The sequence below is a fragment of the Vigna unguiculata genome, chromosome 6 (genome assembly GCF_004118075.2).
Source record: "Vigna unguiculata cultivar IT97K-499-35 chromosome 6, ASM411807v1, whole genome shotgun sequence".
In the NCBI taxonomy this organism is placed as follows: domain Eukaryota; kingdom Viridiplantae; phylum Streptophyta; class Magnoliopsida; order Fabales; family Fabaceae; genus Vigna; species Vigna unguiculata.
Genome location: NC_040284.1, coordinates 3054346 through 3126434, shown reverse-complemented (window position 1 = coordinate 3126434; position 72089 = coordinate 3054346). Strand labels below are relative to the sequence as shown.

Sequence of the window (72089 nt, the reverse complement as noted above, 5' to 3'; positions counted from 1 at the left end):
GGTATTTGAAGGTTATCATCTAAAGACGTATAACGTGGATAACATGGTGGTGGTCGTGTGGTATGGAATCAAAAGATAATGTTCCTTTGATGAGTGTATGCACACACACACATACATACATACACACACACACACACACACATATATATATATATATATATATGAATTGTATGTATATTTATTCTTTTAGCTTACCCTTTCTGCTTGTGTTTGGCGATGATCGTGTAATTCGTTACATGAGAACAAATGATGTTGTAGGTGGTGCTAGTGAGGCATAGATCCGGAGAGGGGCTAGTTTGGGAAAAGCCTTTATGAAGTTTTATTGTTTTATGGATTTTTTAAACATTTGTAAACCTTTATCTTATTGGACTTAAAAGTTGTAATTGATCCTTATAATTTATGGATTTTGGCTTACTAACGATGTAATAAATGATTTCAATTTCCCACGTTTTTTGGAAAGACTTTATAATAAATGCAGTCTTAATTTTCTTTAAGTTTTGTTTTATTTAAAATTAGTAATATTCGGTCGGGATGTTACACAACCAAATACATGGCCATAGAAGAAAATAGATTGAAGAGGGGAGGGAAGCTCGCAATTCACATTAGAGCGAAAAGTATAAAGAACAACGAGGCTGAGCAGGGGACAAGGCCAGTATAGTCAATACACACCCCTTAATGCCAACAGGGAAACCATCCTCAATGAAGCTTGCAACCTAGAGCTCACACGACTCTCTAAGCCTCGACCCTCCCTGTTAGGAGCCAACCCAATGAAGCAATGCGTTTTCCATCAAGCTTTGGGGCATACCACTGAAGAATGCAACTATTTGCGCGACCTCATCGAGAGTCTCGTGCGGTCCAACACCTTAGCCCATTTTGCGCTACAGGTAAGTGGTGGTCGTGGTGGAGGGCGTGGCGATTTTGTAGCACGAGGTCATGGACTTGGCCAATGTGGCTGTGGGGGTCGGGGTAGAGGACAACCAGAACAACCCAACGTTGTTACGTAAAACCTTGTTGTTGTAGCAAACAAGGCACAACAACCTCACCCGTAACGTCAACTAAAACCAGTCGTTCGTAGCCAAGTCATCCAACCTTAGTCCAACCTAACTCAGACCAGGGGAAGAGACTACACTATAGTAGGAGGTTTCGTTGGTAAAGGAAGCTCACAGGCGGCCTAGAAGTGCTACCTAAGTAGCATCAACTCGATCAACCAGTTTTTGCCATTAAACTCGCTCCTTATCACTTTCTCTAATGAGGTTTTCTGCGTAAATGACTCGGATCAAGACGATCCTGTTGTTGTCACCGCAACCATTGCCAATTGGAGGGCCTACAAAGTCCTTATAGACCAAGGAAGCTCAGTTACGTTCTATTCTAGCATGCTAACCTCATTCAGCCATACTTAGAGCCACCGCTTGGCTTCGCGAGAGAAAGGGTCCACACCAAGGGTTACATTGACCAACTGACAACCTTTGGCAACCCAGAGGCCCTTGGTACCGTGATTGTTTGATATCTCATTGTCGAGGTTGGGATGTCTTACAATATACTGATTGGGTGGAAGGCACTTAACGCACTTGGGGTCGTGGTATCCATGCCTTACATGGCCATAAAGTTCCCGGCTGAGGATTGGTCAACCGTAATCACTATAAAGGCAGACCCCAAGGAAGCCAAAGTGTGTTATGCCCTAAGTTTAAAGACGGTGCCTTATGTGCCTCCCACCAGCCAAGAGGGCACTAATACCACCCGGGTGACTGTCATTGAACAACCTCCCTCATTGGAGCCACCCAAAGGGAAGTAATATCTCTATGTAGAAAAATGCCTCCAGATTTCACAGGAGACCTTAGAGGACCAAACCATTGACCTCAACCCCAGGACCAAGTTTTCAAAGGATAGTTGACCCAGTTTCTTATGCCACCACATGTCCACCTCACCATAGGCCAAACTAGTGGCACAAAGTAGTGGAAGCTAGGAGAGGAATGCTGAGTTGTGGCCTACAAAGAGGTCACAACCCTCCTCGATGCTAAATTCATCAGAGAGCTTACCTACACCACTTGGCTTGCCAACATGGTAATGGTCAAGAAGGCCAACAATGAATGGCGCATGTGAGTTAACTATATTGACCTAAAAAAGTCTATCCCTAGGAAATCTATCTACTCCGAAGTATAGACCGGTTGGTAGGCAACACATCTAAATACAAATTGCTGAGTTTCCTAAATGTCTATTCAGGCTACAACCAGATCCGGATGTACCCACCTGATGAGGAAAAGATGACCTTAATGACAAAGAGATCCAACTTCTACGACAAGGTTATTGCCTCGGCTTAAAAAATGCAAGGGCATCCTACCAACACCTGATGCATAAGTTCTTCATGAACCTTATAGTAGTATCATGGAAGTCTATGTCGACGACATGGTCCTCAAATCCCCCAGGTTTGGGGACCACCCAACACACCTCTTAGCCTTCTTCGATAGGGTACATCTCCATAACATGGGCCTTAACCCCGATAAATATTTCTTTGGTGTTGGAGGAGGCAAGTTCTTAGTTTCATGATAACCCGAAGCGGCAATGTAGCAAGCATCATTCTCGAATGGCTCGACGACCTAATCCCAAAGTAGGCCACCTGCTTCAATTTCAATGCCTTAAACAACTAAGCCGAGTATGAGGCCCTGTTGTTGGGTTATAACTGGCTTGGGAATTGGGAGTAAAGAAACTTCACTACCATAGTGACTCCTAATTAGTCACGAACCAAGTAAAAAGGAGATACCAAGCAAAGGATCCCTCACTGCTTAAATACTACCACATGATACGAAACCTTGTCGATCACTACGACGAGTTTGAGATCAATCACGTGCCAAAGGAAGCAAATGACAAAGCGGACATACTGTCCAAACTAGTCAGAACCAAGAATCCTGATCAACACCAAACACTCATCCACAAACCCTTTCTAGCCCAAGCTGGGATGGGGAAGACGTCCTAGAGATCTCCACCGGATCACCAAGCTAGATGACGCCGATTTTCACTTATCTGAGCATGGACAAGATCCCCATTAACCCCATAGAGGCTAAGAGGATAAGGCGACAAACCTCCTTCTACACTGTACAGAATGGAGAACTTTTTAGGAGCGGCTTTGTCGTGCTTCTTCTCAAGTGCCTAAACCCGGAGCAAGCCCAATATGTGCTTGTCGAAATGCACCGTGGCATATGCGAAATATGCTCCGGGGCCCGAAGCATGGCTGCTAGAGTGGTACTATTAGCCCACGAAGTGAAAGGATGCCCATGACTACATAATGAAGTGTCAAGAATGCCAACAGTTTGGGCCTTGTAAGACCCGAAAAATTTAAATAATTAAATAAATAAGTACTTAATAAATGCGGGTCGTGGGAGCCTTTATGGCATTTAATGTGGTTTTTATGATGTGGAAAAGTACTAGCTCAAATGGTTGAGAGTACTTAGTTATGTTGAAAGAACTTGGGTTCGAGTCTTATGTATGCTATTTGAATGCTATTTTAATAAGTGTATTATTTTAATGCTATGTGTGAATGTGCTTAGTGATAATGTAATCCTAAAATTATAGGAATTATCATGAAACATGAATTGGTTGAATTGGTTGTGCATTGACTTGGTAATTGAGGGGTTGTGGGTTCAAACCTTGTTAAGAACGAATTTAACTTTCTTTTTGCCAAAGTTTCTTTTGGCATGAAAATGAAAGGGCAAAGAAAACCCTAGCTGCAAGAAGGGAAACCTAGTGGGCTGGGAAGGCAGCCAATAATAGTTTTTCAATGATCATTAACACCTAACTGAAAGCATTTTCGTTTTCCCTAACATTAACAAGCATTAAGGCTTAGTTAATGGTCTAATTAGTGTAGTTTTGGAGAAAAAAGAGAGGAAACGTGAAAGGGTAATGGACAAACGAATTTGATAATGGAAAAGAGAGTCTAAAGGTGAGTTTTCCTGTGGAATTGATAAGAGCATCAAGTGCATTGGGAGAAGGCCAAGGTGGGACTATTGGTGACACAAGAGAAGCCTTGATTCTTCAAATTGAGCAAGGATTAACAGGTTAGGGGAGTTCCTTTATGTGTATGAATTATCTGTGATTATTATCGTATTGTAATGTTTGAATATGAAGGTTTGCATGATCAAAAGCCTGTTGTTTTTGCGTTTCTGGAAAATTTCTAGAAATTGCCTGTTGGCTTCGAATATACCATCAGGCGACGCATGAGAGTTAACCCAATTATGGATTTTTTGTGATGAACCGCCTGACGACAAGAGTGACACCGCCAGGCGACGCGAATACTTTGATTTATGGGCGCTAGGCACCACAAATTTTTTTGGTTTGCGCAGTTTTCGTAAAACTGCGTTTCCCGATTCGTTAACCGTATGATTTAGGTGAAATTTTTACAGACGATTCATAACATGTTGTTATTCACTTTGAATGGCGGAGATTGGCATTGGATGTCTGCAGCTAGATTTATACATCACTCACGATTGGTTGTTTTAATTCCCTAATAGTATGATTATTAATGGAGGATTAAGTGTGCTTAAGTGCTGGCATAGCCTTGATTGGTGAATATATACATATAATATATAGATGTGTGATTGATGAGTATGTTTTGGTAGTGCTTGCTGAGCCATATTGAATTGATGGATAAGTTAGAATTAGAGAAATAGGGGTTAATTGCGAATTGGTTGGTTTAATATGATGTGGTGGGTTGAGTATGCAGCTAGAAATAAAATGATTGTGAACCATGGGTTATTGCGTGAATTCCTAGACTTTGAAGGTTAAAGTAGGATGGTGACCAAAGGCGTAGAAGAACCTGGAATTCCAGGAACTGATGTGTCGCCTGGCGACATCTCATTGGCCGCCAGGCGATAACAGTGGGTCAGTACTATTTTGGGGTTTAATTGGACGTTTGTGGATGCGGTTTTTAGAACTGAATTGGAGTCAGGACATAATTTTAGTATTGGAATGAAAAGGGCGCGAGAGTAAATTGTGACAAAGTTAATGAATGGAATTGATTGGTGTGCGAATGATGAGGGAAACGAGGTTGCTCGTAAAATAGGAACTGTCTTGGTGGTGTAAGGCATTGGAGACAAGATGATAAGGGTATATTGAAAGTGAGTGAGAGAGAGAGCTGAAGAATTAGGTGCTTTAATGTGCAGATTGTGTCAATTTGTATCTATCACGTGGGAGTTAATTGAAGGAAAAGTTCAGGTGCTACTACAGTGCAGTAATAGTAGGTTGCCTATTTTAAGGTACTAGATTGATGGTGATTGGCTTATACTTGATTGAGCATTATACAATGAAGGAACACTGGGTGAATTAGAGTCCTTAAATAGAGGAATTGGCCATTGGAGTTTCAGGTACTTGATTTATGTGAGCGTGAGAGGTTACCAAGGGTTCAACGGTAGGGAATGAGAGTGTGATAATACCTTAGGAGGTATTTTGGAGAATACAGGACAATCTGTTTTGGGTGCTAAAGTCTAGTAAAGCTTTCGCTATTGGTATAGCGCTTGGCGGCACGGGTGTGTGCGCCAGGCGATGGGACCAACGTGAAAGGTCCCTGCACCGCGTGGCGCCTGGCGGCAAGGTGTGATCCGCTAGGCGATAGACCCTGCAATAGTGGGTCTGTGAGAGACTAGCGCCTAGCGGCATGGGTGAACCGCTAGGCGGTCTGCACAGGTTTCGCCTAGCGGCGCTTAGGTTGCGCTAGGCGATAATGCTACAGGTATCTGACTTGCGTGAGTTGTTATATGCAATAATGCAGACTTGGTTCAGGAGATGTTGTGCCATAAACGGGTAGGTTCATAGATGGTGGTGAACACGTGATGATATGAGCGGGGAGGTTTATATCCTGTTACTCTCGTGTGGGGATACGAGCGAGGTAGGTTCTTATGTTTCATGCTCACACTTGAGAGATGCTGCGGGTAGGTACGTAGCTGGTGGATCACGTGTGTTGGACTAGAGGCAGGCAGGTCCGTAGAGCAGGACTACGAGCAGGGAGGTTCGTAGAGTAGGACTACGAGCGGGAAGGTTCATAGAGGCAGAACCACGAGCAGGCAGGTTCGTGTGAGCATCATAAATCCTGATACCAAGATTAACTATTTGTGTGATCGAAGGATGAAAAGCCTTGGGGGTTAAGGTCATGGCCAAGAACTAACTAGACTAAATTAGTTGGGTAATTGATATTTTTAAGGTATGTGTTATTTCATTATGAGCTCACCCTTTTTGTTTGTGTTTAGCGATGATCGTGTGATTCGTTACACGGGAGCAGATGATATTATAGGTGATGCTGGCGATGCATATGGACACAGAGAGAGCTAGCTTAGGGACTTGAGCTAGGAAATAAATTATGTTTTCTTTTGTTTTATCGGATTTTGGAAATTGTAATAAGATTATTACTTTAACTTTAATCGAATTTTGGCGCATTGAATAATGATTTAAATTTTCCCGCGTTTGGAAATAATAAATTTTGTCGTTTGATCTTCATTTATTATTTATTTATTTTAATTAAGTAATTTCCAGTAGGGACGTTACAGGACCTAACATCAGGTCCACCCAAAAAAACGGTGCACCATCATGACTCCTTGACCGTTCACCAAATGGGAATGGACATATATACTCGACCTTTTCCCCTTAGCAAAAGGACAAGTAAAGTTCCTCATTGTGGCCATTGACTACTTGACTAAGTGGATAGAGGCATAACCATTGGCCACCATCTCGGCCCAACAAGTCCAGAAATTCTACTAGAAAAACATCATCTATAGGCATGGGTTGTCACACTCCTTGATCACTAATCACATAATTATTCAACAACTTAATTCCTGTCCAATTTCCAATTTTGCTCCTCTTGTAATCTCCTCCAATTATCTTCTAAATAGTCCAATATCTTCAAGATATATTTGTTTGTTGTGGAGATCTAAAAAGATTCAAGAAGATTTTTCCATATTTAAAAAGATTTGGTAGTTATTATCTCTTGATATTTTATGATATAATTAAAAAAGATAATTATTTAAAAATATCAAATAAAATATCTAAAGATATATTTTCCCAAATTATCTTTTATCATAGATATTTATGAATTATCAAAGCCCTTCTTCTGGAAAAAGATAAAGAAAACCGCAAGGTCCAATTTTTGTTGCTCGTTACCTCTTCTTGGCTTAGCCAAACTTCTTCACTTTTTCAAGCTTTTCTTGTCATCTTCATGTAATGCTTGACTTGGATTTTTGTGATTTTGATAATTTCCTATTCTTTGATTTATCTTTAAGGTGTCATGAAGCTTTAAGCAATTCATTTTCATGAGTTCAACTAAGTTGTAGATGCATTAACACACCTCAAAATATCCAAAGAACATTATGGAACTAAAAAGTTATTTTTAACGTCTTTTGTATCTCATGCTCAATAAACCTAATTATAAGAAATCCCAATTAAATCAATCTTTTAAGAACAAAATTCAATTAAAAATCCAGAATTAAACATTAAATGAGGGCAAAAATATGAACTCATCAACGTCAAACATAAGCTCTCATCAGTTGAGCACCCCTAGGCGAATGAACAAGCTGAGGTAGCAAACAAGGTTATTCTAAACGAGCTAAAGAAAAAGCTAGGAAAAGCGAAGGGCCTCTAGGTCGAGGAAATCCCAGCAATACTTTGGGGCTACCATTACACCCTTAATCGTTGACTCAAGAGACATCATTCCGGTTGGCGTATGGTGTCAAGCTCGACGAAACTTCCTAGGATCGACAACACTTTGACGAGGAGAACAACGATGATAACCTCTAGGTTGATTTGGATCTTATCTACAAGGTTAGAGAAGAAGCTCGCGTAAGAGAAGCAACAACAAAATAGAGAGCAACTCGACGCTTCATTACTCACGTTCGAGAAGATCTTTCAAGTAAGGCAACCTGGTCTGGAGAATTCTCAACTGTGCCTGCAAAGACAAAACTGAGCTAAGCTCACCCCCAATTGGGAAGGGCCTTTCTGTGTGACCAACTCCCTCCAGAACGGAGCCTACAAGCTAGAAGAGCTTAGTGGGAAGCTCATCCCCAGAACATGGACTGCTACCCGCTTAAATATGTATTATAGTTGAGACATTCAAGGATGTGTGCACTATTTTTCCTTAGCTTAGATTTTTTCCCAAAGTTGGGTTTTGCCAGGCATGGTTTTAATGAGGCACACTTTGAACTTATAAATAAAAGTCCTCTTTCTTTTTATTAACTTGTCAATTTTTCCTTTATTTAAAATTAACTGACCAAGCCCTCCCAGCGAGGCACCACGAAGAGCTCCCTGCGAGGCACCTTAAGACCTTCCCGCGAGGCACCCTAAGTGTAAGACTCGAGAAAATTAAATAGTTATTTAAATAATTATTTAATTATGGCGGGTAATAGAAACATTTAAAGCAATTAATGTGAGGAACTATGACGTGGAAAAGTACTAGCTCAAGTGGTTGAGAGTACTTTGATTGTATGAGAGGACTTAGGTTCGAGTCTTATGTGTGCCACTTGGATGTTATTTAAATTATGCGTTTTTGTGTATTTATATATTGAATGCGTGGTGTGATGATAAATTCCTAGAATTGTAGGAGTTATCATGAAATCTGGATTGGTTGAATGGTTTGGCATTGGTTTGGTATGTGCATGAGTGTGGGTTCAAACCTTGTTGAGAACTAAATAATTTCTTTTTGCCAATTTTTCATTTGTGCATGAATGTGAAAGAGTTAGAAACCTAGCAGCCAATGGAGAGGTAACCTAAGGGTTGGAAAACAGAGGGATAATTAAACATTGGGCTAGCCTTAGTGTAATTTTTTATTAAAATTTGTGTAAGGCACTAAAAGAGTAATTAAGTGAGAGTGATTGTGAGAGAGAAGGTCCTAAGAGGAGAAAAAAGAGCATTGTGGGTTCGTGTTCATCATAAGCAAGGGTTTTCTAGAGTATTGGGGCTGATAGAGAGAAGTGGTGAGGCTAAAATCACAAAGGTATGAGTGGAAGGCAAAAGCTAGGAAGGTTTTTGTTGAAGGGATAAGCATACCAATCCGAATTTAGCACGGAATCCAGGTAAGGGGAGTTGTTTTTGCGTGCTATTGATCGTATTCACCATATTGTGCCTTGTATGATCATAACTGCATGAATTCTCTGACTGGTATGTGCTGTTTTTCGCGTTTTATGGGTTCTGCCCAGAAACCTCCTGACGGGCATGCATGTGCCGCCAGGGGGTTCATCTGTCTGTGCATAGTTTTGGGTTTCTGGTTGCTTAAACCGCCTGGCAAGGATGAATATCCACCAGGTGGCGCGACAGTGTTGCGTTTTTCTGTTGGCTTGCGTTTTGTGCAGGGGCATTGGGACTTCTGATTGTGATTTTATGTATTGATAGTATGAACTGGTTAGAATTGGGGTCTGGTGGTGCTTGAGAATACCCTTTTTAATCTAACTTGGATAGAGTTGGATTATTGGAATGGGTAGAAATCCGAATTGAGTTACTAGGGTTCATGGTGTGTATGAATTTGAGGATATTATGTCAAAGGAAATTGGGTCAGTAGATTAGGTGTGATTTATTGTGTGATATTGTCTGTGGAGTATAGATTAAATTCTGGACATCTTGGCTCATTGCGGGTACAACAACCTGGAGATTTTCTGGGTTCTGATATACCGCCAGGCGATGACGGGGGCAGTGGTGTAATGCACGTTGTTTTCAAGTGGTCGTGAGGGGAGAGGCTAAGAGGGATATTGGAAATTAAAGGAGGACACAGTAATAAATAATATACTTAGGTAAGTGAGCATGGGAATGGAAAGAGGTTGATGGTATGTTTATGCGATGGGTTATTGATTGTTGTGTTAACTAAAGGAAGAGATTGAATAACATTAGTTAATGGATCAAGATTTGAAAGCTTAGAATTCTACATAATTGTTGTTAAATATCCTTGATTATTAATTATGGGCTTTAGGTGTTTTGGAGACTTGTAAGCTTAAATGTAAGTCATGTGATTATGCAATATTGTGTGGAACAAGAAGCATGGCAGTACAACGCGAGATAAGTATGATGAGAGGAGGTTTGATAATGTTTCAGAATTGTGGGATTTTGATAGAGAATGGAGTGTCTTGTTCCTGTAGTGGTGATTAACAGTGATAGAGGAATGAGATAGAGTGCCTAAATGTCTTTAGTTTAGGTACAGGAGCTATAGGTGGGAAGGTATAGGGCTGGAAATTAATAACTCTGATAAACCAAGTGTGCAGTACATTCTAAGCATTCTGGAATTGCAGAATTAACCATTTTGGGTGCCAAATCCAGTAGCAGGGAGTTACTGGTATGGCGCCTGGCGGTCCACTGAATCATGCCAGGCAATAACCTTAGTATGAGAGAGTTGTGCCTTGAGTGGCGCCTGGCGGCACGATGTGCTCCGCCAGGCGTTGACGAGAGAGTAGTGGCGCTGGCAGGACGTTGGCGCTTGGCGGTGAGTGGATACCGCCAGGCGATTTGGGACAATTTCGCCTAGCGGCGTGTGGGCCGGGCCAGGCGGAAATTGCTGCTGTCTTTGGTTGGTCTTGTGTGTTGTTTGAGCACTGATACTACACTTGGATCGGGAGATGTTGTGCCATGAGCGGGTAGGTTCATGGATGGTGTTTAACATGTGATGATATGAGCGGGGAGGTTCATATCCAGTTGCTCTCACGTGGGGATACGAGCGAAGTAGGTTCGTATGTTCCGTGCTCACATTGAGAGATGCCATGTGCGGGGAGGTACGGGGCTGGTGGATCACATGTGTTGGACTACGGGCAGGCAGGTCCGTAGAGCAGGACCACGAGCGGGGAGGTTCGTAGAGGCAGGACCACGAGCGGGCATGTTCGTGTGAGCATCGTATTCCCGAGTCCAAGGCTAACCTGTTGTGTGATTTGAAGGCTACAAAGCCTTGAGGTTAAGGTCTTGGCCAAGAACTATGTAGATGAATAAGATGGGTATATGATTTATCTTGTGTTTTATATACCTGTTATTTTATTTTTCTCAGCTCACCCTTTCTGTTTGTGTATGGCGATGATCGTGTGATTCGTTACACGGGAGCAGATGTTGATACAGGTGGTGCTGAGGATGTCCAGGCGACGGAGTGAGGGCTAGCTTTGGGATTAGAGCTAGGATTTTTTTCTCACATGTATTATTTATGCTTTTATTTATGAACATGTATTTTGAGAACTTGTAACACTTTATTGTTTTAGTTATGGGTTCTGGCGCGCTTTTTAATAAATTTAAATTTTCCCACGTTGGGATTATTATTAATGCGACTTTTGATATAATTTAATACTTTTATTATTTATTTTTAAGTAATATTCCTTAGGGATGTTACACTAAGCCCTCCTGGCAAGAAACTACAAAGACCTCCTAGTGAGGCACTTTAAGACCTTCTCGCAAGGCACTCTAAGGCTGTGCTTTAAGGGATGTACTGTTTGTAAGGATGGATTTGAGAGTGACCTTATTCTTTACTTCATATGATCTGCGCTAATTTGGGAAGATGGATTTGAAGGAGGCCTCAAGATTCCCATCCTCTCATTTTGAAGAGATTAGGAAGGAAAGACATGTCATCACATGAGCTTTGACGTTTTTGCCCATAACATTTACATATGACTGTGATGAGTTCAAATTTTTGCCCTCATTTAATGTTTAATTCTGGATATTTAATTGAATTTTTGTACTTAAAAGAATGTCTTAATTGACAATTCTAATAATTGGTTTTATTGAACTTGTGCGATAAAAATGTCTTAAAAATTGATTTTAGTTGCTAAAATATTCTTTGATATTCTAAGGTTTAATTACTCAGATGATACCCACTTTGGTACAAGTGTGTCAATCTGGTACCTGTTTTTAAAAAAGTATCAATTGCAAACCAACTTTTGAAAAAGTGCTTCAATTAGGTCCCTTTCCGACGAGTTGAATAATGTCGTTAGTCAACGTGCCACGTGTCAGTCTGTGGTTTTTTAATTTTTTTAAATTTTTTGAAAAAAAAAATAAATGCCGTGTGTCAGGTCCTTGTGTGTGACACGTGGCATTGTCAGGGCCACGTGGCATTGCAATGCCACGTGCTAATGTCACTATCAGATGCCATTGTGTTGATTTCGATTTGTTCCCTATATATGTCTTTTTGTTTCAATTTAGTATCTACTTATGTGTATCTGATTCAATTTTGTCCCAATTTTTTTAATAAGTAAAATATTTTTGTAATCCATTTTTTATAAGATTAAAACTAATTAAGTATAAATATTTTTACAAAATTAAGTACTAATATTTATATTATTTCTCTCAATTTCAGACCAAATTTGTTATTTGTATAAATGTTTTACTAATATTTTTTATTAAAAATGACTTTTTAACATATTACTTTATTAATTACCTTTTTATTAAGTACTCATGTTTTGTTAATTATTATTATTTTTTTCAAAATACAATAATATTGTCTCTTACTAATTTTAAACCAAAATTTCTATTTCTCTAAATGTTATACTACTTTTTTTTATTAAAAATGACCTAATAAAATTACTTTTACCACTAAATTTTAATATAAATATCAAATACTTAATTTTTATAAAAATTTTATACTTAATTACTTTTAATTTTATAAAAAATGGATTTTAATTATTAAAAAAAATTAGGTCAAGATTGAATCAGATACACATAAGTAGGTACTAAATTGAAACCAAAAGACATATACGGTGACTAAATCGAAATCAACACAATGACATCTGATAGTGACACTGACAGGTGGCATTACAATGCCATTTGACACTGACAATGCCACGTGTCACACAGGGACCTGACATGTGGCATTTTTTTTTCAAAAAATTAAAAAAAATTAAAAAAAAATTAAAAAAACCGCAGGCTGAAAGGGACCTAATTCAAGCACTTTTTTAAAAGTTGGGTTGCAATTGACACTTTTTTAAAAGCGGGTACCAGATTGACACATTTCTACCAAAGTGGGTACCATCCCAATCATTAAACCATATTCTAACGTTTGTTGATGTAGCTGAAGTTAAATTTGGTTCATTAAAGGTGCGAAATTGAGTTGTTCAAAGTTACAAAATCAAGTCAAAATCACACCATGTCATCAATCCACCACATTCAAATCTGGCCAAACATATGCTACCACGTGTCAACTTTTCAATGGACAGTCAAAGATGGTCAAAGTTTGGTCAAAGCTAGTCAATGTTGGTCAAATAAACTGGAGTTAAGATGCAATTATTGATATATTAGAATTTCCCTACAAATTTGGATTGCAAGAGCGTAACGACTAAATTGGAATTTTGGGCAAGATTTAGTTGTTGCTAATTATTTAGAAATTTTTAGATAATTAATCAGATAATATCAACCAAGAATATCTTCTAAATATTTTTAAAATTGATAAATCTGTTAATTATTTGGAAGATATTGCACCAACAGATAAAATGACTATAAAGATAAATAATATTTATCTTGATCTTTATTTTAAAAAGATATTTGAGAGATTTTAGCAACAGAAAAGCCCAATCTAAGTGCTATATAAAGAGACCAAGGAGGAAACAGAACGGATAAGCTTGACCCTTTGAAGTTTAGGAACCCTTAGGGGGGCCTAATTTCGTTTTTTTTCTCTCTCTCTCTCTCTCCTTTCGCATTCCATGGAGGACTAAGCTTCAAGGGTTAGTTCCATTGTAATTTCTTAATTGGATTCTGAGGTTAGATCAATAAACTTGTTTGTTCTTTTGATTCTTGTTGTGATTTATTTTCATTTATGTCTTTTGGTTCTTAATTTAGTAAAAGCAATGATTTTTACATTGTAGCAAGTGAGCACGATGTTTAATCTACATAACATAACAATCATGAGTCTAAGGGTTTTTAAATTTTAATTGAAAAGTTACTTTGGTTAAATCTAGAAACTTTCATATGATTGAATGAGGTTTTGCTAATATTTGAGAAGTTACTTTGATTAGAGGTGAAAACTTTGATTAGAATTAATCAAGAAGTTACTTTGGTTAATTACCTTTTTAGTAGATATAAGAGGTAAAAGAATAGACATGATTTGATATAGTGATATTTAATTGAGAAGTTACTTTGGTTAAATTTACTACGGATAATCTATAAAGTTCTTGTTTTTGATCGAGATGTTACTTTGGTTAAAAGTGAGGATGACAACATATTAATTGAGAAGTTACATTGATTAATTTGAAATTTTACACAAGAAATCAGTAACAATAATCTTTAGAAAACTAATGATGAATCTTATTTTGAAAAAGTAGCGGAATCAACTTGTTTTCTCTATATTGTTTTTATGTTTTTATCTTTTCAATTTTATTTCTTTCATTTATCTTAATCCTCTTATAATTTGACTAACTCTTGTATATATTTTTTATAAGAACTAATTCGTTAATAACCAATTCTATGTTCGTTAGGAGACGACTTTGGGTTACTTTACTCTTTCTATTTTGTTGACTACTTTCTTAATAATATTGAAGTTATTATAGGTAAGTAGTATTAATTTAATCGTTTCACAACACCATTATCAGACTTCAAAAAGATTTTTTATTAACAGTAGTTTTTGTTAATTAAAAAAAATTAAAATACCTGTTACACTATATATATATATATATATTCTCTTTTTGTTATGTATAACTGTTTTGGCCCGAAACTTTCACAGATTTTGATCCAAAACGAAATCACTCTCTTCTCTCTAGTAAAAAACAATTCTTTAAGAAAGTTTTCACTTTTGATTCTAAAATTCCCAAACTTTAATTGTTCAAAAAATCCCAGAGAAAAAGCGATGCCTTTCTATCAGTTTTACCTCTACATATATAGGTATTTTCACTTGTTAACTGATCCCTTTTTTTCAGGGACTTGGAACTGACCGCTAACAAAATTCAGGTTCCCTTAAAGATAGGGATTTTAAATATTTTAAGTTATTATAAGATATTTTTAACGTCTACCTATGCCGCATCTTGAACTGGGTCGGACTTTCGTTTTTACTCAAAGGTGGGCTTCCTATATAAACGAGCCCATTAATTCATATTTGGTCTTTACTCCGACCGAGGAGCTGAGCTGAGGTGGCCAGATACATAGGGTGAGGAATGAGTTCGGAATCCGACCAGGACCCCAGTACAGTACAAAGCCCTCCAACTCTTCGTCATGGGTTAACAATGACTAAGAGTTGCTATTCCTTGTTTCTTCCCGAAATTGACTACTTTGTTTATTGTAACTTCCCATTTAATTAATAAGTGTAATTAAAGACACGTCACGCACAAATAGTATAACAGCGCAATCCTGAGGTCTTAAAGACAACCCCTACAATCCTATGCACACCACGATGCCGATAGTAACCAATTACAACATTCAACTGAAAACCCCAAAGGAAAATAGAATTTGTAAACTAATACATGGGCCATAGCCTAGAAAGAAAACCCATGAAGATACGGATCCAGTCCAAGCGGACTATGCAGTGGAACCTCCATCACCCTGATTATGCCGGGGAGTTCTCACCTCTGCTCCTATCAACAAGTTAATGATCATTGAAAAAGAAAAGACCACACCACGGAACCTACAACAACAAATAGTAGGGTAAACTAGAGCCAACATGATTTTTATCATGCATTAAAGATACCTTCACAACCCCAAAATACATATATCATCCAAACATGTTATAACCTTTCAATCAATATACTAGGACTCGACTCGACTCATCTGGATACATATGACCTGGTCGGATTCAACGGATGCTTGCACTTGTGGTGGATACCTTTGCTCACCCCCGAGCGGCTCACCCCCAAGATATGTGTTACAAGTGTTATAATGAATCATTTCCCTCACACACAAGGTTAGCCCTTAATGAGTTTCAGGCCTCCTACTACTCTCACCACAAGAGTCAGTCCGCTCTAAGTGAGACTAACTGACTCCTTAGAGTGTCAGGATGCAATCCTTACCTTGAATCCTTACCAAGTCATATAGATGGGGCACCACCATGGGCACCCACTAACAGGGGCCATGGAATTACGTCCCGACCACTAAAGCGTGACTTTGAGACTCTCACCTAGAGATCCCAAAGAATTACGCACAGACACGGACCAATCATACTCAATAAATCAAAAAGAACTTATCATACATATACATATATTACGTCAACCTTTACTACCAATCCCTTTCATGTTTCAGATCCAATCCATACCAATTCCACATATTCCAGCCATGAATATCCCATTCCAACTCATCTCGTTACCATGCCACTTTAATACTAACCTCCTCATTTAGATCACATGTTAAGTTCATGCCAAACCCATTATTCACAATTAATAAATCACATCATTCAGGCATACTTATTTGTTTCATGCTTTTAACACAACACTCAAATCCAAGCAAGCATTAACCATTCAAGATTCAAGGAAAACAATCACACATCCCACTGCTTCGCCCAACTCCTCGCTCAGGCTGAAGGGTCTAGCTCAGGCGAGAAGCTCTCGCTCAGGCGAGCCCCCTTCGCTTAGGCGAGGGCTCGGAAAGGGGAACAGTAGCCTCACGCACGATCTCGCTTAGGCGAGACCCCTCTCGCTTGGGCGAGATTCTCTCTCGCTCAGGAGCAACGTGGGTCGCCTGAGCGACCGCTCGCGTGAAGCAGCTTGGGCGAGCCTCTGTTTATCTCGCCTAGGCGAGACATGCTCGCTTGGGCGAGAAAACCAGTGCTTGCCACTGGTCTCTCGTGCAAGAGTCCCACAACAGGATCCAAACAGTTCAAACATGCAATCATAACAACACATATTCACACACAATCCATTCAATCACGAAATAGACGTAAAATAGGCAGATTTCATGGAACATTGAGAAGGATCTAGCTTCCCTTACCTGGAAAGGGTTAGCGAAACAACTCTGACACTAAAGCGAAAGAGTACGAGTACCCCTAGAGAAGATTTAAGATCTGAGGAACCCTAACATATATGAGGCACAAGATTAATTACATAGAGCCCTAATAGGAAATGCGAAGAACTAAACCAGGGATGAAGGTTAAGGGTTCGTGAACAACTTACGTGGTAAAACGAGGCCAAACCGACTCAAATCTGATTGAACTTCAGAACCCTAGCAGAGGTCTTGCGGTTGCTCTATGAAGGAATGGAGGGATAGTTTCTGCAAAGTGAAAGGGAATGGAGCATTAGGGCAAACTTAGGGTATGTTGCCCCCTTTGGGCCAGCCCTTAGGCCCAACAGTTTGGGGCAACCTTAAAAAAAAGGGGGAGAATGAAAAGTGGGCCTTATATTCTCCCCAACAAGAAAATTTTCGACCTCAAAAATAAAGACTCACCAGACAAATAGATGCGGATGTGATTTTCTCATGTCCTCCTCCAACTCCCAAGTAGAGTCACCACTACTCCGATCCCAAATGAATTTGACAAGATTGACCGATTTTCCTCTATGTTCCTCAACTCGACTCTCCTCCAAAGCGATGGGTGCTACTTCCACGGTGAGGTCCTCTCTAATCTATATATCCTCAGCCTCCAGTACATGAGACGGGTCAAAAACATATTTCCTCAGCTGTGATACATGAAATACCGGATGAAGATTCGCCAACTGAGGGGTAAAGCTATCTCGTTAGCTACTGGTCCAATCCTCCTCGTGATCTGATAGGGGCCAAGGAACTTAGGAGAGAGCTTCCTTGAGCGGAGAGCCCTTCCTACACCATTGGTTCAGGTCACCCTCAAGAACACATGATCACCCACCGCAAACTCCAAGGGTCTCCTCCTACGGTTTGCATAAGCCTTCTGCCTACTTTAAGAGGCTTGCATCCTATCTCTCACCATTCTGACTAGCACTGTTTCCCCATCCTGATACCAACATAGAGGAGTCCTACACTTCCTACCGTAAAGAGCCTCGTATGGCGCCATGCCAATGCTCGCATTAAAGCTGTTATTGTAGGTAAACTCAATCAAGGGTAACACGTCATCCCAAGCTCCCAGGTGATCCAATATACATGTCTGTAAGAAGTCCTCAAGTGACTGGATGGTCCTTTCGGACTGGCCATCGATCTGGGGATGGTAGGTTGAGCTCATAGTCAACTTGGTCCCCAAAGCCTCTTGTAAAGTTTGCCAAAACCGGGATGTAAACCGTGGGTCTCTGTCAGAAACTGTGCTCGAAGGTACTCCATGCAACCTCACGATCTCCTTAATGTACAGCTGGGAAATCTTGGCCATGGACATCCTCAAATTCATCGCCAAGAAATGGGCACTCTTGGTCAATCGATCCACTATCACCTAGATGGTGTCATGCCCTCTAAAGGTTCGTGGCAAATGGGTCACAAAGTCCATCGAGATGTTGTCCCATTTCCATACTGGTATCTCCAAAGGCTGTAGAATCCCACCAGGTCTTTGATGCTCCACCTTTGGCTTCTGACAGGTTAGACAAGCGGATACAAATTGTTCAACATCCTTCTTCATTCCTTGCCACCAGAAGGATTCCTTAAGATCCTGATACATCTTAGTCATGCCAGGATGCGGACTAAGACGACTCTTGTGTCCTTCCTCAAGGATTAACCGTTTTACCTCAGCATTATCAGGTATACATACTCTACTCTAGAAGCACAGTATGCCATCCTTACCCAAAACAAAATCCTTTGCCTCATCTGACCCAAGTTGTTCTCTAACTCTGATTGAGTCCAAGAAATCACTTGATATAGTAAGAGTACTACACCTAATGGACTCGAACCCCAACTCCACCTGTAGCCTCAGGTCTCTGAACTTCTCCAGTAGTTCCACCTCCTTAATCATAAGGTGTGCAGCATGTACAGTCTTCCTACTCAATGCATCCGCCACTACATTTGCCTTCCCTGGGTGATATAGGAGCTCGAAGTCATAATCCTTCAAGAATTCCATCCATCTTCACTGTCACATGTTCAACTCCTTCTGATCAAATAGATACTTGAGACTCTTATGATCGCTGAACACACGGAACTGAGCACCACAAAGATAATGCCTTCAGATCTTCAAAGCGAACACTATGGCTGCTAACTCTAGGTCATGAGTGGGATAGTTACGCTCATGCACCTTAAGTTGTCTAGAAGCACACGTCACTACCTTTTTCTCTTGCATTAGAACACAGCCGAGTCCAAGATGAGATGCGTCATAGTAGACCTCAAATGGTTTCCCAACATCCAGAATTACCAATATGGGAGCACTAGTCAACCTCCATTTAAGCTCCTGAAAACTCTCCTCACACTTGTCCGTCCATGTGAAGGGCTAATCCTTTCGTGTGAGTTGTGTCAGAGGCGCCACTATTTTGGAGAATCCCTCTATAAACCTCCTATAGTAGCCAGCTAGACCCACAAAACTTCTTATCTCTGTTGCGGACTTGGGACTTTCCCATTTTACCACGGCCTCAACTTTGGCCAGATCCACCGCTATACCTCGTGCAGATATCACGTGCCCAAAAAACTGAACCTCTCCCATCCAGAATTCACACTTGGACAACTTGGCATACAACTGCTTCTCCCTCAAAACACCAAGCACCAACCTCAGGTGTTCTGCATGTTCCTCTTGAGTCTTGGAATAGATAAGGATGTCATCATTGAAGACCACGACAAACTTATCTAGGAAAGGTCTGAAGATCCTGTTCATATAGTCAATGAACACTGCTGGAGCGTTAGTCACACCAAACGGCATAACCACGTACTCATAATGTCCATACCATGACCGGAAGGCAGTCTTCTGTACGTCATCCGCCTTCACCAAAATCTGATGGTATCCAGACCGTAGATCTTTCTTCGAGAACACTAATGACCCATGCAGGTTATCCATCAAGTCGTCAATTCTTGGGAGTATATATTTGTTCTTGATTGTCATCTTGTTTAACTGCCTGTAGTCCACACACAAGTGTGAACTCCCATCCTTCTTCTTCACTAGCAGCACTGGTGCTCCCCAAGGCGAAGTGTTGGGTCGAATAAACTGCTTCTCCATCAGCTCCTCTATTTGTTTCTTGAGTTCCACTAACTCTGCCGGAGCCATGCGATAAGGGGCCATCGATACCGGACCTGTCCCTGATACTACATAAATACAGAACTCCACCTCTCTATTGGGAGGCAACCCTGGCACTTCCTCCGGAAATACATCCCCAAAATGTATAAGAATGCGATTGGTAGAGAGTCAATCCATCCCCAAGATCACCTCTAACTCCTGCAGAAGTAGGCAGATCAAATTTACTTTGTACCTGCGTTCGTCTACCTCCATTGGACACCTAGCGCACAAGGAAGACGTCTTGACTAAACCCGACGCCGAAGTAGACACCACAAGCTCACACTGCAGCTCGCACACCGGCAAACCCAGACGTTCCACACAAGCATTTGACACAAAGGAGGGTGTCGCTCCAGAATCATACAACACACAACACCTCATCCCAAAAATTACACAATAACCCATAACAAGGTTACATGAGCCTACAGCCTCTGCTCTTGTTGTAACACCCCAGATGGATATTACTAGATACAACATAAATCATGAATTTTCTTTTGGAAATCCAAACATTATATAAAGTTCCCAAGCGCAGGAAAGTTAAAAACTTTTATCGCGATAATCCAATCATAGTACTTCATCTTTATTACAAGTTCATAATAGAGAAAAACGTCATAAAATCTATTACAAAATGCATGAAATGAAAATATAGGAAAAATCTCCCATCATAGGCCCCCGCTCCGTCGCTATGCTTCAGCATTCTCACCTGAAGTCACATCTGCTCCCACGTAACAAGTGATCATCGCCAAACACAAACACACAAATAAGAAAGGGTGAGCTGAAAAAGAAAAATAATATAAACAATGAGATAATAAGAATTGACCCTCACCCAATCTAACTTAGTTAATTTTAGTTTAGTGATCTTTTATAACATTATACCCCCAATCTCATAACCTATATGAGAAAGATTCATTCACAGCCTTGGTCCTTAGGGATTATCATGCTCCCACAAACCTACCCGCTCGTGGTCCAACTCTACGGACCTCCCCGCCCGTAGTCCAACTCTACGAACTTGCCCGCTCGTAGTCCAACATGCGTGAACACCTACTATGAACCTCCCCGCTCATAGTAGCCTCAACTGTGAGCACGGAACATACGAACCTCCCCGCTCGTATCTCCACACAAGAGTACAACAGATACAGACCTCCCCGCCTGCATCAATCACGCATCTCAAATCTCCGTTACGAACCTCCCCGCTCGTAACTAATCCACCATATCCCACCTTTAACAAAAATCCCCGTTAAGGAAAAAAAAGGGTTCGCATCACAATACATAACTAACCTCAACTTTAACGAGATTTTCCAAATAAATGGACACTCCCACCTGAATCTTTATTTTTAATACTCCTAGTTTAGCATTTTCCATTCGCCTAATAAAGTTGCATACAACTCATGCCAACACATTTTCACTCACTATTTTTAGTAATCAATTCATCCCTATTAAGAACAAATTATATAATTAAAAAAATCCCTTTTAATTTTAATTTTATTTATTTATTTATTTTTAAATAAACTTGCACCACTTCCTACACACTTCACCGTATATCTCATTCATGTTTTACAATTTAATCACACTTATGCAAACCAACCGTCAACAAAAGAATTCATGATTCAACCCAAAAAAAAGAATTGCACCATTTAAATTTGATACATCTCTACAAAATTTATGCAACCCTAAACTCCAAACACATGTGCTTACCCACTAAAATTTTCCCGTGCTCTTAACTCTATAAAACTGCATCAAATATAATTATTATCATATTATCTATCCCAACGAAATACTTCCACTAGCTTTTAATATATTTGATTATTGTTGATCGCTAAAAGCAAGGTAATGAGTCTTTATCAAAATATGCTCTAATTCACTCCACAAATTTCTCCTTAAATTGCACCTAAAAAAAAATTTAAACAATCTTTATCATCCAAGATTTTGATTCCACATTTCATGCTTTTTCTATAATCCATACGAAAGAAATTGTCTCAGACGGAAGATTATATATTTACACTTTCCTAATACATCATGAGTAACTAATCATATCATGACTACACACCTCTCACTATAAATTAATTAAAAGAAATTATAATCATATAATCTTCTATGAATAATACAGTCGTTATACCACAGAAGAAAAAAAAAGAAAAAAAAATTTCAAGTAAACAATTTTGAACCATAACCTTCTGCTTTATTCCCAAAACCAAGACATGATACAAAAATCACTAACCCGCAAATGCTATTATTCTTCATACTATCATAAGAACTAAAACACAATTACAATAATAATGTCAAGGCCATAGTTTGAATGCCACCACCAAAATAATTCACGGACATTACCAAAGTTCTGAATGACCCAACCTCCATTTATATATTTTATAGTTTTGCCATTGTTCATGTATATTTTTTTCTTTTGATCTAGATAAAGTAATAGTACTTAATATCATATAGCATCAATGCACACAAAAATTATAGAGTATATAAATAAATATATACTACCACAAAGACACCAGTAATAACCTTTTATAAAACAATCAAAACAACAACTTTCTATTATTGAAGCATGATCTGTATAAAGAAAGAATATGTAAATTTTTTTTATTTCGCAAGCCTGAAAGTCCTACCAAAAAAGATTAAAACCATCGGCATATGGTCGACGTAAGAACTTGCTGAAATTGTGCTCGCAAAGGGAATAAAACACATACCAATCTCATACATGCACAGAAATAATTATCTCAAAATTAAGACAAATAGTGCAGGTCCCCTTACCTGATTTCCTTGCTCCAATTGCAATTAAATGATTTGTGCTTGCTATCCAAAGCCTCCTTAAAGGGTATCTTCTTCAACTCCCTTCACCCTCACTCTCTCCCTCTGAACCACGTAAATTTCCAGTCCCCTCTTTGTTTCTCCTGGCTGTCACACTCTCTAACCCTTTGTTTTCTCACACACTCCTTTCCCTCTCACCCATTCAGCTCGAATTAAATAAAAATAAAAAGGAAAACAAAATTAATTTATATTTTTAAGTTTAATGGCCATTACTCTTGGTTACTGCACCTAACTGACGCCCCTCTGATTTCCCAGGAAATTTCTACAATTTCTAGGTTTTTCATCACATAACAAAACATAAAAATATAGAGGGTCCATTTCCTTCAACCCAAGGTTCGAACCCACATGCTTCCAACTCCTCAACCACATGCAAACCAACAAACCAATCACATTATTCATGTCAATTTACCCATTCGTATGAACTTAAATCATGCTTTCACATTCACAATATAGTAGCAAAATAAAACAAAATTAAATAAATCTACTAATGACATGCTCGGGACTTGAACCCAAGTCCTTCCAACATAATTAAGTGCTCTAAACCACTTAGGTTCACATTGTTTCTTGTCTAAGATTTATCAAAGAACTCTCCTAAGGTAGTCTCAACCCCTCATCTCTTATATTCTATTAATTATTAATTTTTATGAATTTCCTGGATCTCACACCTGTCATAGCATAGACTATGCCCGTCGCCTAAAGCTTGTTGCCTCTGTCCCTCTGCTGATGGTGGTGGGAAGTCTGAACTGGAGGGCGTGTCGCTGTCCTGGCAATGGTGGGACAGTCCTTCCCAAAGTGGCCTTGCTTGCCACAGTTGTTGCACCGGCGGTAACCCTCCATACGCGGGCAGGCGCTCCTCAGGTGAGGGCCTCCACATATATAGCACTGCACCCGACCCTGCTGAGGTGGGAAGCTCCTAGACCCCTGAGGTTGAAAGTGAGGTCTATCATATGGTCTCCTCCGCTCCTCATGTATGGGCTTTTACCTAGATGGTCCACGTACTCTTTGTGATTGTTGTGGTTGCTGTGGGCGTTGACCTTCCACTTCACGCTTCATCTTCTCCATAACTCTGGCCTTCTCCACCAGAGTAGCGAAATCCTTGATGGACAAGGGAACCACCATCAAGCGGATATCACCGCGGAGACCATTCTCGAACTTTCTGCATCGCCGCTCTTCATCAAGTGGCAGAGTGTAGAAACGGCTGAGGTGCTTGAATCTCTCAGCATACTCCGTCACGGTCTTCTCCCTTGAGTCAACTGGAGGAATTCCACCTCCTTGGCGTACCGGATACTATATGGAAAATACTCAGAGAGGAATTTCTCCAGGAATGCCTCCCACGTCACCGGCTCATCTCTCTCCTCTATGATGGATTTGGTGCTGATCCACCAATGCTCCGCCTCCCCCGTGAGCATATACACTGAGAATGCTAGCCTGTTCTCTGCAAGGCACATCTTCGTATCAAAGATACACTCTAGGTCCTTCAGTCATTGATCTGCGGCATCAGGACTAGTCTTCCCATCAAACTTCGCTAGGTGGTGCTTCAGGAAATCTTTTAAACTCCACTCCCTGGCTGCAGGTCGTGGCTCAGGACCAAAAGTAGGTGCAGCTGTCCTGGTCTCCTCCAGCTGGCGGAGTGCCTCCATATGCTGCCCATGTGCATCCTCGGCAGCCACTCGTGCAGCCTCCAATTGCTGCATCACTAACTGCTGTTGCTCAAGCGACACCGCTTGTCACTGCATTGATGCCTCATGCTATTGCATCATAGCCGTACTTTGCTGTGTCATAGCAGCTACCATTGCCTCGATTGTTCTAACGATATCTGGCACATCGCCCTGGGAGGATTGTGGAGTCCTACGAGATGGTGCCATTGTTCATTGGCACACAGAAAATCACTTGGTTAGGCTTCATAAGATAGGGTTTTAACTAAACACTCAGAGAAACATAGAGAAAGCTAAGCGAACAATCCAAGTCCACAGACCTAAGGAATGACCGCTCTGATACCATAAATGTAACGTCCCATTTAATTAATAAGCGTAATTAAAGACACGTCACGCACAAATAGTGTAACAGTGCAGTCCTGGGGTCTTAAACACAACCCTTACAATCCTAGGCACACTACGATGCCAACAGTAACCAATTACAACATTCAACTGAAAACCCCAAAGGAAAATAGAATTTGTAAACTAATACATGGGTCATAGCCTAGAAAGAAAACCCATGAAGATACGAATCCAATCCAAGCAGACTATGGAGTGGAACCTCCATCACCCTAATTATGTCGGGGAGTTCTCACCTCTGCTCCCATCAACAAGTTGATGATCATTGCAAAAGAAAAGACCACACCATGGAACATAAAACAATAAATAGTAGGGTAAGCTAGAGCCAACAAGATTTTTATCATGCAATCAAAGATACCTTCACAGCCCCAAAATACATATATCATTCAAGCATGTTATGACCTTTCAATCAATACACTAGGACTCGATTCGACTCATCCAGATACATATGATTTGGTCGGATTCGGCGGATGCTTGCACTTGTGGTGGATACCTCTGCTCACCCTCGAGCGGCTCACTCCCGATATATGTGTTACAAGTGTTATAATGAATCAATTCCCTCACACACAAGGTTAGCCCTTAATGAGTTTCAAGCCTTCTGCTACTCTCACCACAAGAGTCAGTTCGCTCTAAGTGAGACTAACTGACTCTTTAGAGTGTCAGAATGCAATCCTTACCTTGAATCCTTACCAAGTCATATAGATGAGGCACCACCATGGGCACCCACTAACAGGGGCCATGGAATTACGTCTCGACCACTGAAGAGCGACCCTGAGAGTCTTACCTAGAGATCCCAAGGAATTACGCACAAACACGGACCAATCATACTCCATAAATCAAAAAGAACTTATCATACATATACATATATTACATAAACCTTTACTACCAATCCCTTTCATTTTTCAGATCCAATCCATACCAATTCCACATATTCCAACCATGAATATCCCATTCCAACTGATCTTGTTACCATGTCACTTTAATACCAACCTTTTCATTTAGATCACATGTTAAGTTCATGCCAAACCCATTATTCACAATTCATAAATCACATCATTCAAGCATACTTATTTGTTTTATGCTTTTAACACAACACTCATATCCAAGCAAGCATTAACCATTCAAGATTCAAGGAAAACAATCAGACATCCCACTGCCTCGCCTAGCTCCTCGCTAAGGCTGAAGGGTCTTGCTTAGGCGAGCCTCCTTCGCCTAGGCGAGGGCTCGAAAAGGGGAACAGTAGCCTCACGCGCGATCTCGCTTAGGCGAGACCCCTCTCGCTTGGGTGAGATGCTCTCTTGCTCAGGAGCAACATGGGTCGCCTGAGCGACCGCTCGCGTGAAGCAGCTTGGGCGAGCCTCTGTTGATCTCGCCTAGGCGAGACATGCTCGCTTGGGCGAGAAAACTAGTGCTTGCCACTGGTCTCTCGTGCAAGAGTCCCACAACAGGATCCAAACAGTTCAAACATGCAATCCCAACAACACATATTCACATGCAATCCATTCAATCACGAAATAGACGTAAAATAGGCAGATTTCATGGAACATTCAAAAGGATCTAGCTTTCCTTACCTGGAAAGGGTTAGCCAAACAATTCCGACATTGAAGCGAAAGAGTACGAGCACACCCAGAGCAAATTTAAGATCTGTGGAACCCTAACATATATGAGGCACAAGATTAATTACAGAGAGCCCTAATAGGAAACGCGAAGAACTAAACCAGGGATGAAGGTTAAGGGTTCGTGAACGACTTACGTGGTAAAACGAGGCCAATCTAACTCAGATCTGACTGAACTTCAAAACCCTAGCAAAGGTCTTGTGGTTGCTCTATGAAGGAATGGAGGGATAGTTTCTGCAAAGTGAAAGGGGATGGAGCATTAGGGCAAACTTAGGGTTTGTTGCCCCCTTTGGGCTAGCCCTTAGGCCCAACAGTTTGGGGCAGCCTTAAAAAAAGGGGCAGAATGAAAAGTGGGCCTTACAGTTATGGACTAAGGTTTGCACATTTCCCAAGTGATTTGACGTGTGTAACCAGACGCACCTGGATTTCCTATTTATTACCCTACCTACTTAGCTCCACGTGTACCCTATCGGACCCTTCATCCTATATTATCCTATAGCCATGATTCAAAGTGTTGTAACCGTTATGTTCCCTTTGAGCATTGCCTAAATATAAAAAACTACTGTTTGAACTTCTTAGTAACTGTTGGCTCTCAAAATCGCTGAGAAGGCTTCGCAAAGACGTCCCACAATCCCTTTCCAGGTATGTTTATTTATTTGTTTGAGATTTGTGTGTGATTATTTGTTGTTAGGATATCTCACATAACAGTCTTATCGTATGATTCTAATGGAGATACTACACCATGATTGATCATCCCTGGGTTCAGATTTTGACGCTTCTAGTAAAAAAGAAGAAAGAATGTTTACTAGGGTTTCACTAAGTTCTTTATCAAAAGATATTAGAATTTCCCTCTTTAGGGTTGGATTTGGATTTTTTAGTGATCGTGACGTTGATGTCTTGATATGCTTGTGAATGAGTGTAAACTCTGGAGTTGATTTTGGTTTGACAGAATGTTTTCTCTCTCTAGTTTTTTCCCTTTTTTTTTTGTTTCAGATAGGCTATCAGTATTTGAGTGTTGGGGCTCTTGTAGAAAAACAGAAACTAGGATCGACATGACTTCTCATGACTCACAATATCCTTGGGCTTCTTTAAATCTAAAAAGGGAGTGTACTGGTTTTTGTTCCGAGAAGAGGATAAGAACTTTTAGAAGTAAGCAGGCATTGTGTAAGGACGATGAGAAAGACGTGCTTGTCGGAATCTGTGAGCTAGACGAGCATGTATGTAGAGATGGTACTCTCCCACCATTGCAGACTTTCACCTTTATTTATTCCATGCTTTTCAAGAGGCTCCATTTCTGACTTCCTTTCAATGATTTCGAGAAAAGCTTACTGACCATCCTAAATGTGGCTCCCGCTCAACTGCATCCCAATAGTTGGGCTTTCATACGGGCATTCTATATCTTATGTGGAGGCCTAGGAATCCAAGCAACTCCTGCCATGTTCCTTTATTTTTTTGAACTAAAAAGCGGCTCGTCTAAACAGGTGTGGGATTCTCTGAGCGGAGTTAATGGTCTGGGTCTTTTTACCTTGTTTCAGTCATCTTATAAAGGGTTCAAAGGGGCTTTCTTGAAAATCTTAGCACCTGTCCACAACCCGACCTTACTTGAGGGATTTCCTTTATAATGAACTAAACACCATACTCCACAAGGAGCTCGGCAAATGGAAGAGTTAACTCCGATAGAAAAAAAGGGTTGTGAAAGACTGAAGGGTCTAGAGGTCATCTTTAACATACGTAAAGTTTTAGAACTTGAGTATCGTGAAGTAGATTTAAAACTCTTCATCGATATCTACCTGAACTTGGCTCATTTTAATATTATTCTTTTATTATACTATGTTGACCTGTATTTTCTTTGGCAGAGCACCACATGGCTTTGTCTCAAAAAGATCTACTTCATCGTATCAAACAACAAGGTAACTCGAAGGCTGGGGAGAGCGCGAGAGTTAGAGGTTCTCCCTCGAAAGTCGGTCTTGGTAGTGAGAACGAAACTACACAAAGTAACTCAAAATTGAAGAAGAGAAAGATGAGTAGTAAAGAGGACAACCTGATTACTCTAGAAGCTTCAGCTTCGAACGAACGACCTTTCAATAAGATGGATGAGGGGGCTACCCTCGGATTAAAAGGGAGTTTTTGGGATAACGATTTTAAACACGAAGTCCATGCCTAAGTGAACAATTACTCTACTATTGATGAAGAGATACTTTCCAAGAGAGATCCGACTCTGGCACAAGAGGATTTGCTTCGCTTTTTGCACCCGGCGGAAGCTTCTTCGCTCTTTGTAATTGGTCGTCTGCGAACCTCAGAAGTAAAAGAATCTAAACTTACAACTAACCTTCATCCTGCTAAGAAGGAAAATGAGGATCTTCGAGCCGAACTCTTAAAATTCAAACATGCTTTGAAAGATAAAGACTCCAAGTTGATTGATCTTCATACCAAGTTCGACGAGCTGAGGCCACAGGTGAAGACTCTCGAGGTTCAGGTGAGTGATTTGACTGCAAAATGTAAGACCCTGGAAGATGACAAGGAAGAACTAGCAGACCAGGTGTGCTCTATGCTAAAGCAAGGCTTCCAACTAGCTTTGGACCAAGTGAAAGTTCTTTAAGCTGAAGCGAATATTACTGAGGTGGGTGTTACTAAGGAGGTGGTAAACGAGAGATTGGTGGAAGTGGCTAATGAAGAATAGGACTTTTGTTTTTCGTTTTGTACTTCGATTTAACCAAAGATTTGAATATTTCTCTTATTCTCGCATGTATGTGGTACACTAAAGTTTGATTTATTAAATTCTGGAGAACCTATTGAATTAGCTTAAGCGTTAAATCGTGTAATAGCAAAAAGGTTTGATCACATATTACGATCGATAAAATAGTATTTAGGTTTTTGTCGGATTGACGAAAACTTCGATATACTAAGATCTTTTGTTAAAAATGTAAAAAGATCGTAGCACCGAAGCTCTTAGCATACTGAGGATTATACTTAGCTCGTAGCCAGTTCGGTTCGAGTGAGTTCTCAACATGCTGAGATTTTTCCTAGCTCGTAGCCAGGTCGGACCGGTTTAAGTCCTCAGTGTACTGAGGTTTTTGCCTAGCTCGTAGCTAGGTCGGTCCGATCGAGCCCTCAGCGTACTGAGGTTTTTTGCCTAGCTTGTAGCTAGGTCAGACCGGTTTGAGCCCTCAGCGTACTAAGGTTTTTTGCCTAGCTCGTAGCCAGGTCGGTCTGATCGAGCCCTCAGCATACTGAGGTTTTTTCCTAGCTCATAGCGAGGTCAGACCGGTTTGAGCCCTCAGCGTTCTGAGGTTTTTGCCTAGCTCGTAGCCAGGTCGGTCCGATCGAGCCCTCAGCGTACTGAGGTTTTTTCCTAGCTCGTAGCCAGGTCAGACCGGTTTTGGCCCTCAACGTACTGAGGTTTTTGCCTAGCTCGTAGCCAAGTCGGTCTGATCGAGCCCTCAGCGTACTGAGGTTTTCTCCTAGCTCGTAGCCAGGTCGGACTAGTTTTAGCCCTCAGCGTACTAAGGTTTTTGCCTAGCTCACAGGTAGGTCGGACTGGTTTCAGCCCTCAACGTACTGAGGTTTTTGCCTAGCTTCTAACTAGGTCAGACTGGTTTTAGCCCTCTACGTACTGAGGTTTTTGCTTAGCTCGTAGGCAGGTCAGACCGTTTTGGGTTTTCAGAGGCGAGACCATACACGATACAAACGTAAATGCGATATAATAGACAACTAATGCGATAATTTAGACAACCCACCTCATTAAAAAAAACCCTCTGATACGTTCGAAGGTAAAAAAAGTGTGGGGGTTTATAAAACCTTTGTATTTGTACTTATTTACAAAAGAAAGGAAATACTGAAATTTGTAAAGAAGTGTAAAAAAAATACTAACTAAAATAAAAGCAGAGATTGGCGGCATTCCATGTTCTCGGAATGGTTGTTCCATGTAGAGTTTCCAGCTTATACGATCCTCTTGCTAACACCTTTGTAATTCTAAAGGGGCCAACCCATTTTGGTGAAAGTTTATTCTCCATTTCCGCTGCGTGATCTCTCCTCAAAATCATGTCATGCTCTTTGAAATTCCGAGGTCAGACTTTGGTCTTATATTGTTGCTCCACCCTCTTTGCTTCTTTACTTGTTATTCTCGCCAGTTAGCTCTGATACTCTGCTCATTATCTTCTGGTGAGTAGTTTTCTGATCGATCCGTGGAATGATTTATTTCAATTGGGAGGAGTGTGTCGATTCCATACACCAAACTAAAAGGGGTTTCATGTGTCGTTGATTGTGGAGTAGTATGATACGCCCCAATGATTCGGGGAAGTTCTTCTGTCCAAGATGTATAGACATTTAATATCCTTTGCTTGAGAGCTTTAAGAATAACCTTATTTGCGGCCTCCGCTTATCCATTTGTTTGGGGGTGTTCTACCGACGAGAATTTTTGCTTGATTCCGAGCTCATTGCATAACCCTTTCAATTGTGAGCTCGCAAACTGGGTTCCATTGTTTGAGATCAGTCGTTTAGGTACACCAAAACGGTAAACTATATTTTGCCCTACGAATCTAGTGACTCTTGTTGTCGTAATGGATGCAACAGGCTCTACTTCTATCCATTTTGTCATATATTCTACAACCACTATGAGAAACTTCACCTGGCGAGCTGCCAAAGGAAATGGTCCTGGGATATCTATTCCCCAGGTGTGGAATGGACAGGGAGTATTGATCGAATGTAGGACCTCAGGAAGGGCAAGGTGCAGGTTCGCATGCCTCTAACATTGGTCACACTTCTAGACATGTTCAAAACATTTTTTTTATGGAGGGCCAAAAGTAGCCAACTCGAAGTGTCCTAAGCATCAGAGCTCGTCCTTCGATATGACTTCCACATATACCTTCATCAAGCTCGAACATTACTCGTTTGGATTCATCCAGGTCTATGCAGGTTAATATAGGTCGTGAAAAACTGAATCGGAATAGATGATCGTCTAAAAGGGTATAGTCATAGGAGCTTCTCTTGATTTGGGAGGCTTGGATTGGATCTTCGGGTAGTGTTCCATCAGCTAAGTAGGTCTTTAATGGAGTCATCCATGTTGTCGCTCTTTGAGCTTTGCCTATAACCATTACCTTAGACCGACCTAGTATATCTACTATGGGAGTAGTTAACGTTTCTTTTATGACAGACCTTTGTTGGCCAGGCTTTGTACAACTGGAAAGTTTTGATAATAAATCTGCTAGGTTATTGTCCTGCCGTGGTACATGGATTAGATCGAAAGTAATAAAAGCTTTGGATAATACTTTTACATAATCCAGGTAACGCGCTAGTTGGGGATCTTTTGTGGCGAACTCGCCATTTACTTGGCCTATAATCAATAACGAGTCACTTCCTGTTGATAGATGCGCAACTCCCATTTCCTTAGCTAATAACATGCCCGCTATTAAAGCCTCGTATTCAGCCTGGTTATTGCTGGCTTTAAAAGAGAATTTCAATGATTGTTCGATGAGGACACCACCAGGTCCTTCTAAAACAACCCCTACTCCACTTCCTTTAAGATTCGAAGCCCCATCTACTGACAAAAGCCATGTTGAGTCAAGTTTTTTCTCGATTCTCTCGGATTCATCCGTCACTTGGGGAACGGTTAACTCAGCTACAAAATCAGCCAAAGCTTGAGCTTTGATGGGACCCCTAGGTTCACAGACGATCTCATTTTCTGCTAATTCCATGGACTATTTGACAAGATGACATGTCATGTCCATCTTCTTTAAAACTTGTTTTATTGGGAGGTCCGTCTTCACAATGACGCTGAAACGGTGGAAATAAGGCCTAAGCTTTCTGGCTGAGACCACTATGGCTTCTGCTCCGTGTAGCAATCTACTGACAAAGTAAATTTGTCGTTGAATCTCTTCTCTTTCTTGTACTAGGACCGAGCTTATTGCATATTGTGTAACAACTATATATAATTGTAAAGGAAAACCTGCTTTTGGTCGGCTCAACACCGGCGGACGGCCCAGGTACTCCTTTAATTCAAGTAAGGCTTGTTCGCATTCTGGAGTCCATTGGAATTTCTCATTTTTCATTAAACACTGAAAGTAGAGGTGACCTCTGTCTCTGCTTTTTGCTAAGAACCTCGCTAGAGACGCCATTCTCCTTGTTAGTTGTTGTACCTCTCGTATGCAACTAGGACTTTTCATGTTTATTATGGCTGCACATTTGTCTGGGTTAGCCTCGATTCCTCTCTCGGTCAACATGAAGCCTAAGAATTTTCCAGCTTTAACACCAAAGGCACATTTTTCCGGGTTTAGTCTTAACTTATACTTGTTGATGGTGTCAAACAACTCTTTGAGATCTTCAGCATGACCGACTTCATTGGCCGATGTAACTATCATACCGTCCACATAAGCCTCCACGTTCCTACCTAACATCAGTTGTAGGATTCTTTCCATCATTCTCTGGTATGTTGCTCTTGCATTTTTAAGTCCAAATGTCATTACCTGATAGCAGTAATTACCTGATAGCAGTAATTGGCCTTGACTCCCATGAAGGCAGTTTTATCTTTATCTTCAGGGTGCATCCGAATCTGATTATATCCAGAATAGGCGTCCATGAAGCTCAACAAACCACATCTAGAAACTTGGTCTACAAGTGAATCTATGTTTGGGAGAGGGTATGAGTCTTTCGAGCAGGCTATATTTAAATTTGTGAAGTCTACACACATTCTCCATTTTCCGTGAGCCTTCTTTACCATTACTACATTAGCAAGCCACTCGGGGTATTGAATTTTCCTGATATGACCTGCTTCTTGTAGTTTTCGTACTTTCATTGTAGCTACTTCTGCTTTTTCGCCTTTGAACCTTTGCTTTAATTCTTGGATTAAGATTCAGGCGGTGACAAATGAGATTGGGATCTATTCCTGGCATGTCGCTTGCAGTCCATGCAAAAGATATCAGATTAGATCGAAGTACTTGATAGAGATCGGCCTCCATCCGAGCATCGAGGTCGGCTCTGATTTTTACCTTCTTTCCTGGGTAGATTTCTACTTCCTTTACCTCTCCTACAGGTTTCGGTCCGCGATTATCTTCGAGAATCCTAGGGTCTAACTTAGTTTCTGGTGATTCATTTGTGGGGGCTTGTACTTTAGCAATATTATAGGTTCTTCGCTGCGTACAGAGGCTATTCTCATAGCATTTGCGGGCGACCTCCTTATCTACTTTCATGGTGACAACTCCGCCTTCTACTGGGAACTTTATTTTCATATGGACTGTGGAAACGACTGCTCCCAATTTGTTGAGTGAGGGCCTACCTAGCAAAAGGTTGTAGGAGGATGGAGCATTTACTACGATGTATCGAATCACGATCGTTTTTGCAGCTTTATCGTCAACGAAGGTTGTCTAAAGGTCTACGTATCCACGAACCTCTACTTGCTCCCCTGAAAATCCTACAAGTACGCCATCAAATGGTTGGAGTTGATCTTTGGGAATTAGCATGCCTGTGAACGCATCCCAAAACATTACGTCTGCTGAGCTTCCCTGGTCTATCAGAACCTGATGCACGTTTCTTCCCATCATGATGACGGATAGAACCACTGGATCATCTTCATGTGGGTATACATCTTTCAAGTCTTCACCCGAGAAGGTTAGGTTTGGTATTGTCCCTACAACCTTTCTAGTGGTTGTTGTCATAATGTTCCTCGCATAATGTTTCTGAGCTGACCTAGTTGTGCCCCCTCCTGCAAAGCCTCCTACTATGGTATTGAAATCACCCAGGATCGGAATTTCGTGGGGTCTTTCAATTGAGGATGATCGAACAACATCTTGTCGAATGTTTGATTTGACATACGTACTAAGTAGGCCTCTGCGTGCTAGGCTTGACAGTTGTCCATTTAAGGGAAAACAATTCTCCGTGTCATGACCGTGAGTTCTTTGGAATTCGCACCAAGCCGAGGTGTCCTTCCCTAGCGGTCTATTAATTTCCAATGGAAAACGGAGATACCTTGCTATTTCATCATTTTTTTTATTATACGGGCCTTGGATTCGGAAAGAGGTGGACAAACGGGTTTGATTGTCTTCTTGTCAGATTCTTTTAGTGTGATGTAGGGAGCAAACTTATGGCCTGCTCGTTTGTGAGGTGATGAAATTTCTAGTATCTGACGTCGGATTTCTCAGCCTTTGTACTCAGAAGTCAGTCATTTTTCTTCAGACCTTTTCCGTTGCATGGCCTCCTCGGTTTCAATATGGATAGCAACTCGGCTCCTCACTTTAGCTAATGTGGTGGCAGGGGTTCTGATTAGAGATTCGCTGAACAAATGTGGTCGCAAGCCTTTGACGAATGCCCCCACCAACATCTCTTCACTGAGATTAGTTAGTCCCATACTTACGTCACTGAATCGATTAAGAAAGTGTTTCAACGTTTCATTTTGTTGTTGTTTGACGTCGTCGAACATATCCACGATCTGTAGCTGTTTTGGGCGATTGACCGCAAAACGTTCTAAGAAGATTTGGGAAAAAATGGTGAATGACGTGATGGATGAACAAGAAATCTTGCTGAACCACTTCAGAGCGGTCCTGGCAAGTATCCCCACGAACATCTTGCAACGAATTGTGTCACTTCCTCTTGAGATCAACATTTGTGCGTGGAAAGCCTTGAGATAAGCCTCCGGGTCACCTTCTCTAGTGAAGGGTGAAACTTTAGCTATTATGAAGTGCGGGGGTATGACCACCTCCATGATTTCCCTTGCGAGGGGATGTCCTTCCTCTTCGTCCGAATTTCATCTTCTGATCTCCCTCTGACCATGAGGATTACCCTGGTCTCTCATCCAAGTGTGAAACTCTTCATTATTCTTTCGTAGCAGCTCTTGTTGGCTCAATGATTCTTCCAATCGCTAGCGCGACTCCTCCGACTCTTTTCGCAATCTTTCACCCTCAGCTTCCATCTCAGCTCAGCGCCGTTGTTCCTCTTCCTACCATCGAGTCCGATCACACTATGCTTGTTCTCGTATTGCCTCATTTTCTTTCCTCAAACTTTCTATATGTTGCATGACCTACTCCATGGTCAGTGAATCTCCAAACATATTTCACAGACGTGCTCTTAATATTTGGTGGGGTAGGCTTCTGATTTTACCATGGCCCTACGGTGGGCGCCAATGTTTTGGCCCGGAACTTTCACAGATTTCGATCCAAAACGAAATCACTCTCTTCTCTCTAGTAAACAACAATTCTTTAAGAAAGTTTTCACTTTTGATTCTAAAATTCCCAAACTTTAATTGTTCAGAAATTCCCGGAGAAAAATTGATGCCTTTCTATCAATTTTACCTCTACATATATAGGTATTTTCACTTGTTAACTGATCCCTTTTTTTTTAGGGACTCAGAACTGACCACTAACAAAATTCAGGTTCCCTTAAAGATAGGGATTTCAGATATTTTAAGTTATTATTAGATATTTTTAACGTCTACTTATGCCACATTTTGAACTGGGCCGGACTTTCTTTTTCACTCAAAGGTGGACTTCCTATATAAACGGGCTCATTAATTCATATTTCGTTTTTACTCCAACCGAGGAGCCGAGCTGAGGTGGCCAGATACATAGGGTGAGGAACGAGTTTAGAATCCAACCAGGACTTAGTACAGACAATAACATATAATAAAATATTTAATTTTTTTATTAATTTGAAACCGTGATTATATAATATAAATTATTGAAGAGTAATATGTAATTTTTTTTCTAATAATAAAAGATATATTAATTATTATGATAAAAATTCAAGTTGAAAAATTAATAAAAAATGTAATAATATGTCATACACCAACTCACAAAACAATATTAAAATAAAGATAGAAAATAAACAAATACTTGTTTTGAAACTTCAATTAAAATTTTGTATTTTATTAAATACACAAATTGAAAACCTTTAAATAAGTGTTTCCTTACCTTGTGGATAATTAATAACAATAATAGTAATACTAATTTTAATAATAATAATAATAATAACATTACTAATATAATAGTAATATTAAAACTAATAATATTAATAATAATAATAATTAAACTAATAATAATAATACTATTGAAATTAATAATAATTATTATATTTTATATTAATTTTAACTAAAGGGTAAATCTATAATATCACACTTTTATATATTAAACGTTATTTTATATCTATCACATTCATTATATCATTCACAAACTTTCAGAAATTTTACTTTCAATTTCTTCACTTTATACTCTCATATCAATTTACTCACTCTCCCTCAAATCTATCCTTAAAATCAAACACACCCTAAATCCTCCCAGCGAAACACCACGAAAACCTCCCCGCAAGGCACCTAAGCCCTCCCTATAAGACACCCTAAACCCTCCCTACAAGGCATCACGAAGACCTCCGCGCGAGGCACTTTAGGCCCTCCCAACGAGGCAAACTAAGCCTTCTAGTGAGGCACCAAGCCTCTTCAACAAGGCACCACGAAGACCTCTCCGCAAGGCAACTTAAGCCCTTTCCGCGAGGCACCCTAAGCCTTCCCAGCGAGGCAGCATGAAGACCTCCCTGTGAGGCACTTTAAGCCCTCCCAACGAGGCACACTAAGCCCTCCCAGCGAGGCACCCTATAGTCGGAACACTAAAAACGTTTAACGACAACACTCGCAACACAGCAATACCCGCTGAACAACCAAAATCAAAGACACAGCGCCAAGTCTCAGGTGTACAAAAATAACGCGGTAAAACCATTAGCAGAAAAAACAAATATTATATTCACAAAAGCAAAGCCGCAAGTCCCAAGTACATTACAAGCATTCAAACATTTACATCAATTACCCTACACTACAAATCTCGCTATCGACCTCAACAAGGCGCACCTGGACTGGGGAGAGATCCTGAACGGCCTCTTCTCCGACATGGGCTCCATCCACAATCTCTTTGTCCATATCAATTTTCCTCAAGTCAAGACCAAGGAAAAGGAGGGCGGTATGCCTCTTAGCCTTCTAAAAACTTGTTGCATAGGCCTCCAGTCCTCCCGCCGTAAGTGTCGTAGTCTCCTCCTTCAACCGATAGACGTCGGCTTCAAGGTCGGCGATTCCCCTGGTTAGCAGCTTGGAGGCAGCCTTAGCCTTGTCCAGACCCTATTCCAGGCTACACTTCTCCATTGCCAGCCCAACAAGGCGATTGGCGTGCTTAGTCAACTTTTCGTCCTTGTCCAACACCTGCTTAGCAAGGACCTCGTTGGTAGCTTTCAGCACACCCGCCTCAGCTCGTAGCGCTTTGCAGACTCTCTGCAGATCAGGTTGCCTATGCCTTCAGCTTGCCAAGCTCCGCATCCATCTCTTTCAGCTTTTGGTTGGCAACATTCAAAGCTACCTCCTACCCAAGCCTATCCTTCTCCTTTTCCTCTAGTTGGCCCATCCACCTTTGTCGCTCTTCCATGTAATCCTCGCTACGCGCACGATGTATAGAACCCACTCCAACATCACCTTGCCGTATGTTCCAGGGTCCTAAACATCTATCGATAGTAGGGGCTCGACAGGTGCTCGCTCTCCATATCGCTCCCCTGCATACCCAGATGTCACAACAATTCCACATTTGGTGTTGTGGCGGAGGCATGCTCTAAGCGAAAGATGGGTCCCTTGCCAGCGAAGCCAGGGATGAACCTCGTGCAAAAGGTCGGCATGGTAAAGGGACCAACAGACGACGTTCTAACTTGGACAATCGGCCCACAACCACCCTCCACACGTTTTCCAAAGGCGTCGCCGGATGATAAGTCCACCACCTCGGTCTCCACGACTGGCCCGCTCGTGGATATCTTTGAGGGAGAGGCAGGAACCACCTTGGCTAATTGGCGGTCCCATGTAGGTGCAGGCAGACCAATCTTCTGTTTCTTTGCGGCATGAGAAGTAGCACTAGGAGACTGGACAATCTTTCCCTTCTATTTCTTCAAGTGCAGAGCTTTCCAGGACTGGTAGTCGAAACCTCCGAACGACATAACCTGTGCATAAAAATCGAATAAGCTCAGCATCGAGAATCAAAACTACAAGACAATAAAACTATCACCCTTATCCAGTATGCGATATGGTCCTCATCCTGAAGGACACACAAAAACTCCCTGCATTTTATTAGTCGAGGAAGCTGCCTAATGAGCTAAACCCTCTTACCTCCTCGGCACTCAGGACACCCTTCAACACTGAGGGCTTGTGAGTCCCTGGATGCAGGAAGTACTGCACCGCAGACTCAGTGGAAGCAAGTTTCAAATTGAAGAACTTGTCTTTGAAGTTCTTGAACTATTAAGAGTACACGGTGAATAACGATCCGTGGCCGGGAGCGCCATTGAAGGAGACCCAGCAAACTTTATCCCTGTGTTACATCTGATAAAAATATATGAACATACGGGGTGTGGGGGTCAGGCTGAGATGCTCACGGATGATCTTGAAAGCCTTTACAAAGCCCTAAGTATTGGGGTGAAGCTAACTCAGGGCTACAAGCATTATTGATAGAAGATTAGCTTCAAATCCAAATAAAGGGAAGGAAATGTCAAAATCACGGAAATACTGATAAACGTATGTAAAGACCTCGTCCTCCTCAGCGGGACGAGAAAAGACCCTTTCACCCAGAGAAGAAGGCAAGACAATAAGCCTCTCAGGGCAGAAGTTAAATGTAGACATCAACTAGGACAACCGTACCTCGATAAGATACTCAAAGGCGTAAGAGGCCACCTTGTTGAGAATGGGGGAAGCGACTCCTCCCCCGGGCCACAAGAGCAGCTGACTCAGGCTGAGTTACAAGAAGAGCAACCGCCCTACTTCTGACCAATTTCTTTTTCTTCTGAACTACGATGAAAACCCTAGTAGAGGCCATCATAGGAGGCGCGACGGAGAGAGGCTATGTGCAGACCCTCTCTCTAGGAGTATTTAGGGAGGAGCCCTCACCTAGAAGGGGACCCCCCACGTCACCGTTGGACCTTGATGGTGACGCCTAAAAACAAGACCAGAAGACGAAGCGGAAGAAGAAGTCATACCTATGATTGGAAAACGTAGAGGCAATGGAATGGGGGATGAGAAACGGATAGTGCAGCAAGCAACGAAGAAAGGGCACAAGAACAGAGCAAGCACGAAAATAGAGACGTGAAGAAAAGGTTGTAGCGCCAATGCTAACGTATAAAGGCAGTTTAAGAAAGGAAAATAATTAGTTAATTACTTTTTCTTACCACTTCTTTTATCACGTGGATTTATTTTGTGTATTTTAATTTTAATTTTAATATACTTTTAAGTTATTGAAGTGTCAGAGAAAATAAAAAAGTGCATTCGGCGTGTGGGTGATCTTTTGGATAGAAAATTTCCATTCTATTAGGCTTTTTAGAAACTGCCATTTTCGAAACCCATTTCTTTGCACCCACCAAGTTTCCTAGAAGCTTCACACAGAACCCATTTTTCCCTTCTTCTTTGAATATTGTCACCCATAAGGTAAGAAAATAAAGCCCCTTCCCTTCTAATCTGCACATTCCAACCCATAAAGCTAGCGAACGAAACCCCTTTTGTTGTACTCGTTACATTGCAAACCATAACCCTTTCTAGCCCTTTCTCCCCTTCTTTTCATTGGACTGAATTTTGCAAGCCCTAAACGAAGGGTTTTGGTCGTAACTTTTGTCCGTCCAATGCACAGGACATTGGGGGTTTTGCGGAGATGAATGTTGTTATTGATTTACTTCGTCACCTAAGCTTAGGTTGTAAGATAAGTTTTAAAATGTTACAAGCTAATTTTTCCCCAAATGAACTTACACTTGGTTTAGAACAGATGGGATGGAGTCTGGTATTGGTGTGCATAGTTGGGGTCCAACCTTTTAGTAAGGGGGAGAATTATGTGTTCTTATGTAATTCCAAAATCTGTCAATTTTAATTTGTGCAAAAACTCTTTCGTGGGTTACACCTTAATTGCTCTTGGGTTGCAAGATAAATTTAAAAATGTTGTAGGCTAGTTTTTACCCAAATGAACTTACACCCAGTTTTGAAGAAATGGGATGGGGTCTGGCATTTGTGTGCACAGCTCGGGTCCACCCTTTTAGTAAGGGAGAGAATTGTGTGTTCTCATGCACTTCCAGAATTTGTCAATTTTATTTTGTGCAAAAACTCCTTTGTAGGTTACACCTTAGTTGCTCTTAGGTTACAACATAAGTTTAAAAATGTTGCAGACTAGTTTTTTTCCCTAAATGAACTTACACCTAGTTTAGAAAAAGTGGGATAGAGTCTAATATTGGTATGCATAATTGGTGTCCAGCCTTTTAGTAAGGGAGAAAATTGTGTGTTCTTATGCACTTCCAAAATCTGTCAATTTTACTTTGTGCAAAAACTCCTTTGTGGGTTACACCTTAATTGCTCTTGGGTTGCAAATAAGTTTAAAAATGTTGCAGACTAGTTTTTCCTTAAATGAACTTACACTTGGTTTAGAAGAAGTGGAATGGGGTCTAGTCTTGGTATGCACAATTGGGGTCCACCCTTTTAGTAAGGGAAAAAAATTATGTGTTCTCATGCACTTTCAAAATCTGTCAATTTTATTTTGTGCAAAAATTGATTCGTAGGTTACACCTTAATTATTCTTGGATTGCAACATAAGTTTAAAAATGTTGCAGGCTAGTTTTTCCCTAAATGAACTTACACATGGTTTAGAAGAAGTGGGATGGAGTTTGGTATTGGTGTGCACAACTGGTGTCCGCCCTTTTAGTAAGGGAGAAAATTGTGTGTTCTCATGCACTTCCAAAATCTGTCAATTTTACTTTGTGCAAAAACTCCTTTGTGGGTTACACCTTAATTGCTTTTGGGTTATAGATAAATTTAAGAATGTTGCAGACTATTTTTTTTCTAAAGGAACTTACACTTGGTTTATAATAAGTGGGATGGGGTCTGGTATTTGTGTGCACAGTTGAAGTCCACCCTTTTAGTAGGGGAGAGATTTGTGTGTTCTTATGCACTTCCAATATTTGTCAACTTTTTTTATGCAAAAACTTCTTCATGGGTTACATCATAATTGTGCTTGGGTTGCAAGATAAGTTTAAAAATGTTGCAGATTAGTTTTTTTCCAAATGAACTTACACCTGGTTTAGAAGAAGTGGGATTAGGTTTGGTATTGGTGTGCACAACTAGGGTTCACCCTTTTTGTAAGGGAGAGAATTCTGTATTCTCATGACTTCCAAAATTTGTCAACTTTATTATGTGCAAAATCTCCTTCGTTCAAAAATGGGAAGGACTTCATTCACTAGCTTTATGGGTTGCAGTGTGCAGAGTAGGGAAGGGGTTTCGTTTTCTTACCTTATGGTTGACAATGTTCAGCGAAGAATGAAAAAAATGGGTTCTATGAGACTTGGTGGGTGTGAAAAAATGAGGTCCCAAAAAAGGTAACTTCTAGAATGGCAATGTTCAACAAAGAATGGAAAAATGGGTTCTAAGAGAATGGGAATTTTCTGACCAAAAGATTACTCACGCGCGGAATAGACTTTTTTTATTTCCTCTGACACTTCTACAACTTAAAAGTAAGTTAAAATTTAAAATTAAAATGCAAAAGTTCAATCCACGTTAGGTGGTAAGAGAAGTGGTAAGAAAAAGTAGTTAACTAATCATTTTCCTTTCAGAAAAGCGAAACGACTTCGCCAAATGCTGTTTTGAGCCTTGAACAGTGCCAACCATTGATGCTTGGTTATGCAGATCCAAACAGCCTTGATGTTGCCATGTGACACACATTTAAGAGCGACAAGACATTTTAATCATTCTAGAGGCTTAGAAAAAGGGATAATGATATTTTAACTCACTTTTTTTACCCACTTTTAACCCATCATTCTTGTTACCTTTAGATCATCTATTTTAATTTTTTGTAGTGATGTGATGTGATGATCTAAGGGTAATGAGAGTGGTGGGTTAAAAGTGGGTCAAAAAAAGTGAGTTAAAGTATCATTATCCTAGAAAAAAACCACTCTTAATGGTTCACGATTTTCGATAAATCCTGCCCAACACGGTAACACCTCACAAAGCTTGCCTTGTACGACTGCGCCTCACCAAGCTTGCCTAACTTCATAGTAGCGGCAGAACTTCAACAAAAGTTTTAGGTGACTAAATATATCTTTTATACATAAATTATTATTTTTTAATTAAAAAAATCAATTTCTTTTAATTAAAAAGTAATAACATTTTTTTATTCAAAATAAACACTCATAACAATAGAATCTAAACAATATAATAATAATATATATGAAAGAGTAACGTAAAGTTTATTATCAACAATAATATATAAAAAAAAACAAAAGTTACATTTATTCAAAGTGCTCCTTTACGTTCTTTCTATTGACTTAAAATCTTCAATAATTGAATCAGAGCTGAAGTTAGTTGCAATATCCCTTTCAATATAGATGATCATAGTGCTTGCTAAAAATTCAGCCTCCATCTTATTTCTCAATTTGTTCTTGATTATTTTCATTGCAAAAAAGGATTTTTTAGTTGTAGCGGTAGAAACTAGAAAAGTCATGATAAGACGAAGTAATCTATCTATCAAGTAGTAAACTTCTGACTTTTTTGTTGTTGCCAAACATGTACATAACTTTTGCATTGTTGATAAAGTCTTCAAATTTGAATCTTGGCGAGCATCAATAATGAAATGTTGAAGTTGAAAATTCAAATTAATCTTCTCTTGCTCATTAAAATCCATGGATAATATTTTTCCAGAAGAGTGCAAATTTTATCGATATTAAAAGTTTTATAAGCATCCTTAGGATCCAAAGCAGAGCTTAGAATTAATAACTCCATTGCTTGGTCATTAAATCTACAATTTAACTCTTGTAATTGCTTATCAACGTAACAAAGAATATTTCATCTTTGAAATAATGCTTTACTGTAATATTTCAATTCTTTTACTCTTTATCATAATTTTTCTAATATAAATTTCTCACCTCTGACCTATTTACAAAAAGATAAAATTATGAATACCCCAAATTAAATCTTAAAAGCAAGACTCAATATTTTAAGAAAACTAATAACTTCTAAATGATTAGCTTCCCTTACCTTAGAGTAGATTCCTAATCTTGTTCTTCTCTTACACAACTTCAAAGCCTAAAAATAGCTCTATCTACACAAAGAAGAGTGAAGAGTTTGATCAACAATTAAAGCATGATTTTATGATCTCTAACAGATAAAGATATGCCTAGAGCGTAGAAAAGCCACATACAAGACGAAAACATATTGCTTCAAAAAAAAAGGAAAAGATGAACTTACTCAAAAGAAGAAATTTTTCGATCCAAAATGTTCCTTAACTCTTCAATCTTGTCGCAGTGTAATTTGATTTTGAAAATAATAAGACATTGATGGTGAAAATTGAGATGGAAATAAAACGAGAGAAAGAGATGAAGGCACGAAAAAGAGAAACCAAATAAAAAAGTATAAGAAATTATAATAGAGAGAAAAAACGTGATATTTAAATTTTAAAAAAGATTTTTCAAACTAAATTAATATAAATAAGGTAATAATATATAAACAAAGTAATAATATATATATAAAGTAGTAATATATAAATATTTTTTTTAAATGTATAGAAAATAAAATAAAATAAAAATCAATTAATATAAATAAAATAATAATTTATAAATATTATTTTTAAAATATATAAAAAATAAAGTAAAAAAAATGGTTGGGGGAGCCGTGGCTCCTCCTTGTCCCTTCATTCTTCTGCCTCTGCTTCGCAGCACGTAATAGAACTCACTCAACACGGTGAAACACCTTTGAAGCACGAAGCTCATCTAGAAAGACCAGACCCCATATTACACCCCCACAACATCAAGGTAACGTCCCACATCCTGCCCGCCATTGGTAAAATTAGAAAAAAAAATCAATCAACAAATATTTTTTTACAAAGAACTCTGCTATGCGATTACTGATCTTCCAAATCGAAATATGTAAGACCGAGATACAATCTTTATCGGGAAAAAATAAATTTGTTTTTTATCTTTATTATTTTATATATGTATTTATTTTGTTTTATTTTTAAAAATTTTACTTTTATCTTGCATACTTAATTAAAGGGAATCAATCGTCTTAAAATGGATGTTGTGGGGGTACTAATACATTCTTTACACGTAACCGATTCTCGAACCCTTGGTTTCAAAGACTATTCTTTTTTTAAGGTGTTTTTATAGTTTTCTATAATAAATTATGGTGGCGACTCCTATATATCTTTTAAATTATTTTTGTCGTCCCGTCGCAATCTCGATTTGGACACCTAGAATCTAGAAAGTAGGTCAACAAAAGAGCACATAGACACATTTTAGAAGCCTTATTGGCCAAGGTAAGGTGGATGCTCTTTCTAGTTGTTTCTAGACTTCTTGGTGGTCAAGGCATGTGGTTATCTTTTCTCTATGTTTCTAGAAAGCTTTGTTCATTCTCTCTCCTCCACATGTGCTCTCCAAAAGGCATCTAAATGTGTCACTTGTCCTCTCTTGCATCACCTCCTAATCAACCTGCAAAACAAGTAAAAAGGGATTAGCATGTTGGCTAACAAGTCTATTTAAAATAGTCAACCAAGCCAACTTCATGGAATTCAAACTAGAGTAAATAAAAGCAATGAAAAGGGATTAAGGAACTCCCTTTTCTCCTAAGCATGTGCTATGAGCCATCATCCTTAGTAGGGATCAAACCTTCATCAACATATACATGCACATGATACTCTAAAAACTTCAATACACTTCAAGAATTTCTACACAAGATAATGCTTCACACAATTGTCTAACTTTATCACTCTCTTAGTGACAAGAACACATTAGAGCAAAAGGTATGCAATGAAAAATTATAACAAATACACCTGATATGTGCTGAAGTTACAACTTCGAGCTAAGCCAAGTGAAGATACACTTGAATTAACATGATCTTGATTTATCTTGATGTTCCAGAAATCACGTAAGAAATTCTCAAAGAATCTTCAATCTATCTTGCTTAGTGTTTGTAAGAATAGATTGTTTCTTTTTCAAAAATCAATTTTTTTAAAGTGGACAATAGTTTTTGACAAATTTAATCGATTACATTAATATGGTAATTGATTAAATTGTGTTTCCCTAAAAAAAAGTCTCATTGTAATAATCAATTATATTAGTGTTGTAATCCATTAATTTTACATAACATGACATTTTCTTAGTTAATACACTATCTAATTGATTAGATTATTTTCCTAGTTGATTATTTTATTCGTTAAGTGGATTATCATGTAAGGATGCACATATTTCGCACCATTTTGATTCATAAACTATTCAACCTTGATTATGTTGATTCTAGTGATATTTTGGCTTGGTCTTACAACCTTTCTAGACTTAACTCTAATCCTAATATGCTTTCTAGATTCAACATTAAGCCTAAAATTCTAACATTGACCTTAGACATCCTTTGCACCCTTGATTGTTGTAGACAGCATAAAAAATAGAACTTTCAAGCCAATGATCCATCTATGTGTGCTAGGGGCGGCATCTTCTACTTCTTATCTTGAATAATCTTTTCCAACCTTCTAACTCTGTTAAGATTAAGCTTTGAGTATTAGATTTATTTTGTCATTGAAAAATCTCCAATTCATTCATGTTTTCATCATCTATAGAAACATGCATCACTTTAAAATCTCCATTGCACTGAAAATATAATATAGAATGTTCCTACAGAACAATAAAAGATTATCATGGACACAATATTGCCTTACCCAATCATTGAATCTCCCAAACGGATACTCTACGGTCTTGCGAGGCATGTCTTCATATCCAGTTTTCGGATGGGACATTTGGGAGGTTACCTGCAGAAGGGAATCCAACGATCAAGTCAGCGAAAGCTTTCAAAGTCAAATCTCAATTTTTAGTATTAATGAATTGCATACTTATAATTGATGGGGTCCACCTGTATTTATAGAACATGAACCATAAATTACTTGGTCCATGGGTTGGGCCTTAAATGGGCTTATTAGATCTCTTTTAGGCTTACATGGGCCTGATCATAGCCCACATATTAGGCTTATGGATTGGTTATGTAAATGTGGATGTCACTTCCTAAGTTCAGAGTAGGCGGTCCATGCCGATATGTAACTTTAGTCGCTATGTATGCATTAGTTTTATATATAGTTGATTAGTGATGTAATCCAAACAAGACTATAAGTTGGCGACTAGGGTCGGGTATTCATTATTGTCGGTCTTATCTGCGTAGTATAGTACATATAGTATTACTTTAAAATGCACTGAACGCCATTGATTAGCTTTGGAAGCCAAACTCATTTTGTAAACAAAATAAAGCTAACAATTTGAGAGGGGCCGAACAAAGAAAATAAAGAATCAAAATTATATTTAATTTAGGATATTATTGGGAAATTATTAAACCTACTTCTTTACTCAATTTTTTTCCTTTTGATGATTTAAAAAGTATTTTTCAATTTAGGTTAAGTTAAAGAATATTCTAACTGGAAAAAAAAATTAAGGTAGATTTGAAATACAAAATGAGAAGAGTCGGGATGAGAAATGAACCCGTCTTTTGTGGGTGTTGTCCAAATTAGTCTTGATTTTATATGGTAATCCTCATATTAATTGGTTATAAATATAGGTTGTACTATATCTAGGCAAATTCATATAACCATGCGGTCTAAATTGCCTATATATAGTCCTACGATATAAATAGTAGACGAATATTCAACCAAAAAAGGTTACATACATGACAGCCTAGGCCGCCTACTATAAAGGATATAGTATAGTGAAAAAGTTGTAAACTCCAGGCTTAGGCCCTTGCAGATGCTCAACCCAGGCCCATCGATACATCTGAATATTAGCCCAAAATAGCTAGAAGGGGGCCCAACCAACAAAATGGGAGCAGACACAATTAATGACTCTATAAATACACGTGGACCCTAGAAATTAAATGTACGCTTTTATTAATTCACTAATCTAAGATTTGACTTTTGATAGCCTTTGTTGACTTGATCGTCGGAGCCCGTAACCCCTTAAGGGTCTGGACTGCCAACATTAGGAGATGACACGTATAAGTCAAGGAGAAACTAGTTCGAGAGGTCGGGGTAAGATGTTATTTGTGTTCCTTGACATTCCTTATTTGTTTTCGCAGGAACATAGGTAATACTTGATTTTTTTCAAATTAGATATGAAGATGAAGAGAATGATGAGTACATACACAATCGTTCCATCTCAATCCCATACCTATTCCATTATTTGTCTTTGTTGTCGAAAGTGTCTCTGTTTTATATTACTTAAGCATTAAAGCACTTTTAATTTATTAGATAATGTAATAAACTAATATTAACTTTTCTCTTGTCCTTAGTTTGTAACTTATTTATAAGACACAAATTTTATCATTTTTACTCTTTCTTGTAATTATTTGACCTTTATTGAATTGTTATTTGATACTCTTATTTGATATTAATATAGTTATAATTTCTTTCTTGATTTGACATTAGAGAAAATAAAGTGTATATCTTTTTTACATGAAATACTTGATAATATCATATGTTTTCTTTGTTGTCACTTTTTGTTTTAGTGTAAAAAGAAAATTTAATTAATATTTAAAATAGTAAGTGAGTGGGTACAAGTATACTCATTTTCGGATAAGGATGAGGATGAGACATAAATTTTTTATATGTTGGGAATGAAGATTGAGATGAGGATGAAGATGGGGATAGAATAGTCAAATCTACACCATCTCATCGTCATTCCTAAGGGAGTTTAATTAAAAAAAGTTAAATAAACTTTTTAATCCTATTATTATGATTTTTTTTTTAATTTTGTCCCACTATTTTGAATGTTCTTAATTTGATCATTCTTTTTTTTTTAAATCAATATAATTTATTTCCTTAAATTCATGGTGACGATGCTACTCTAATGTATGGCGACATTTGTTACTCATGTCACATGTTACTTTCGTCAAAAAGTAAACTATTTGTAATTTATGTCACATATAATTATTGTAAGGTCTTTTTCGTATTTTAACGTAAAATAATGGTATAATTACTGATTTGGTACCCAAACTTTTTCGTTAAGTTCAATTTGGTGCCCAAATTTTTAGTTTGTTTAATTTAGTACCCCAATTTTCTAAAGAGATTTAATTTGGTCCTCTCCGTTAAGTTGGAGTTAACACCGTGTCCGTACAGAACACGTGTCAAGCCATGAAATTTTTAAATTTTTTTATTTTTAAAAAAATAATAATTTTTTTTTCAAAAAATTTAAAAATTGCCACGTGTCAGTTTATTATCATGCCACATGGCAGCTTACAATCATGACACTTGACAATGATAATAGTTGTTTTCAATTTAGTACCCCAATTTAAATTTTTGGTTCAATTTAGTACCCAAATGTTTTAAAATGATCCAATTTCGTCATCTCCAATTTGAGACCAAATTAGTAAATAAGCTTAATTACAACTTATATATACATGTTACAATAACTTTTTCTAATATATACATCAAATCATTTCACCTAAATACTTAAATTATTTTATTTTTGACATTTTAACCTTTGTAAATTTTTACACATGAAATTTTTTACACTTGTAAAAAATAAAATAATTTGAATATTTAGGTGTAGTGATTTGAAGTATAAATTCAAAACAATTATTTTAACATGTATATATAAGTTATAATTAAACTTAATTACTAATTTGGTCTCAAATTGGAAAGGACGAAATTGGATCATTTAAAAAAATCGGGGTACTAAATTAAACCAAAAATTTAAATTGGAATACTAAATTGAAAACAACTATTACCACTACCACGTGTTATGATTGTAAACTGCCACGTGGCACGATAATAAACTGACATGTGGTAGTTTTTAAATTTTTTGAAAAAAATATTTGAAAAAAAAAAATTAAAAAAATTAAAAATTTCATGGCTTGACATGTGTCCTTTACGGAAACATGTTAACTCCAACTTAACGGAGAGGACTAAATTGAATCTCTTTAAAAAATTAAGGTACTAAATTGAACAAACCGAAAATTTAGGTACCAAATTGAACTTAATGAAAAAGTTTGGATACCAAATCAGTAATTATAGTAAAATAATATATTATATTATGAAGAAATCATCATAATATTGGTATAAAAAGCCTATTTAATCATTAAAATAAATAAATAAACATCACTAAATATACTCTTTTAAAGAATATTATTGTATTCTATAATAATATACAATAACTAACTTTCTTTATTTTATTTTCAAAATTACTTTTAAGTATAACTATTTTTCTTCATCTTAACTCATCTTCTTCTTTTTATAGTCTCATTTGATTTTTGTTAATTGTTCCTATAGAGACCAAACAAGCACAATTCACATCCGATAAAATGTAAAAAGAAATTTTCACGTCTACTAAAGAATTTGCCACCTTGCCACCCATATTCCAGAAAGAAAAATGTTAAACGTACACCGTTACATGACAAACCACACTCTTACACTTTGACGTGCCACTAAATTATATTTCTTTTTTTGTTTTATTTTTTGTGATGTGACACTTTAGATATGTATGTATATCGGTCTCTCTTTAATTTAAATTTTTTCTTCACCCATTTCTCCTTCTTTCTGGTTCAACATCCACATTTCTCTTCATCGTAGCACTTTTCCTTCTTAACAAAATCTGTTTCGGGCAGCGAACATTCTTCTCAAGCAAAGGATAATATTTGTTGGTGCTTTAATTTCGTGTTGGTCTCCTTTCTTAACTTTTTTTTGCAGTCTTTGTCCCTTCTTTCTTGCATATTCTTTACATTTCCCTTGTCAGTAATGATGTTTGTTCTCATGCGCAAGGTCATGGCAAACATTGGTGGTGTGTGGTCGTCCTTGGCAGGCGATGTAGCGGAAAGAGATGAACGACCCTGAAGGTATTTATCATTGAGGCTTGAAAACTTTTGAGCTTTTGATAGTGACTTTTTAACGGAGAAACGACCATAATCTTAAATGATGCCTTTTTTTAGGAGGGATAACGAATTTGCAAGTGGATTGGCATGCGGTTCTAGGGGAGACAAGAGTTGTAGGATTTAACCAACTGTGTAATGATTTAATCAACTTGATAACTTATTTAACCACTTTCTTGAAATGATTTAACCCACTTTCTTGTTCCAAAATTTAAATGAAGAAAAAATAAAGTATGTTGCCAATCATTAGTAAGCATTACAATGTTATGAAATTCAAATGTTTATAATCATTATTACAGAAGTCATAGTGCTTCTCCAAGGTCGCTTAACCATATTTATAACCCGTTTAACTGATTATTTGCACTCACTTAACCCATTTTTTCTTTTTGACTGTAAATGAATAATAATTCATGTATATTTCCACAAACATTTAATTAGTGGTTGCCATTCTAAAATAAAGAAAAAGCTTTATAAAGACTATTGTTCAAGGTCAACTGGTGGTCCAATGGCATATGATCATTTAACCAAGTTTAACCAATTTAACTACATTTATGCACTCATTTAACCCACTATGTTCTTCCCGAATGTAAATGAAGAATAATTGAAGTATGTTTCCATAAAGTCTCAATCAAGGATAAACATTCAAATTTAAAGAAATTAATAGGTTTATAAATACTGTTATTGGAGGTCAACTGATTATCCAAGATAATATGATCATTTAATCAAATTCTAAAACATGTTTAACCACTTATTTGAACTAATTTAACCCATTTTTTTCTGCTAAAGTGTGTTTCCACAAATGCTCAATCATTGGTTGCCATTCTAAAACAATGAAATTCAAAGCTTTACAAAGACTAAGTAGTTGCCCAAGGTCATATGATCATTTAACCAAATTTATAATTGATTTAACCACATTTGTTCCCTCATCTAACCCTTTTTTTCTTCTCGGATGTAAATGAAGAATAATTCATGTATGCTTCCAAAAAATCTCAATGAATTGTAAGCATTCAAACTTAAAGGAATTGATAGGTTTAGAAACACTCTTATTAAAGGCCAAGTCATTGTTCAAGGCAATATGATCATTTAACTAATTATATAACATGTTTAACCACTAATTTGAATTGATTTAACCCATTTTTTTTTGTCAAAAGTTTAAGTCAAGAATAATTATAATGTATTTCCATAGACACTCAATCATTGGTTACCATTCTAAAATAAATAAATTTAAAGCTTTATAAAGGCTATTATTGAAAGCCAAGTAGTTGTCGAAGGTCATATGATCGTTTAACCATGTTTATAACTAATTTAACCACATTTTTGCATTCACTTAACCCATTTTTTTCTTCCCAAATGTAAATGAAGAATACTTAAAGTATGTGTTCAGAAACTCTCGATCAATGGTAAGCATTCAAATTTAAAGATATTGATAAGTTTATAAACACTATTATTGAAGTGGTTGTTCAAGGTAATATGATCATTTAACCAATTAGATAACATGAACTAATTTAGTGCACAATTTCTTTGGCAAAGTCTAAGCCAAGAGTAATTATAGTGTGTTTTCACCAACACTCAATCATTGGTTATCATTCTAAAAAAAGAAACTAAAAGCTTTATAAAGAATATTGTTGAAGGTCAAGTGGTTTACAATTATATCATCATTTAACCAAATTTATTACTGATTTAACCACATTTTTGCACTTAACTAACCCACTTTTTTGTTCCCGAATGTAAATGAAGAAAAACTATAATATGTTTCCAGGAATTGTCAATTAGTGGTTAGTATTCAAATATTATGAAATTCAAAGGTTTATAAATACTATTGTTGAAGGTGTACTAATTGTCCAAGGTCATATGATAATTGAACCAAGTTTATAACCAATTTACCATTATTTATAATTGATTTAACCCACTATTTTATGGTAGATTGTAAATGAAAAATAATTCATGTTTCTATATGTAAGACTCACTTTTATTGAGTGCCCTAATGTTAAGGGCTGCCACACTGTTGGGCCTAAAGGGCTGGCCCATAGGGTGCCAAGGCCCCTAAAGCAGCCAAGGTCCCTCAATTGCAAGTCATTCTAAAAAAATCAGTGCCCTAACTCACCCATTTTCTCTCAATAGAACCTCTGCTAGGGTTTGGAGATCTACCCAAGTTCAAGTGAGCTCAACCTTCGTCTCCCGTTCACGTAAGTTAGTTCTCGAACCTAGCCTTTCTAAGTTGTTTTCGTGGTTTATGTTGGGACTCACTGTGTGAATCCAATCTCCTTTGTCGTGCCACTGTTTCAGTTCATAGATTTGTCCTTGGAGCTACTGGTTTCGCTGGCTTAAGAGTCAAATTCCAATTTTAGCCCTTTCCAGGTAAGGGAAGCTAGGTTCTTTTTCGCGTTTTTGAAATATATGGTTTGTTTTCGTTTCTATTTCATGCTTAAATGATTGGAAAACCTTAATTTTGGTATATTTCTGAGTTAGGGGTTCAAATATTCATAAAATTGTGATGTTTGATGTCATTTCTCGTATTCTGATGCGTCGCACAGTCGTTGGGCGAGTTCCTTGCCTCGCTGGGCGACTGTGTATTTTTCAGATATGCGCAGTTTTAGTAAAATTGACTTTCCCGACTCATTAACCGTTGGATTGAGCTCAAATTTTGACATTTGGTTCATAACATGCTATTTTATGGTTTGATTGGTTGGATCATCGATTAGATGTTTGTAGCTTGCGATATGTGTCACACATTACTATAGTGATTTTGGTTTTGTGATAATAAATTTTCTTAGGAATTTTGGTGTAAGAATTATGGTTGTGTGTTATGCTTGATTGCATGGAATTGCAAGTACTTAAACGTTGACACTCATTTATTTGGGATGAATACTATTTTGTGATATATGTATGTCTTGGTATGCATTTATAAAGTATGAGATGAATGAATTTGCATGAGTGATATGATTCATGAATTGTGAATGATGAACTTGGATAAATCTTGGCATGCGATTTCAATGAAATGGTTGGTTATATATGTGGTCATGAATTCGGTATGAATAATAATGTTACCTTGATGGCATGGTATTGGTATGGGTGAAGTTCTATATCCCCGAATTGGGAAGAATGGGATGGTATGAAATCAACATGGAATATGAATGAGGATGGGTTACAAAGGATGGCGTGAGGTGTTAAATGCATGATCAATATTATTTGTTTGTTTGGAATGTGATTGGTATATTGTCAGTACGTAAATCCACGAGTCTCTAGGTGAGACTTCTTGGTCGTGCTTCAGTGGTCGGGACGTAATTCCATTGCCCTTGTTAGTGGATGTCCATGGTGGTGCCCCATCTATATAACTTGGTAAGGATTCAAGGTAATGATTGCATCCTGACACTCTAAGGAGTCAGTTAGTCTCACTTAGAGCGGACTGACTCCCGTAGTGAGAGTAGCAGGAGGCCTGAAACTCATCAAGGGCTAACCTTGTGTGTGAGGGAATTGATTCATTGTAACACTTGTAACACATAGCTCGGGGTGAGCAGAGGTATCCACCACAAGTGCAAGCATCCGTTGAATCCGACCAGGTTATATGTATCCGGATGAGTCGAGTCGAGTCTTAGTGTATTGATTTGAAGGTCATAACATGCTTGGATGATCTGTGTATATTGGACTGTGAAAGTATATCTGATTGCATGATGAAATCTTTTTGGCTCTAGCTTACCCTTTGCTTATTTGATTGCCTTGTATGTTGTTCTTCTACCTTTGCGATGATCATCAATTTATTGATGGGAGCAGATGTGAGAGGTACTCGTGGTCAATAGGAAAGAGAGGACTCCGCTGCATAGTCTACTTGGGCTGGACTTCACATTTTATTTGGGCTTTCTTTAGGGCTAAGGCCCGTGTATTATATTGTCCCTAAGGCTTTGTTTTGAATACTGGCTATTTCTTACTCCTTTTCGGTTGTAGACATTGTAGTGAGCTTTAGTATTTTCTTTTAAGTACCTTGAATAACTGTAAGGAGTGACCTTATACTCCGCAACTTGGCTCTTTATATTATCCGGTGTAAGATTTCATTTAATTATGTTATTATTTAAATGGGATGTTACACCATAAACTATCATTCATTGTTAACCATTCAAATATTATGAAATTCAAAGCTTAATGTTGTCGAAGTTTTAGTAGTTATCTAAGGTCATATGATCATTTACCCAAGTTTATAACCTATTTAACTAATTTTTTTAACTGATTAAACCCACTTTTTTTTTTTCAAAATCTAAATGAAGAGTAATAAAGGTATGTTTCCAGAAACTAACAGTTATTGGTGACCATTCAAAAATAAAGAAATTCAAAGGTTTATAAACATTGTGACTAAAGTTGAAGTTCTTCTCCAAGGTCATATGATCTTTTAACCAAGTTTATAACTTATTTAACTGCCTTTTTGAACTTATTTAACTTGATTTTTGTTCTATAATGCACATGAACAATAATTAAAGTATGTTTCTAGATACTCTAAATCCTTGATAAGCATCTAAATATTATGAAATTCAATGGTTAATAAACATTGTTGTGCAAGTGGTAGTGGTTATCCAAGGTGTTCATTTACCTAAGTTTATAACTTACTTCACAACCTTTTTGAAGTAATTTAACCCACATGTTTGTGGCACAATGTATGCATAATTTAGTCAAGTAGTGTTATAGAAATTCTCAATTAGTGTTTTCCAATAAAAATATATGCATTTTAAGATTTTATTAACATTGTTCAGTCTGGACCAAGCGATTGTCGAAGTTGACATCATCATTTAACCAAGTTTATAATCCAATTTAATCAAGTTTGTGTTATAATGTAAATCAAGAATAAATAAAGTCTTTTTTCCATAAACTCTTAATGATTGGTTTCACAAAATTAGGAAATTCAAAGCTTTATCACCACTTTTATTGAACTCCTCTAATAGCTTGTCTAAAGTAATCTAACTAATTAACCAACTATATAACCTATATAACTACTATTTTGAACTAACATAACTAATTTCTTTTTTGGTAGAATGATTGCTTAGAGAAATGAAGTGTTGTTTTAGAAATTACAAATGAATGATCAACATTCAAAGAATATGGGGATCAATGCTTTATAAATTCTATCCAAGAAAGCTTGAAAAATTAACCAACTTTGTAAATTATGTAACAACTTTTGTGAACTAATATAATCAACTTTGTTTTGGTAGAATGCTTGTATAGAGATATGAAGGCTTGTTCCAAAAATTATAAATGAGTGATCAACATTCAAGGAATATGGAATGAATGATTTATAAACATTGTCCAAGGTATCCTAACCAATTAACCAATTGTATAACCTATATAGCCACTTTTTTTTGGTAGAATGTTCGCATAGGAATTTGAAGTCTTGTTCCAAAAATTGTGAATGATTCATCAGAATTCAACTAATATGGAATTGAATGCTTTATAAACATTATCTAAAGTAACCTAAACAATTAACCCTGTAGCTTATATAACCACTTTTTTTTTGTCTAATATGACCAACTTTTCCTTTGGTAGAATGCTTGCATAGAGAAATGGTGGATTGTTCAAAAAATTATGAATGAGTCATACATGTAAGGAATATGGAATTGAATGGTTTATAAACATTGTCCAAGGTAACCTCACTAATTAACCAACTATGTAACCTACATTACCACTTCTTCTATTTTTAATCTAATATAACAAACCTAATTTGGTAGAATGGTTGTATAGAGAAAAGAAGGCTTGTTCCTAAAATTGTGAATGTGTCATCAACATTCAAGAAATATGGAATTGAATGCATTATAAACAATGTCCAAGGCAACCTCACAAATTAACCAATTGTGTAACCTATATAACCATTTGTTTTTACTAATATAACCAACTTTTTTTGGTTAAATGTTTGCATACAAAAATGAATGCTTGTTCCAGAAATTGTGATTGAGATTAACATTCAAGATGAAGACTCTCCTTCAACCTCGCCAAAACCATCGAGAAAAGACAATCTCACAGATGATGGTAGGATTCACCTAGACGATGCCAACAATGTCTCTCACAATCTCCTCGAAGCCCCTTTTCTCACTTTCCAACCTTTTTTTGGTAATGTGAATGAATAATTGATATAGTATTTATCCAGAAAGTCTCAAAGATTGGTAAGAACTAAAGTGTTGTTCCAAAAATACTCACTCAATAATAAATAATCAACAAATATGGAATTTGTTATGTCCCTATTTTGTCATGTGTTTCATTGTTAAAAGCACTTTTTTAGGGTTTTCTTTGGTTATAATTCTTTGGTTTTAATTCATTTTCAATTTTTATTGTAAAAAATAGTTTTTTTTGTGAAAATGTATTAATAAAGTGTTTTTAGATAGTTTTTCGTTCAATTAGTATTTTTGTATTGTTTTAGTCTTCATAAGTAATAAAAGGTAGTTCTTGTGCATTTGTGATGTGTATTTCAATTTTGAGATTTTACTGCAATGAGGAATTTAAGGTGTTGTGCAGTGAACTTGAGATGTGGAGTTGAGAAGTTTTGGTCTAGTGTTGGATAGCTGTAATTAACAATTCGTTGGGTGAAAATTGAATTACAACTGGTTGTTGGTAATTCTTGAAGTCTTAAAAGTTGAACCGAGTACCAATGTAACCTATGTTGGCAAAAGAAGAAGAAGATGAAGATTGGTATTAAAAAGTAAATTTTGATGATGATAAAAGCAAGTTCAAGAACTCAAAGTGATCACAAAAGATATTGGAAAACTTATGTTTTATTTATGTTTGTGATTAAGCTTTTGTAATAAGTTATATATTAGTGAATAAATTGTGTGAAGGACTTAGGATTAGAGATTATTTCATCAAGTCACTACATGTTTGGAAATCCCTAAAATCCTTGAAACATTATAACTTCAAAAATTCCAATATATATGTTCCCAACCAAAGCTTTTAAAATTCCTTTTTCTCTATTCGTCTCTCCTCTACAAATTCCTTTTTCCCAAAAATCTTACATTCAAAATTGCAAAATGTTCAAGAAGAAAGTTTCCTACTAGTAGAAGGAGTGCTCACGCCTACTAGACAAGATAAAATAAAAGTCTTCGTTGAAGGTTGGATTTATGATAAGGAACGGGGCATTGAGTTCATTTCTTTTTAGAAAGATAGAAAATTAATTGCACCTAAGTTTATTGACACAAATTGGTTCAATGCATCTAGCTTCCAATTTCCTCAATTGTTGACTAACCAAGAGCTCAAATTCTTTGTGGAGTTGCAAGGCACCTACTATCCTGACTTGGTAAGAGTATTTTATTACAACTTTAAGTACAAAGATAGGGTAACATTCAACAAAGTCAAAGGTATAGGCATAATCCTTGACAATGATATTTGGGTAAATGTTGCAAAGTTTCTAATTCGAGAAGATGTTGTCAATGTGCTAGTTAGGATTGAAGGATTAAATAGGCTACTGGCATTTAGATCCTTTCTAAAAAATCCTCAACAGTACATTGTAAAACAACTCTTGGTTAGAGGATTAAAAATAGATGAGAGGCTTATACATTACTTAATTGTCTAGATTTTATGTCCAAGGGCCTCCAATCATGCACAATGCACGAAAACAAATCTTTTGATTATTTATGAACTACTAAATCATATCACTATTGACTGGTCAAGTTTAATAGTTGATACAATGCTCAAAGCCAAAGGGTATCCTGCATACCCTCTCCCCTATTCACTTCTTATTTCAAGAATCTGTGAATACAAAGGTGTGAGTACTACGGGAGAACTTGTTCAGCACACTCTTGCATCAAACAAAATTGGAAAAAGTGCTCTCAAACAAATTAGTCTCATTCCTCTTGGAAATACTTACATTCCAAAAGGAGATTTGCCAAATGACGAGTCTGAGGATGATCAAGAAATGTTAGAGTACTAGTGCAGTTTAATGTTTAGACAATGCCCTATATGCCTCGGTTTTAGCACAAATGAGGTATATAGAGACGTAGTGTCATTTTTGTGATTTAAATAAACTTTTATGCCTTGGTTCTCCAGACAACCGAGGCCTATGACCGTTTATGCCTCGGTTATATTCACAATTGAGGCAATAACACTGCCAAAAATTTCAACTTTCCCGCCTTTTTAAAATTTTAAAATGATGGGACAATTTTATGTCTTGGGTCCCACTGAACCGAGGCATAAAATTATTTACTACAACGGACTTTTCCACCCGAGGCCTATAAGTGGTAGAATTTTTCCACGTGCCTTTATTTTTTTTTTTTAATTTTGCGTGAGAATATGCCTCAGTTATGCTTTGAACCGTGGCATATTCTTGTTTATGCCCCGGTTTCGAATCAACTGAGGCAGTAAATCTGGTTCAGTGAAGAAAGAGAGCGCGCCACCACTGCTTTTGCCCCACCACCGCATCGGTTGGCCATCACATTGGTCATTCTTGTGGCTCCTCCATTGCTGGCGTGAATCTTGCCCCTTTGTACGATTCATTTTTACCTTTTCTCATTTTTGATTCAAATCTATTACTCTTTTTTGCGTTTCCTTTTGTATGTTGTTGAGTTTTCATAGTTGAATTTGAGTTTGTGATGATTTATGATAGAAAGTGGGTTTGTATTTTGACAGAAATTAAGTTTGTCAATTTTTTGAAGCTTGTAAAGATGAGATTGTTGATGATGGAAAATACTTTGCTTTTAAAGATGGGATTGATGATGATGAACTATGCAATATACTTTCTTTGCTATTTGAAATTATGTAAAATTTTGGTATATGTAAAATTATCAATTTTCCTTGCTTTTCCAAATTTCATAAGTTAGTTTGGATCCTATTATTGATAGGTGCATTTGTGATACCTCTGTATTCAGGTACTGTTGCCCCCTGTTGTGGTATTGTGGGTATTGTTGTATTCTCGTCCATTGTTGCTCACATTTCACGCCCCCAGGTTCTTAATTTACTCTAAGCCTATAATTTTTGAATACATTGTTTATTTTTTGTATGTTACATAAATTGATTTAGTTACATGCTAAAATAAATGTATGTTGTTGTATGTTTACTTAATTATATATGCTTAAATAAATTGATTTATTTTGTTTGATTTGAGATTGTTGTTGCATGGAGTTAGCCTTAGTTTCATGTTTGAGATTGAATACGAAAATTATTATTGTCTCCAAGTTGTTTTTATTGAAATAAGATGTATTTTTTCAAAAAGAGACAATATAAATAATTTAAATGTATTCAATCTTGAATTTTTTGGTTAGATAATTTAAGAAGATTAATAACTTTTTAATAGTTTATTAGTGCATATGTCTATTTTAATATACATATCTCAATATTCATGAATATTTGTCAACTGTGTTTTGTATTGATTTTTGGGCGCATATTTGATTGTGGTTAATAATCATTTCCATTTCGTGTAACCTGAAGATCAATGCGAAATGTTGGCAAAATTTCGTGAAATTTTAGATATGTGTGCAATAAACTAGAAGAGGTGATCATTCATTTAAAGATTACTGAAATTGTTCACACAATTTCAGTATATAAACGTATGGATTGAGACTGGATTTACTCACCACGCAATAAGTGCCCAAGCGATAAGTAAACAAAATAAAAACCCACACTTATTGTCTTGTGGTGGGCATAGAAAGCTTGAAGAAAAGATATTGAAGAAAAAAGAAAAGTCTAGGCCCCCAAAAGTGGAAGTTAGCCCATCTACGATCATCGGGCACCAACACTTCTGAAACTGCACGAGAAATATATGAAAAAATTGTAAGAGTTAACTTTACTTTAAACAATAATATCATTTTATACAAATTTTCTATTAATTTTCTTTTGTTATAATGTAGGGCTCCTTGGTTGAGCAAAGCTCCCAAGGTACTTTCATTCCAGAAGGTCGTCATGATATTCTTGCTATAGCAATTGGACGACCTGAGCACCTCGGTGTGTGTTGTTGCATCAGGAGTCGGCATGAACACATAGTGTTGAGTATTAAGAAAAACTGACACAACGGTTGACAAAACAAATCACTAAAAGGGTTATGCATCAGTTCGAGCAACATTTTAGTGGTTAAGGCATCCTTCTACAACTAATTCCCCAACTAGAACCTTTTGTGCCCCCAATAGGTAAAATTAACAATCATTTTGTGCAAAGTTATGATCTTCCATAATTGTGATTAAATAAAATAACATTAATATTGTCTTTGACGACACTCATTGATGTGAACTATATGTTCTGCATGGTACAAGGAAGACACTAGTGGCTTGTGGAACAGTATTTGAGGCAGCCATTGTTCTTCATGGTTTGGAGTTGATGGATGATGAGGTTAAGGTCATGGTAGAGGAAGTTATTGTACCAGATGCTTTAGTTCCCTTGCCAACAAATGAGGTATATATTGTGAAACATGCCTTTCAGTCTTTCCTTACCTGGTCTAAAGATTTGGTTGGTTCTATTTCTGACCCCTCAGTATGGATCCCCAAACCCACCTTATAGTACTCTGCATTTTAAGTTTACATGTTAATTATGTTCACAATCAAATTGTCTTTTCCATGTAATAACAGTCGCATGAAATGGAAAGTCTTGAACCTATAAAGATCCCAATATCTTTGGACGATCCTCTTGGTGCATTACACCAGCTTGCTGACATCATAAGTGATAAGCCGATGGTAGTTCCATGGGATTCAGATGTATTTGGGAGAGATAGTGACATCCTAATGTACTTGCATTAGCAAGATGTCTTAGAGCTTGTGTCGGGGACAAAAGAACTAAATATTACCCTTATTTAGTTATGGAAGATGTAAGCATCTAAACTATTCATTATGTTTAATTAATTTATCTAGTAACTTATCTTAAATAATTTTTTTGTGTGTAGGTATATGTTTGGTGTCAGTAACAATATGGGGTTAAGAGATGTATATGGGTTGATAGACCCCTAACTCACTCATGTAGGCAATAAATTTTATGACATTCAAGCATACGTTACCCGGTGCTTTGGACGAAGGAAGGAAGTATATTTTGTCCCCTATATTTCTAGGTAAGTGTAGTTTGTTGACTTCTAATTATAATATATTATTTTAAGGTACAATAATGATTTTTTTTATGGCAGGCATCATTGACAACTAGTTGTGATTTCCATGAAGGACAACATTTTTGTGTGGCTTTGTTCCTTGCACGAGCCTCCTCCTAACCATCCCAGACAAGTTATAGATTGGTAAGAACCTCAAGTTATAATTGTATCTTAACACCTTACATTTTTCATAGTTCAATTGTTGGACATAACATGTTGTTAGGGAAATCAACTGCTATGACAAAAAGGCTAGCATGGTTTGGCCTCCAGGTTTGCTATTTTGGTCTACAATATTATAATTATTCAATTTCTTTTCTTCCTCAATTACTTAAAATTGTGCATTCATTATAGTGTAATTTACAAACCGACTCATATGAGTGTGGTTATTGTGTAATGCAATGGATATTAACCATTGTACGTGCTCATATCATAAGTGGTTAGGAAACAATAATAATTTCACTATATCAAATACTTATCTGCAATTTTGTCTTAGTTTATATACTAATTTAAATTATTCTCTTGTGTGCAGAGGTTCAGTACCACTACATCAATCTTCGTCAAGTCCATCAAATATTTAAGGATAGCTGTGGCGAAGTACATTATACAAATGTACAATAGTACTTGGTATATTTGTTTATGGAAGCATATGATATTGTAATGAATGATACATTAATATGAATAATATTTAAGTATTTTGTCACATTTTCTGTTTGAATAGCATTTGGCTTTTGTTTTTGGCTGGTTTTGGTTTTCTGGTTCAAAATTTGCAGGTTAAATGTCTTAGATATGAATATAACAAGACTAGAATTAAAAAAAAATACCTTTATGCCTTGGTTGTAACCAATACCAAGGCAGAAGGTTATTTCAAAATTTTCTTTTGATTAAAAAAATGTTGATATGCCTCGGTTGGACCAGACCCGAGGCAGAAACTATATTCAATTTTTTTTTAATTCCTGATACTCTGTTAGGCCTCAGTTAGGCGGAAACCGAGATAGTAACTATTAAATATGCCTCGGGTTCATAACCGATGCATAAAGATCTACCTTTTTACCTTGGTAGTATATGCCTCAGGTGCGCACTCGCAACCAAAAGGTGGAGATAACCGCTATCATTTCCCTTCCTTGCACTAGTGAAGGATGCTCCTATTGTTGGTTCTTCTAATGATGTAGTTAGGTATTCCTCCTCCATGCAAAAAAATATTTCTAATATGTGTAAGAGGATAGAAGAAATGTCCATTGTTCAAGGAACTAGGCATGAAGAAGGTGTGTAGTTTAGTTATAAATTTAGACAATAGAGTTTCGCACTTAGAAGAAAATTTTGATCATTATTTTGTTGACGATAATGATGATTTGAGTGTTGAATTTTAAATTAATAAAATAACTTTTCCTTTGTTTTTAGTACTGTTTGAATTGTCTGATTTAAGGGGAGTTCAACTTTATTAAGTTATCTGATTTAGGGGGTGTTATCTCGAGAATTCATTTTTTTTTGTTTATGATAAAAAAGGGGGCGAAAAGTTTAAAGCAAATCATGACTCCTTAAGACTATTTAATGCTTTTTCTCTTGTATAGTTGTGAATTTGTAGGGTATTACAAAAGGCTATAAAGCATATTTTGATTATCATAAAAAAAAGGGGAGATTGTTGGCAAAAGAAGAAGATGATGAAGATCAATATTAGAGAGTAAATTTTGATGATGATAAAAGCAAGTCCAAGAACTCAAAGTGATGACAAAAGATATTAGAAGACTTGTGTTTTATTTATGTATATGATTAAGCTTTTGTAATAAGCATATACTAGTGAATAAATTGTGTGCAAGACTTAAGATTAGAGAGTCATAAAGAAGCATGCACAAAGATCACTCAGGGAAGATTTTATTTTTCATAAAACTTCTGTAATAATCGATTATTCAAATGAAGCAAGATTTACAGAAAATACCATGTAATAATCGATTATTCACTCCTAGTAATCGATTATCACAACTATGAAAATTTTTTACTAAGCAAAATATGTTCCAAGAAAAAAAATATATTCCACTCACAAGTTGCACACTATGTGATTCAGAGAGAGTTTTCCAAATGCGTTTTACTGTTTTCACGCTTAGAAATCTGAAAAGTTACTCCACTCTTTGAAAAACCAGCTAATGTAATATGATCATAAGTGAATTTAATAGGTTGATTTGTATGTACAATCAGTTGATTAGTTTATGACCGGTAATAGGCAATTTTTACCCATTCATTTTCCAGTTTCAAATTTTCTTAAGCCTATATAAGGTTTGCTTTTGTTCATTTATTATTTGTTTAGAATATTGGCTTTCTTAGTATTAGGTTAATTTAGGAGTCAGATACAGGTTCTATATGCTTTCAATGCAAATTCAAGTTTTACAGTCCAAGTTCTTGATGTTTCCTGATGTTTGATTGGTTTAATTCATATTTGTTTTCTCTTTTTCATCTTGTTCTTCATAGCTACAATGTTCCTTATTTCATTTTATACCTTTTATTCACTATTTCTGGTTTAATTCAATTTAGTATCTATGTTTCATATTCTTGAATGTAATTTAGAACTTAAAATGATGTGAACACAATCATATGCTGGCTATTTTCTGACCTTGCAAGTTGTACTCATTTTTTTATATAGAATTTGCGTTTTAGTGTTCTGATTGATCTCGTATCTTCTATGAACCCATGAATTGGATTCTTAGTCAAGTTTAGGGAAAGAAAGGTTGTGATTGATTTCTTTATTGTCTTAATCCAGATTACACATCTTAATATACCACACATATTCCATTTTAGTTGTTTTAATTTTTTTTCTACTATTAATGTTGTTAGTCATAGGTTTAATGCAATTTTTCATTCCAGTTTCAATTTTTGAAGTTTTAGTGTAATTTATTCATTGTTCTAGCTTTAGAAACTTGTTTGAAATATACTATCTACATTTAATCCAAAATTTGCATACTTGAATCATATTTTCCAACTTTGACCCTTATTCTCGTTATTACTTGTGCCAATGGTTCTCTCTTAGGTTTGAATATTGATTTTCAATTCATGTTGTTAAATTCCAATTCTAATTAATATTTCATGTTTGTTTCCACATTTGGTTCATGGTTATGCATTCAAATCCAACTTTAATTCTTTGTTTCCAGTTCCTACCATTTAGTTAGGTTTTCTTGTTCCTAATTTTATGAATTTTGTTCTGCAATTACTCTTTTTGTTATTAAGTTTTAATCTTCAATTAATATTGTTTCAAACATGTTTTCATATTGATATTATGTTTACGTTGATATCATAACATAGAGCTATCTGCATAATAGAGCATTCATTTTCTATAAAGCTGTAAAATCAGTCACGTTTTTAGAGCATTGTTTGTCCAATTTTTTTTTTTTTGATGCAATTATGATAATTTTGATTGAGTTGAAAGTTCTTAATTCATTTCATATGTAGCCATATTCATTGAAATACGTTCCATGCATTAGTTTTGCATAAAACACAGTTTGGGTTCTCATAAACATTTCATCAAACACTTAGTATGCATATTATTTTCTCTTAGGACTTTCCACAAACAATTTTGGTTTTTGTAATTTTGCATTGTTTTAGTTGTTTATGGTGATTGTTATATGTTCCATTCATATTCCTCATCATTAGGACATATTTAAACATTAGAATTACTCAAATTTTTTGCCATTTCTTTGAATTGACACCTTGGTTGATCCCTACTCTACACAAACGGAGAATTTAGGATTTTTTTATAGATATCTATGCGACTAGGGATTTAACAATTTGGCGTCGTTGTCGGGGAAATGACAATTTTAAGTGATATTTGTGTTAATTTGTCTTATACATAGTAGTTCATGCATCTTAATGTAGAGCATGCATTCATAGTTTCTTAGAAACTTTAACCACTATTTGGTAGCACAAGGTCTTAGACTCACACAAAGTCCCAAGTTCACACAAAACCTCCACTAACTAACACGAAGTTACCATATACCCTACTAATGTGAAACTACCAACTATTACTCCCACATGGTTTTTAGGCATTTGCTCACTTGGAAGTATCAACTTTTTATTTCACAAAGAGCTCCCAACCTCTCACTCATTCCCCAGAGTTTATCGTATATCTCAACCCATACAGGATTACCAATTCATACTCACACAAATATTTACATCTACTCATGCTCACACAGAGAGAGTTACCGAATCCACTCATGCTCACACAAAGACTTACAAAGTCCACTCTTGCTCACAGAGAGACTGAAGGAGCTCCCATAGAGATTGACAAAGTCCACCTATGCTCACACAGAGACTTATAATGTCCACCCATGCTCACACACAGTTTCATATGGTCCACAAAGTATCATTGCCCATATAGGATTTCTCACACATAGTCCACCTGTGTTGAGACACATCACACATCAATCATATAATCATACCATCACATAAAACTAGTTTCCCAATTATCCATGAACTCAAGAAATCAGAACTTTCAACTCATTCAACCAAGAAAACAATAAAACCAGAAAACAAGAAAGCAAGATAATCATCTCCATTTACCTAGATACTCAACATTTCTAAACAACTCTACAAATTTTTCTTCAAAATCCTCTTAAGTCCAAATTCCCTTCAAACTCTAACATTTCAAGTAAAACTCTCCTTACTTCTTTGATTTATCTCTGAAACTGTGTTAGGATATTTCACTATGATACCTCACCACTACTCCAACTCTTCTTTAATAGTGAGACTCTTACACCGGAACTAGATATCCTATATTCATGGGAATATATTCCTATATTCAAGGGAAAATAACAAACAAAAGGACTTGGAAATATATTCCTATATTCTTGGGATTTAATTCAAATTTATACACCCCTTATAAACATTCTATCTCTTAGGAAATATGCTTAATATCTTCTTACACAATCCATAATATATTAAATTTATCATTTACATTCTTAATATTATGCATCCTAGAATGTATTTCCAGACCTAAAGATATCTTTTAGAATGCACGATCTTGAATGTGTTTGTAAAACTTAAATATGTTTTTTTGGCTAATATATTGTGGCTTTTGTTTATGTAAGAATTATGTACTATACAAAGTTATGGTAGAACGAGAGGTGGTGCATCCCAAGTGAAAGGAAGGATGAGACCAACATTATTAATTTGTAAAAGAGATTGTGAACAATTTTTATAAGTGGATACAAATTTTGTATTCTAAAATGTAAAATTCACAATATATTTTATATTCTAGGTTGTGCATTCTGAAATACAAATTTTATATTTTGAATTTTGCATTTCAGATTAAAAAAGAAAAAAGAAAAACTTCTAAAAAAAAGAAAGAAAATCTTTATAGTGCACAATATAGAAATAAAACAAAAAGGATGGAAAATAGAAACTCATCTACACAATGTTGTCAACTCCTATCACCAATCAACACTAGGAATCGGGAACCTAGAATCACCACTGACAACCACCTCAAAGACACCACTACACACTGACAACTCTTTAGTATTCTCACTTCCTAAAATCATTAACGTAGGGAATGTTCAGTATTTTCAAAACTATGGGGTGCATGTAGAAAACATGGGTGTAGAAAGAAATTGCCTAGTTCAATATTCTAATAGCAAACAATTGAAGAAAAAAAACTCATATTTCTCTTTAAAAAAAATCTTTTTAATTAAATTAAGAAAATAATTAACTTTTAATTACAACAAATAAACTTAAGTAAAAATAGAAAAAAATACACAAGTTATAGTACAAGTAGTCTTTTAAATTAATATTAATGTAAAAAAGAAAATTAAATGAAAAAAGGAATATTCAAATAATACAACTTAAATCTAATACTATATACAATTCTAAACTAACAAAAGGCAACTTCTTCAATATTTTAATATTTCTGAACTACTTCCATTCAAAATTTACTTTCTACAACACGAAATATGGTTACGTGTCAATCTCTAAGAATTTTGAAGATAAAAAATAAATAAAAAACAAATCACTGTCACACTATTTTTTTGTGACCCTCCGTGTCCCACACACAATACCTTTTTCTCATCGTCTTTCAAACCTCTTCAGCTTCTTCTCTCTCTTTCTCACTCACACACATTCAAACCTCTCCAGCTTCTTCTCTCTCTTTCTCACTCACACACATTCAAACCTCTTCAGCTTCTTCTCTCTCTTTCTCACTCACACATTCAAACCTCTCCAGCTTATTCTCTCTCTTTCTCACTCACACACATTCAAACCTCTTCAACTTCTTCTCTCTCTTTCTCACTCACACACAACACCATGGCCTCCGACTATTCTTTCGGTTATTCTCTCTCTTTCTCAGTCGCACACAACACCATGGCCTCTAGATAATCTTCAGCTTCATCTCTCTTTCTCACTCATAGATAACACCATGGCAAACACAACCTATTCAGCTTCATATTTCTCTTTCTCACTCAAACAACTTTCAATTTTTTTTTCAGCTTTCTCAAGCAAAGAGTTCATCTTCTTCTTATATTTTCTTTTATCTAAGTGATTTTTGTGTTGATGCTAACATGTTTTTTGTTTAAATGCTTGAAATGAAGAGGTCGAAGACATGCAAGAGTCTTAAAGAGCAAAAAACTTGAACTTTTATCTTTTTGGTTGCAGAAACATGTAAGTGGTATGTAAAGTTCATATTTTTACCCAGCTTTTGGTTTTTTTCATCTTTCTCAAGCAAAGAGTTCATCTTCTTCTTATATTTTCTTACATCTAAGTTATTTTTGTGTTGATGCTAACTTTTTTTTTGTTTAAATGCTTGAAATGAAGAGGTCGAAGACATGCAAGAGTCTTAAAGAGTAAAAAACTTGAACTTTTATCTTTTTGGTTGCAGAATGTAAGTGGTATGTAAAGTTCATAATTTTTCTCAGCTTTCGATTTTTTTCAGCTTTCTCAAGCAAAGACTTCATCTTCTTCTTATATTTTCTTTTATCTAAGTGATTTTTATGTTAATGCTAACTTCTTTTTGTTTAAATGCTTGAAATGAAGAGGTCGAAGACAATGAAGAGTCTTAAACAACAAAGAACTTGAACTTTTATCTTTTTTGTTGCAGAACGAAAGTGGTATGTAAAGTTCATATTTTTACCCACCTCTTGGTTTCTTTTCAGCTTTCTCAATCACAGAAATATACTTCTTTTGATATTTTCTTTTATCTAAGTGATTTGGTGTTCAATAGGTCGAAGACATGCAAGAGTCTTAAACAACAAAAAATTTGAACTTTGATCTTTTTCGTAGCATAATGAAAATGGTATGTAAAGTTCATATTTTTATGTAGTTTTTGGTTATTTTTCAGCTTTCTCAAGCAAAGCAATCATCTTCTTTTGATATTTTCTTTTATCTAAGTGATTTTTCTTTTGATGCTAATTTTTTTTGTTTAAATGTTTGAAGTGAAGAGGTCCAATTTTTTGTTTTGTTATTATCTTCTTAAAAGTTAATGGAGCATTTATTGGTATTTGTAAATTTTTTTATTTAACGAGTTTCTTTTATAATTCGTACTTATTTTTATGTTGTTTATTCCCAAGGAATTGCAATAATTTTGAAGTAGGATGACAATTAAGTACTGACTGTTGGAACAGGTATGACTTCTGCTATTCTCTTTATAAATATTCCTAATATTTGCAATTATTCATTTTATGAGTTTTGATTTGATAATTAATATTTTAGGATTTGTTCTAATGTTATTATTTTTATTTTATAAAGCTTATATTGTATAATTTTTTGTTTAACGAGTTTGTTTCTTATAATTGTTACATATTTTTTAAAATGTTTATTCCCAAGGAGTTGCAATAATGTTGAAGCAGGCTGACCAGTACGTACAGACTCTTGGAACAAGTATGACTTCTCCTATTCTCTTTCTATATATTCCCAATTTTTGTAATTCTTCATTACCAACTAACAAGTGAAAAATCTTTTTTTTTCTTGTGTTACCAATTTTCTTCTCTTACAAATCTTCTTCATCACCACTCTATTATCCTGCCTTGGAATCCATGCCCACCCCACAATCCATACTTTCTATATAACTTATTGGCGGATTCATTACTATGTTTCTAAAAGACCAGGTTTATTTTTTGATTCCTTCACATTTTTTTATCTTTATTTTTACTTCTTTATTCTGAACATGTTAATCTTTGAAGGATTTTGGACACGTCGACCGACTGTTCATAATACAATATAGGAAGGACATTGGTCCACAGTGGACCATTGTTGATTACAAATGTAAATGTTCACAATGTTACCTGCAACATGGATATTCACACTCCAATGATTACCCAAGGCTAGAATGATTTAAGATCTTTCTATGTAGATAAGTCAGACAAATTGTTTGTGTTAAAATACGTGGGAAATTGTTCTTTCCAAATCCACTTCTCTAGACGTTCTTTAGACTCAAGAATCCAAGCTAACTTCCTAAAGAATATTGCCATTCGTCATCCTTTAACTATGTCAAAGTTAATTCATTTTCAAGTTGAACTATCGAGATACTACTTTCAAGCCAGACGCTTGGTTAGTTTTTTTATTTATTTTTTTAATATTTATTTAAATGACTTCTTAATAAGTAATATCTCTTCACATTATGTTTGCAGTAAGACTTTGCGAGTTATTTTGAAAACAGTGGAGTTTCATCTGTTGTTCTCCACGGACCAAGGGGCGAAGTCCAATGTAATCATAAGACCAACGTCTGTTAAGATAGGAGCTGGCTAGAAAAATTTTTGTGCTCTTCATCAACTATCTGCAGAGGATCACCGTGAAGTTCTTTTTTGAAGTTGAAAGTGAAAAAACAAGCATACATATAAAAATTCTGTATCCATTAAATTGCCTGTAAAGTTGAGCATTTTGTATGTAATTTTAATTTAAGCTTCTTATAATATCTGCAGTTATTATATATATATATATATATATATATATATATATATATATATATATATATATATATATATATATATATGAAGTTATATGTGTTTTAATTTAAACTTTCTATATATGAAGTTATGTGTTGTTTTCTTATGAAGTTTTTTTCTTATATAGTTTTTTTCTTTATTTCCTAGCTTATTTAACGTCATTATTTTAATTATGAATTTCTTTGGTCAAATAAATGAAAACCAAAAGTTTGAAATAACTATAAACAAATATTAATGATATTTTAAATTAATTATAATTAATTATGATTCCATCTAAATTCAAAATTTAAATGTCACTCAAATACATTAAATACTAGCTATTAATTTATTTTTATTAATATAATTTAACCTAAACATTAAATATTAAGTTTTAGAATTATTGCATTCCAAGAGTCAAGTTTAAATATTAAATATTTATTAAATTTAAATAAATATGAAAAGTTACAACGCATGGAAAATCACCATTTATCATTGCTCACGAATCACTTACAAAAACGTTGTTTATTCCAACGCATTAGAACACTACTTCCAATTAACTTCGAATAAACATGTCAATCAATATTTCTCATTAATATTCGCACTGCTCCAAATAATGATGATTAAACATTGTTCTAGATATTTCAACTGCTCCATCATCTCCCACACGTTTTCATCATTAAATTGATTCAGATTAAAACATTAAAATAATCCACTAATCAATACGAATTCTGAATTTGGGTCGCGGTGCAGGTTTTTATAAATTTTTTTCATTATGGTTTTCACTTCTCAAGATTATGATGATTGAACTGTTCAGATTTTTCAACTGTTATATTTAATATTTTTATCACCAAAACCTTTCTTCACATTTCAAACTTGAATTACGTCTCTCATTTTGAACTTATCTTCTCTATTTCATCATCATCGATTTTTATTATCATCTACAAGATTTCACATTGCATTACCAGCGACAAACTGAGATTTTAAGAAGTTCTTGTCCACTACAGAAAGGTATGCATGTTTAAAATTTAGATTTTTATCACCAACACATTTTTATCACCTATACGTCTCTTCACATTTTAAAAGACATTTACGTTTATCATTTTGAACTTATCTTCTCTGTTTCATCATCATCGGTTTTGATCATCATCTACAACATTTCACATTACATTACCAGCGACAGACTGAGTTTTTTAAGAAGTTCTTCTCCATTACAAAAAGTATGCATGTTCATATTTAAGATTTTTTCACCAACACTCTTTTATGTTCTATGTTTCATCCTCATCGGTTTTGATCATCATCTACAACATTTCAGATTAGACTGAGTTTTTTAACAAGTTCTTATCCATCACAGAAAGGTATGCATGTTCAAATCACCATTTTTTTCACTACATTACCATCTATTTCAATCTCAATGAACACGATCTCTTTTTCAATGGTTGTAAACTTTTATATACGATTCATTGAGAGATTGTTCGTCTTTTGTTAAAAAAAATCTATCTTACCAATTTAACAAATGACAATTACACAATGCATACTTGGTGAACAACCTATACTTGTTGGAAAGTGGAAGGGTGGATTCTTTACTATTTTCATCGAAGACCAGATTTTTATAATACATTTCAAATAGTTGACACATTAAATTATTTACCATTATTCTTCTCTGTGTTTCTTTAACTATTTTTTTATGAACTTGCTGTTTTGAAAAGGATTTTTGGTTCGTCAATTGATTGTTTGTTAGAACATTAGGCCATGAATTGGGTCCACGTTGGACTATTTCTGATAAGAAGGGTAACGTTCACCATGTTACCTTCAACATGGATATTTATAATCCCAGGATTACTAAAGGCTGGTGTGATCTAAGAAAT

At 36.7% G+C, this 72089-nt stretch overlaps 2 long non-coding RNA genes across 3 annotated transcripts; both read right to left on the bottom strand.

Moving 5' to 3' along the window:
• Positions 1–20532: 20532 nt before the first annotated feature.
• LOC114188976 lies at positions 20533–26688 on the bottom strand. 2 transcript variants are annotated; one of them, XR_003605534.1, is made up of 3 exons: positions 26600–26688; positions 26418–26500; positions 20533–20693 (listed from the first exon to the last, which is right to left on the bottom strand). It is a non-coding gene; the product is annotated as an uncharacterized LOC114188976 (long non-coding RNA). The 2 variants fall into 2 exon arrangements; XR_003605535.1 differs by having other exon boundaries at positions 26418–26490; positions 26600–26679.
• A 10467-nt stretch (positions 26689–37155) lies between these two features.
• On the bottom strand, positions 37156–39537 carry LOC114187503. Its single transcript, XR_003605270.1, has 2 exons — positions 38575–39537; positions 37156–38408 (listed from the first exon to the last, which is right to left on the bottom strand). It is a non-coding gene; the product is annotated as an uncharacterized LOC114187503 (long non-coding RNA).
• Positions 39538–72089: the final 32552 nt, after the last annotated feature.